Here is a 71,321-nt window from a genome sequence, read left to right on the forward strand (position 1 = left end):
CCCTCTGACAGAAATTTCACATTGTAATAGCGTATGTGAAATTAAAATTTAGGCAAACATATGAAGACCAACACAAAGAAATTAATTTGCTCTAAATATACCTTACAATGGCCAAGATGTCAGACTGAGCAGATGTAACAAATGTTGTATTTAACATGTACCATACTGATTTTATGTACAATAGTCAGATAGCATGGTCATGTCAATTATACAATGGAAGGTTCATGCAAACATTCATTCATTAGCCTAATTCACTCATTTGCTAAGCCCCTTATCCTAATTAGGGTCGCGGGGAGTGCTGGAGCCTATCCCAGCATTCACTGGGCAAAAGGCAGGGTAACACCATGGACAGGTCACCAGTGCATCACAGGGCAGACATACAAACAAACACATTCACACCCAGGGGCAATTCAGTATCCCCAATTTGCCTGACTTACATGTCCTTGGACTGTGGGAGGAAACCCACACACACACGGGAAGAACACGCACACACAGAAAGGACCCTGGCTGCCCGGGAAGCGAACCCAGGACCTTCTTGCTGTGTGAGGTGACAGCACTACCCACTGTGTCACTGTGCAGCCTCATGCACACATTTTAAAGATTAAATTCTGGATGTGTCGTTGTTGTTTTTCATGCAGTTTCCTCTGTTGTCCACAGGATGTCCCCGTTTGACAGACTGTTCCTCAACCTCAGATAGTTGGACCTTAATGCTGTTTACCCACATTTATTCATTTCATGACTTCTTAAGTCACAGGCAGCTTACTTTGAACACAGAACTACAGCACACACACACACACACACACACACACACTTTGCTTTGTTATAAGCATTCGTCACTGCATAAAATTTTAACATGCAGAAGTACTAAATGATAAAGTGATGGCTGGAGCTAAAAGCCAAGAGTCATAACTGCCCAGTGGGAAACGTGCCAGGGAGTATTCACACTGATTGGACGATTCTCGCTCGTATTTGCTTTATGGAATTGCTACTGGTAATGCTTTTGGTCGCTATTGTAATGTCTTCTATTTTAGACCTACATACGTAATAACTGTGGTGTTTGATAAAGTGCTGAGGTTGTGATTTTCCTTAATAGGCTAATTGTTGAATGAGAGTGAACAGGCAAGAACAAGCATTACAAAATGTGTCTTCAATACGAAATATCCTTCACCCAAATTCTAAAAATTCCGCATTTGGGCGTGGTACTGTATAACCATCAACTTTCAATTAAAACTAAATCCTCAAAGTTTTTACTTTCACTCTGCGTGACTTGTGGCAATTGACGTGGACACATCCAGAAACTCGTGAGATACTCAAATCAGCTCCGAGACAGTTGATAAAATTGAATTCCTAACGTTAAGGTATACTCTGTTTATGCCTTCTTACAGTAGCAGACCAAAAATACTCATTTCAGTTTCTGTTCTTGATATGGACCTGGTCGGACTGGTTTAGAAATCTACATCCTTTCGTTTCGTTTTGTTTAACTGGTGCGTAAGGAAACTTATCTGCTTTTTCTGGATGGCTTTCCAAAAAAACTCAAAAAACGACAGTAATAAGTCGGCAGACTCTTCAGATGAAAGCGACTCTGAGTGTGAATATGACTCCACCTGGGAGAATGAAGAAATTGATCGAACTAAGAGGGTAAGTTGGACACCAAGATTTAAACACTCGTCGGATGTTTTTATTCTACTTCACGCTGTAATTCATTAGGTAGAGCACCTATAATGTTATAGATAATAACCCAGTTGATTCTTTCGTCACTGTGTTCATACACTTAATCTAAGTTTGTATTGGAATGAATTCATTTTTCTTTTGCGAATGCTCTCAGGCCGTGAGTTTCTGGGTCTAAGACGTTGACTGGATTCACTCATCATGGTGGCATACACTGCATATAAACATTTAATTTTGCAGTCGAGGTGTTGAATAGGCTGAGTGGTCGGTGCTCGGCAGTCCACATTCTTCAGAAATTCACATGTACCAAGTTGCGCAGGGGCAAATTTGTGAATGCAGACTTTCAGTATTATAGCGAAAGCAACTTGATAAGCACCCTAATCATGTCATGGCGTTCATTAGAGAAAGATTTAACTTTCTGTTTTATACCCACCTCATCAGTCACGCAGGCGATGGAGTCGGAGGAACCTGCGTGCTGCAGAGGACATGTGGAATTACAGGCATAACTATCCTGTAAGTATGACTTCCGAAAGGAAATAGAAAATATTGTCAAATTTGTTGATGTGAGTCGGAGAGTCACGTGGTTAATTTCTCCTTTTTTGTACAAATGAAGCGTTTAATCTTGGTTCGGATTGTTCATTGAAATAGCCTAATGTTTCAAAGTTAAATGACTTTTTTCTTTGAGGGGATGTGACAAACATTATCTAATCAGTCTCATAACGTATATATTTGGTCTGCACTAGGATGTAAAATACACTGAAAGTCGCAAACAAATTCTAAAAGAAACTTGATGAATAACGCACTGAAAAAGATTGTCTATTTGTTAGGCATGTTTCGTCTTAATATACTGCGGCATTCCGCACTATCATTTAAATATGCAGCACTTCTAATCCAATGCTGTTTAAGTCTCTTGCTTTCCATTGTTTTGGTTTTTTCTCAGGGCAGGAAAATGGATAATGATCTTCAAGTAAGTACTTTTTGTTTGTTTGTTTTACTTTTCACCATATTTTATGACAGTGGTTTGTCATTCTTATTTTGCTAAACAAATGTCTTAAGAAATGTTAATGGTCCACCATCTTTCAGAACACGGATCAGCCTAACCTGCAGTTTTATCGAAACAAGAGACCATCTTCGCCAGATGGTATGGTGATCTAGGCATGTTCTGTCACTTACCAAATCAACGGACAAACAAAATACATATCTGATCATGTTCTCTGTTTTTAGGTGTTTACATTGATGGTTTTCACAACCAGTGGTGGGGTGATTATGACAAACTGGAGTGGGTTCATTCATACATTCAATGGTGAGAACTATATTATATACTTTAAAATGAGCAGTAATAGAGCTGACACTGTTGTCTTACCTCTGTTGTCTACCTCTCACCTCTGACATGTCTTATCTCTTACCTCTCCAAATTAAAAAAAAATGAAACCCTTAATCATTCCAGGCTGTTTCCTATCGAAGAAGATGGGATGAACTATAGTGCCTTTAAACTGACTAAAGCTGAAATCAAGGTTAGTTGGAGTAGAAATAAGAGAAAAAAAACACATCAGCTACAACTCATGTAAGAAATCTTGTATTCCCTCTTTTAAACTATTCAGTCAATAAAACACATTTTATGACACCTCATATATCTGATTATTATTCTTAAGTGCTGTTTTTGTTACTTTTATCTGTAGTTAAACATCTCTGATATATCTATGGAAGTTTAACTGTTTAAATTCAAGTTAAAGGTGAAGTTTAACTGTGTTTAACTGAGTTCTAGAATAATCATTAAAATTCAAAATGACACCATGAATTTTCAATCAAAAAATTTTGGTTCCTTTTACAGAGCTTCCAAAAAGATGAGGACGCAAAGGAAAGGCTTCTGAAATCCTATCAGATGATGCTGGACTTTTATGGCATAAAGCTGGTTGATGAGGAAACTGGGAAGGTGGAACGTGCAGACAACTGGGAGGACCGATTCGATAACCTTAACAGGTTTACATATCTCCATTTAGTTTTCACTCATTTACTGACAAAACCTTTTTAAATGCACTTGTTTAAAATTACAGAAGCCAGTTTGTGCCATTTCCCTGACTTTGGGCTTTTTCATTTGATTTGGTAGAAACACTAACAACAATCTTCGTATTACACACATCCTGAAGTGCCTGGGCACCCTGGGGTTTCAGCACTACCAGGCCCCACTGGTACGCTTCTTTCTAACGGAGACTCTTGTTAAGAAGACGCTTCCCAGAGTGAAGAGCAGTGTTCTAGACTACTTTATGTTTGCTGTCCTTGACAAAGATGAGCGCAGGGAACTCGTTAAATACGCATTCAAGAACTTTGAGCCTAAGGGAGACTTTGTGTGGTGTCCCAAGTGGATCCAGAAAAGGTTTCTGGAGGAATGTAATGAACATTCAGATGCAGCCAATGACAGCAGACATGACCACAGCTTGAATGAACATGTGACATTTACAAACGTTGGGTGTGCCATGGATTTCTCTGGAGGTAATACATTCAGTGGATCTCAACATACACCAATGGGAACTGATGAAACTTCTCCCCAAGGAGTTGGTATTAGCCAGTTTGGAGAAGAAACATCCAGTGAACATAATTCTCCATTAAATTAAGTTGTTGGTACGAGCCAAACAACTGAAGGAGATAGTGATAGTTCCCCAGTTCAAAATCAGGAATTAAAGAGTCTAGAGCCAGAGTGTGGAGATTCTAATATGACACACACAGCCAGTGGAAATTCAGAAAAGCAGCCAGTAACAGCTGCTCATGAAGACCCAAGTAGTAATGGTCAAAATAGATTTCATGTAAACGTCGAAAACAATACAGTGGCAAGCGGGGTAAAAGCTGAAAGTCAGACAACAATCAATGATAACGGAGGGAGCTTGGAGTCCCTGGAAGCCAACAAAAACGCTTTAGCCACTTATACACCAAGCAGTGTAGCCACTACTGAAAATTTAGAACGCACAACAGTTAGAAATGTTCAGTCTGACATGGATGGCACAGGAAGTAATACAACTGGTGAACCTCATGATCCATCCATACAAACTAATGACAATTCTCCCCAAGCACCTGGTACTAGTCGGTCTGAAGGGCAAACATCCAGTGAACACAATTCTCTATTAGGAGAAGTCGGGATAGATCAAAGCAAAACACCTGTAGAAACTAAGGGCCAGGGAGATGACAAAGGTAGAGATGATTCCCCAGTTAAAAATCAGGATTCAAAGAGTCAAGAGCCGGAATGCAGAGATTCCAACATGACACACAAAGCCAGTGAAAATTCAGGAAATCAACCGGTAACGGCTGCTCATGAAGCCACCCATAACTGTAGTGGACCTCAACCATGAAAACTGACAGAGTCTCTCCCCAAACAACTGAAGATACCCAAAAAGAGACACGAGCCAAAGACAGTGATGAAGCCATAGACATGGAGTCAAATTCAAACAAAGACACCCCTGGGAACACAGAAGTCAAACAGATGAATGTCCAAGAGGATAACCAAGAAGAGCCTGTCCAGGGCGTTTCCACACCTTTCGCCCAATGAACGCTGGGATAGGCTCCAGCATCCCCCACGACCCTAACTAGGGTAAGCAGCTTAGAAAACAAATGAATGAATCATAATTGTAACTTTTAGAGGGAACCTGAGCCTTATGACTTCTTGTCATGATGAAATATTAATATTGTTGAGACCTGTGCTTGCTAAATTGTTATATGCTATGAAACATATCTGTGTGTTAGAACAATGAGCATTTATTATGTGGAAGACAAGACCTCTGAGTGAACTTTGTGTCCGGACCACCTGGGGAGCAAATATCAAGTATCCTGTGCTCCATGAGGAAAGTTATCCTGTAAACCCCCACACATGTCATTGGACTTGTTTGACACACTGTATGAAAAAACTCTACACTCCCTTACCTCAGTGAGAACTGCGCTTCATCTCTGAGGTGTGCTTCTCCCATGCACATGTAATAAATACTGATTCATAATATCTCTATTGGTTGATTTTTCGGAGCTTAGCGACTCTCTTCCAGATAGAAGAATTTCACTCACAAAGAGACCACCAAAGATTTGAACGCTCCAGGCAAAATTCATCAGGGTGTAGAGGAAATATCCAGTAAGCATAATTGTCCACTGGAAAATGCCAGAAATCCAAGCCAAACAGTTGAAGGAACTAAGACCCAGGAGGCTAACAGCAAGACTGAGACCCAGGAAGCTAATAAAAAAACCCATAGTCAGTCACACACACACACCACACAACAATGTCAACTCTGAGTCACTGTAATCACAGTTATAATTGCTACTAATGAAATTGCTAGAAGTCTTAAACAGCATTTCCTCAAATTGTGATGCTGTTTCCACTTTCTGGGTAGCGTAAATATTTTAAAGGGGGGGGGGGGTCATTTATGAGAGACTAGATGAAATTGTAGACACTGCCACACAGATTAAATATAATATCAAAAATAACTTATAACCTTCAAATATATGAATCTACTGTACATGTAAAAATGATCACATTAAATAAAAACAAATTATTTGTGCATCATTATTAAATGTATTAATGTGAATGACTTAATCAATATTTTAATACATTTACCAAAACATCCATGCTGCTATTTCAGTGCAACGGACAGAACAGGACACAGAGGATTATATGCAGAGGTCATTTTGGAGCAAACAGCAGTCTCCTCTACCTTCTCTGAAACTTTATGGTGAAGATGTGTGAGGGGTAATGAAAGAGCCTCAAACCAAATGAACAAAGTTACACTGACAAATTAAAGTTGCTGATATGAGCAGTTCAGCACATGTTCAGTCAAAGCAAGTAGAGCAGAATCAAGCACAAACCTCTGAAACCACAACGGTAAAGAAATATAAGCAATATCTTAAAGGAGAGGAAATAACATAGTCTTTAACACTATATAGTTATGATAATAGGATGAGGAGCTCAGACACCCGGGAGGAGCTCGGAGTAGAGCTGCTGCTCCTCCGCATTGAAAGGAGTCATTTGAGGTGGTTCGGGCACCTAGTCAGGATGCCTCCTGGGCGCCTCCCTGTGGAGGTGTTCTGAGCACAACCAACTGAGAGGAGACCCCGGGGCAGACCCAGGACACGTTGGGAGAATTATATACCCCGGCTGGCCTGGGAATGCCTTGGGATCCCCCAGGAGGAGCAGGTGGATGTAGCCGGGGAAAAGGATGTCTGGGCTACCCTCCTTACCCTGCTGCCACCGCGACCCGTGCCAGATAAGCGGCAGAAAATGGATGGATGGAGTTATAAGATTAATGAAATTTATATAATCCTTAAAACAAGCGCATTTTCCTAAATCATGGTAGTGCTTCCTCTTTCAGTGCTTGACGAATATTTTAAGGGAAAAAATGAATGAAATATCGACAATGATATCTTGAAATATACCTATTTCCAATGGGAAAAGGGCCAGTCTGCAAATTTTCCTTCAAATAAAGACAGAAAAACCCAACGTGAATCAAAATTAACATGTATTTATACTAAAGTCATACAAAAGTGACCACAACAGATTTAGGAGTAGTTTTTTCTAGATTTACAATAATACTGTAAATCATGAATCGGCCCATAAATACAGTCTCCTGTGGCTTAATGCTTAGAGAAGCAGGCTTGCCGGGGTTCAATCCCCAGTTCCAGCAGGAACGATGAGGGGGAGTGGTTGAACTTAACCCCATCTAAATCTTGAAAAACTACTCACTTCTAAATGCTTTGGGGTCACTTTTGTATGGCTTGGCCCTTTTCCCATTGGAAATAGGTATATTTCAAGATATCATTGTGAAGGTCACGAAAGCAAAGTCTCAACGGAATAATAGCCATATTCTATACTTTTTAGGCATAAGCAAACGTGTTGTCGCTGGTTTTCGTGCAGTTTCTTCTGTTGTCCACAGGATGTCCCCATTTCACAGACGTTCCCTCTGCATCAGACAGTTGTACCTTATTGCTGTCTACCTACATTCATTCATCTCATGAATTCTAAGTTACAGGTAATTTACTCACAAACACAGTACTACAGCACACACAAAATTTGCTTTGCTTATAAGCACTCATTACAGCATAAACTCCTGTTTTTACATGTAGAATAATTAAAATATAAAGTGATAGGTGGGGCCAAACTCCGGCCAAGAGTCATAACTGTCCAGTGGAAGATGTGTTAGCGAGTATTTGTACTGATTGGACAATGTTCGTTTGCACTTGCTCTATGAAAATAGCCTTTTGGTTGGTTTCTTTTGGTTGGTTTGTTTTGGTTGTTACTAAGTTCTGCATTTTATATCTGTAATCATTGTCGTGTTTGACAAAGCGCTTTGGATGTCTACGTGTGACTGTCTTTAATAGACTAATTGTTAAATGCAAAAACGAGCATTATAAAATGTGACTTCAATACGAAATATCCTTGACCAGAATAAAAAAAAAAAATCGCATTTGGGCGTGGTCTAACCATCAACTTTCAATTTAACGTAAATCCTCAAAGTTTTTACTTTCACTCTGAGTGAATTGTGGCATCGAGATACTCGAATCAGCTTCGAGACATTTGACTGAATTGAATTACTAACCTTAAGGTCCACTGTGTTAATTGATTGTTACAGTAGCTGACCAAAAATACTGATTTAAGTTTCTGTTCCGGGGAAAGACATGGACCTGGTCCGACTAGTCTCGAAACCTATACGTTTTCCTTTCGTTTTGTTTAGCTGGTGCGTAAGGAAACTGATCTGCTTTTTCTGGATGGCTTTCCAAAAAAACTCAAAAAACGACAGTAATAAGTCGGCAGACTCTTCAGATGAAAGCGATTCTGAGTGTGAATATGACTCCACCTGGGAGAATGAAGAAATTGATCGAACTAAGAGGGTAAGTTGGACACCAAGATTTAAACACTCGTCGGATGTTTTTATTCTACTTCATGCTGTAATTCGTAAGGCAGAGCACCTATAATGTTGTAAATAACCCAGTTGATTCTTTCGTCACTGTGTTCATACACTGAATCTAAGTTTGTACTGGAATGAATTCATTTTTCTTTTGCGAATGCTCTCAGGCCTTGAGTTTCTGTGTCTAAGACGTTGACTGGATTCATTGATAATGGTGGCATACATTGCATGTAATCATTTAATTTTGCAGTCGAGGTGTGGAATAGGCTATGAGTGGTCGGTGCTTGGCAGTCCACATTCTTTAGAAATTCACATGTGCCGAGTTGCGCAGGGGCAAAGTTGTGAATTCAGGCATTCAAAATTATGGCGAAAGCAACTTCTCAAGCACACTAATCATGTCATTGCGTTCATTAGAGAGAGATTTAACTTTCTGTTTTATACCCACCTCATCAGTCACGCAGGCGATGGAGTCGGAGGAACCTTCGCGCTGCAGAGGACATGTGGAATTACAGGCATAACTATCCTGTAAGTATGACTTCCGAAAGGAAATAGAAAATATTGTCAAATTTGTTGATGTGAGTCGGAGAGTCATGTGGTTAATTTCTCCCTTTTTTGTACAAATGAAGCGTTTAATCTTGGTTCGGATTGTTCATTGAAATAGCCTAATGTTTCAAAGTTAGATGACTTTTTTCTTTGAGGGGATGTGACAAACATTATCTAATCAGTCTCAAAACGTATATCTTTGTTCTGCGCTGGGATGTAAAATACACTGAAAGTCACGAACAAATTCTAAAAGAAACTTGACGAATAACGCACTGAAAAAGATTGGGTATTTGTTAGGCATGTTTCTTCTTAATATACTGCGGCATTCCGCACTATCAATTAAATATGCAACACTTTTAAGCCAATGCTGTATAAGTCTCTTGCTTTCCATTGTTTTTGGTTTTTCTCAGGGCAGGAAAATGGATAATGATCTTCAAGTAAGTACTTTTTGTTTGTTTGTTTTACTTTTCACCATATTTTATGACAGTAGTTTGTCATTCTTATTTTGCTAAACAAATGTCTTAAGAAATGTTAATGGTCCACCATCTTTCAGAACACAGATCAGCCTAACCTGCAGTTTTATCGCAACAAGAGACCATCTTCGCCTGATGGTATGGTGATCTAGGCATGTTCTGTCACTTACAAAATTAACAGACAAACAAAATACATATCTGATCCTGTTCTCTGTTTCCAGGTGTTTACATTGATGATTTTCACAACCAGTGGTCGGGTGATTATGACAAACTGGAGTGGGTTCACTCATACATTCAATGGTGAGAACTATATTATATATTTTAAAATGAGCAGTAATAGAGCTGACACTGTTGTCTTACCTCTGTAGTCTACCTCTCTCCTCTGACATGTCTTATCTCTTACCTCTCCAAATTAAAAAAAATGAAACCCTTAATCATTCCAGGCTGTTTCCTATCGAAGAAGATGGGATGAACTATAGCGCCTTTAAACTGACTAAAGCTGAAATCAAGGTTAGTTGGAGTAGAAATAAGAGAAAAAAAACACATCAGCTACAACTCATGTAAGAAATCTTGTATTCCCTCTTTTAAACTATTCAGTCAATAAAACACATTTTATGACATCTCATATATCTGATTATTATTTTTAAGCGCTGTTTTTGTTACTTTTATTTGTAGTTAAACAGCTCTGATATATCTATGGAAGTTTAACTGTTTAAATTCAAGTTAAAGGTGAAGTTTAACTGTGTTTAACTGAGTTCTGGAATAATCATTAAAATTCAAAATGACACCATGAATTTTCAATCAAAAAATTTTGGTTCCTTTTACAGAGCTTCCAAAAAGATGAGGACGCAAAGAGAAGGCTTCTGAAATCCTATCAGATGATGCTGGACTTTTATGGCATAAAGCTGGTTGATGGGAAAACTGGGAAGGTGAAACGTGCAGACAACTGGGAGGACCGATTCGATAACCTTAACAGGTTTACATATCTCCATTTAGTTTTCACTCATTCACTGACAAAACCTTTTTAAATGCACTTGTTCAAAATTACAGAAGCCTGTTTGTGCCATTTCCCTGACTTTGGGCTTTTTCATTTGATTTGGTAGAAACACTCACAACAACCTTCGTATTACACGCATCCTGAAGTGCCTGGGCACCCTGGGGTTTCAGCACTACCAGGCCCCACTGGTACGCTTCTTTCTAACGGAGACTCTTGTTAAGAAGACGCTTCCCAGAGTGAAGAGCAGTGTTCTAGACTACTTTATGTTTGCTGTCCTTGACAAAGATGAGCGCAGGGAACTCGTTAAATACGCATTCATGAACTTTGAGCCTAAGGAAGACTTTGTGTGGTGTCCCAAGTGGATCCAGAAAAGGTTTCTGGAGGAATGTAATGAACATTCAGATGCAGCCAAAGACAGCAGACATGACCACAGCTTGAATGAACATGTGACATTTACAAACGTTGGGTGTGCCATGGATTTCTCTGGAGGTAATACATTCAGTGGATCTCAACATACACCAATGGGAACTGATAAAGCTCCTCCCCAAGGAGTCAGTATTAGCCAGTTTGGAGAAGAAACATCCAATGAACATAATTCTCCATTAAATGAAGTTGTTGGTACAAGCCAAACAACTGAAGGAGATAGTGATAGTTCCCCAGTTCAAAATCAGGAATTAAAGAGTCTAGAGCCAGAGTGTGGAGATTCTAATATGACACACACAGCCAGTGGAAATTCAGAAAAGCAGCCAGTAACAGCTGCTCGTGAAGACCCAAGTAGTAATGGTCAAAATGGATTTCATGTAAATGTCGGAAACAATACAGTGGCAAGCGGGGTAAAGGCTGAAAATCAGACAACAATCAATGATAACGGAGGGAGCTCGGAGACCCTGGAAGCCAACAAAAACGCTTTAGTCACTTATACACCAAGCAGTGTAGCCACTACTGAAAATTTAGAACGCACAACAGTTAGAAATGTTCAGTCTGACATGGATGGCACAGGAAGTAATACAACTGGTGAACCTCATGATCCATCCATACAAACTAATGACAGTTCTCCCCAAGCACCTGGTACTAGTCAGTCTGAAGGGCAAACATCCAGTGAACACAATTCTCTATTAGGAGAAGTCAGGAAAGATCAAAGCAAAATACCTGCAGAAACTAAGGGCCAGGGAGATGACAAAGGTAGTGATGATTCCCCAGTTAAAAATCAGGATTCAAAGAGTCAAGAGCCAGAATGCAGAGATTCCAACATGACACACGAAGCCAGTGAAAATTCAGGAAATCAACCGGTAACAGCTGCTCATGAAGCCACCCATAACTGTAGTGGACCTCAAGATACAACCATGAAAACTGACAGAGAGTCTCCCCAAACAACTGAAGATACCCAAAAAGAGACACGAGCCAAAGACAGTGATGAAGCCATGGACATAGAGTCCAATTCAAACAAAGACACCCCTGGGAACACAGAAGTCAACCAGATGAATGTCCAAGAGGATATCCAAGAGGAGTCTGTCCAATCAAATAAGGCCACGTCAGAAGCAGAAGGTGCCACTGAGGAGGACAACGCTGGGTCAGACACATGCAATCAAAACACCAAGCCACCTTGTCATGATAATAGTGCAGAAAAAAATGAAACTGGTGTGAGCAGCGCATCAAATGCTCCACAAGAGTTAATCCAACTGAATCAAGGCCAGACATTTACAACCACAGCAAATGAGGTGTGTGAAGAAACAACGCAATTTTAAAGCAGTATACAGTCATAGTCACTACTAATGAAATTTCCTTGAGTCTTGAACCTCATAGAAACTTCACAGAAGTATTTTCTCAATTCATGGTGCTGTTCCCCCTTTTTTGTGGGCTAGATATTTTGGAGGAGAAAAAAACCCCCAAAACAAATAGACATCAGTGTGGAGTCAGTCAAATGTATGATTCCATGGCATATGGAAGAAATCATTGCATAACTAAGGATCCCAAATTTGCTTATATATTGATAGATCAATAAATGTAAATTTTCCAGAAGTGATACAGTGAAGAGTCTGTAAATTGCTGTAAGTCATGATACCGTTTGTTTTTGTGTGTGTTTGGGATAAATATTTGTATAAATATTTATATTACAAAATGAAACAGAACTTACGACATTACTGTTCACATTACCTCAGAAAATATCAGCTAGATATATAATTCTGTGATTCTGTGAGTATGGGAAACACAATAAATTTAATATTTCCTGAAAATATTACTGTTATACTGTGTTTCTATAGTACAAAAAAAAACAACAGCCAGATTATATTATGCTGACCGCATACTGGAGTATCCAGTGGTTCTTAAAAGTTCTGTGAATGGGGTTACATAAACTTCAACAAATGTCTCATGTCACTTTATAAGAAGTGTTATATTTTCTTTGTGGAACTTGTGTAGGCTCTGCTCTGAATAATAACAATGCACCAGCATGGACCAACATGTTAAATAACAAAACTGGACCTGGAACACCTGCTTAAAGGTTCTTTTTTTTTTTTTTTTTTGGCCATGGCTCAAGCGTCGCATCAGCTGCTTCAAACTTGTTAGTTGTCTAAGCAAAAAAACACACAAGTAAGGTGTATGAAGTTATAGAGATGGGTTTATATTTGAAAATGAGGTTTGACCAAGAAATTAAAAAAAAAAAAAATTGGAAAGGTTCAGAGGACAACAGCCAATAAGCGACAATATACTACTGATACAACTGTTGAAATAACAAGCATATATCACACAATGACCTCATTCATGTTTCTTATCTCACATGTATCTATTAAAGCTATATGGCTTCTGATTTCCCTACTTAGAAAATGTAGTTAAAAACAAACCTGTATATACACAAAATACGTACATATTTACATGACTTCTTTGTTCTAATATGTGAAAGTATTTCATGTCATTTAAAAGGTATTGCAAAAGGAGTGGGTACAGTATTGTGGTATGACAAAATCACCTCTCAAACAAACTGAAATTATATAAAGACCTGTTACTTTCAATATAATAAAAGCATAAACTATGGAGCAAGAGGAAGGGGAGCTACAAAAATTAGACCATCAGTTTACATGACTTGGGTACTTTCAAATTCAAGCGATTCATAGAAATAACCATTGAGAATCATACATTATAATTTTTCAGTCAGACATGAAGTCAGTTAGCCATGAGTAAATTTGCTCATAAATGTGAAGGAAATGTGAGGAAAAAAACATTAGGACGTGTTCTTCTCAGTGGCAGTCTCTGTTTCGGAGGACTTCTCATTGTCCTTTTGATTCTCGGTCTTACTGTCTTTTTTGTCTTCTCTCCTGTCTTTGCTCCTGCTCCTTTCTCGTCTGTCTCTATCCCTGTCTCGGTCTCTACCTCTGTCTCGATCTTTACCGCGCTCTCGATCACGGCTCCGTGACCGATCTCGCCTCCTGTCCCTGCTGTCGCGGTCTCTGTCACGTTCTCGATCGCGGTCCCGATCTCTATCCCTGTTCTTTCCCCTGTCTCGATCATGGTCTTTCCTGTCCGAGTCCCGCTCTCTTCCTCTTTCTCTGTCTCGTTCTCTGTCTCTCTCCCTGTCCCTGTCTCTGTCTCTCCTCTTTTCTCCATCTCCATGTCTGTCTACCTCTCGGCCCCGGCTGCGATCCCTCTCTCGGTCTCTCTCTCTGCTGCGATCCCAATCACGCTCCCTGCTCCAGCGCTTTCCTTGACCTCTGTCCCATGGTCTGCCTCCATGAGGCCCATCTCGGTCTCTCTCCCTCCTCCTGTCTTCAGACAAATCCCGCTGTCTCTCCTCGGACAGTCTTGAGGTGCCCTGAAGACCATCTCGGTCACGTGGGCCACTGTCAAATCTGCTCGACCTATCTCCGCTGTTCCGTGGCTCAGAGTCATCCCTTGTGGAACTGCTCCTCCTTCTCATTTCCGGAGAATGCCTTCGCCAGTGGTCATCCCGATGGGAATCTGGGCTGTGCCCCCCCATGCGACCTCCTATTGGGATGGGACCCTCCGGAGGAGTTGGGAGAAGAGGTCCAGTATGTCGCACCGGTCTTATATCAGCTGAATGGTCATCATAGTGATACCGTGAAGACTGCCCACCTGAGCTGCTATCAGAGAAATGTCCTGGTGGTGGCCCTCTTGGTCCACCAAACTGCTGTGGTGGTGGCCCCCTGTGGGCTTGAGGCCCCCTTGAGTCTTCATAAGACCCTCTATGTTGGGGTGAACCATGGAACTGGTTAGGAGGTGGAAACCTCTGTCCTGACATTTCTCCAGGACCAGGTGGACCTCTTCGCCCATCGTAGTGATTCGGTGGAGGTCCCCTAAAGGCAGCACCTTGAGTTGACCCCTGGTTGTCTCTGTACATATGTGGGGCATTTTGTCCTTGGTGTTGTTCCATCCCCTGCTGATAGGGCCTTCCACCATCAGTGTCATACTGATCACCTGGCCCTCTTTCTGACAATGGATTTGGAGGTCCATGATCTCCGATAAGATGAGGAGGAGGTGGGCCTCTTGGTCCAGTAAAGTGGGATGGTGGCAGCACCCTGTTATCAAAATGGCCTGGGGGAGGCCCTGGAAATGGTGGAGGTGGCCCTCTGGATCCAAAGATGAATGGAGGTGGTGGTCCATTAAACCTTGGCCCATCAAAGGTAGGAGGTGGAGGACCAGGAGGTGGAGGACCAGGAGGAGGGCCTCTCTGTCCAATGTGCTGGGGAGGTGTTGACCCCATAGAACCATCAAATATTTGAGGTGGAGGGCCTCTCTGGCTCATAGGTGGGAAGGGAGGGGGACCTCTTGGTCCAACCATTGGTGGAGGCGGAGGGCCTCTTGGACCATCAAACTGTTGATTGTTTCCCCACTGATTCTGGTAGGGTTGATATGGCCCTGGGGCCCCATACTGGGACGGATCTGTTTCGGCAATAGGTGGAGGACCTTGCATTGGAGGGGGAATCTGTATTGGGGGTGGACCCTGCATTGGAGGAGGCCCTTGTATAGGTGGAGGAACATGAATGGGTGGTGGTGGGCCCTGCATGGATGGTGGTCCCTGCATAGGGGGTGGACCATGCATAGGTGGTGGTCCTATTGGAGGAGGGAAATTCATTGGTGGTGGAATTTCCTGTGGGTTCCTGTAATCTGTCTCAGAGTTTCCCACTCCAGTGTGAGGCATGTGTGAGGTCTGAGAGTCCAAATAGGAGGAGGTGACCTGTGTGACATCTTGAGACATGCCAGAAGGCCCAGAGGACACTGGTGGGGTGCTGACTGAGGGAATGCTGTAGTATGGGGTTTCAGATGAAGCTGAATCCTTAGATTGCACAACTATTGGAATTTCCTCTGCTTTTAAAATGCTTGCAGAATTAGGCCAAACGTCGTAACTTTTACTTTCAGATTCAATGATGGGATTATCAGTCTCTTTAGACTTCACCTTTGAACCTGCATCCATGTAACTGTCCTCCAGTTCAGGATCTATCTTCTCTCCCAGTAACGGAATAGCAACCTCCGTTGTGTCTGAGTCCAAGAAAGGCGGGAGATCAGTCTTTGCTTCTTCTTCTGTCTGTTTAATTTCTGGCTGTAAGATGGCGGGTTCAGATGGTTTGGAATCTACAGCAACAGTGGGTTGTGACTGTTGAGAGTCTACAGTTGCTGCTGGCTGAGGTGGTGGTGTGTCTGTGCTCGCAGCATTTTGCAATGGTGACATTTCGACAGTAGCAGTAGGCACTTCTTCTTTCTCTACAGAATCGGTTGTTTGTCTGCGACCCGCTGCTGCTTGTCTAGGGTCTCTGCTCTGCCTTGGATCTCTTCTCTGATTGATAACTGGGGCCGCATTACTTTTTGCCACAAGCTCTTCCACCTTTTTACCAAGCTGCAGCAACTGGCTATTTGCAAGAAGCGATTTGGCGGGTTGCGAAATAAAAGTTTCAGGGACAGAGAGTGGCATGGATAATGTTCCAGTAGGCAGTTGACGCATGGATTCCTCCTGTTCCTCTAGCTGACGCTTCTGTTCCTCTATTTGTTTATTGAGGTCCTCCAGCATTTTTTGTTGCTCAGTTAGAGATGAACCTCCAGCAGTGCTTTTAGACTGACCTGACGCATCAACCCTCACCTCGTCAAAAATGGAGTCATCTTCAGGATCATAGGCCACATCATCCAACCCTTTAGCTGTGACTTCTGTTTGCTTGCTAGCCACAGCTTCTTTTGCAGTATCGAAGCGCTTCTCCGTTCCAAAGCCCACAGTTGGATCATATTCCTCCTCAGGGTCATAAGGTCTGTCATCTTCTGCCTCTTCAACTTGCTTGCCCTTAGAAATCTGCCCAAACTGCTGGACTATCGGGTCCAGCATGGGGACAGAAGGCATTGAGACATCACTTGCACCAGGCTCTGAGGGAGAGAGTGAGGCCTCAGAGTCCTGTTTCTTCTTACCAAACAGGGTTTTTAGAATGGTCTGAAGTGGAGAAGCGACTGCAGGTGCTGCTGCAGCAGCTGAGGAAGACGGAGAATCTTTGCCTGTACTTGTGGTGGTGGTGGGCGCCTTGACAGAGGACAGGAGAGATAACACTGATGATGCAGAAAACGAACTTGAGGTCTCTGAGGAGCTAAGGGGAGGTGGAGATCCTGGAGGTGTAGTGCTCATCATTGTCTCCAGGCTAGAACGAATCGCTTTTTCCTGTTTCACTTCAGCTTTGACAGGGTTTGGTTTAGGAAGGCCCGTATCATCTGGATCCCTGGCCTGAATTTTGGAACGTTTCTCTTCACCCTCTAGAGGAGCTCCTGACCGCTTCTTGTCTTTCTGACATATTACTAGCCCAAGAAGGAGGTTAGGACGAGCTGGTTCAAGACCTGTGATTAAAAAATAAATAAGGCCTGTGTCAAAATACAAATAAATAATCCATCATATAAAATATAAGTTCATGTGCAATGGATCTCAGACATGGACCTGAGACATGCTTCTCTTGACAAAGGATGAAATGAGAGCTTGACCAAAACAATGCCTATATGTGAAACATTATGAATTCTGTTCAGCACATTTTCTCATGTTATTTGTGTCGCATTCTTGATCAATTAAAAAACAAATCCTTCAAATACACAGTAACAGTAAGGTCAAGTCTATCCTCAGATTTGTGCCCTACACCAACACATACTCCTTTATTTAATCTATATAGAGGAACAGCAGGTAAATATGTAATGCACTGAACAAAAAAAACATCAAGTCTACATGCTGAATTTTGTTACAGGCTAACAATCACTTGACAACAAATGGTATTCTGCTGGGTGAACAATGGTTGAGATATGCTATGCTATGACAGTTGAAGTTAATCTCCTCTTGTGAGTCTTCAACATGAACTCTCACAACTTCTGATCAAGAACTGTCAACAAGACTCCATATTACATTAATGACATCACACTCTTGGTCCCTCTTTTATGCACACTACATGAGTTGTCTCCATTGAAATGTGACAGAGGGTTTAAAAATGATTCCATCAAATCTATTTCCGAACTATAATCAGGTCTCGTTTGCAGTACAGCAGGTCAACATGCAAACAGTCTGCTAGCAGAGGTTTGTGGTGACTCTAGTCACAGGTTCCTTCTCAGCAGCAGCATGTTCAGATTCATCTCCTCTTTCTCTTGAAGACGGCGTCCTACAAGTAACTTACCATCACTTATCCCTCAGGTTAGGGCAAGACTTAGTGATGCTGGATAGCAGGGGTCAGCAATGCAGACTGTGTTCACTTTCCGTCCACTCTCAACACGTCCAGGTCACCAACACAAGTGCAACCTCTGACAACTGAGTCTTTTCCCATATTCTTAATTTAAATATATCTTTTATTCTGTTTACTTTTATTTATTTTTTTAACTATTCTTGTGGCAGAGTGCGAACTTCATGTATATGCATTATTGTGAATTGGTCGTTTTCATATAGAAAACTGTCGAACGGTTCTCACAGAGAGGGTATGTCCTTCAAACAGAAGGTTGAGACCAAGATATCTAAGACTACACCATCTTTAGAAGCAAAATAAGTTTTATTAAACAGACTTACGATACATTGTTTAAAAATACAGACAGGATGAAAATATCCCATGAGGGGAATGCACACGTTGACAATGATGTTTTCTGATGAAAGGCAAATGGTTTAAGCAACAGTTCAACAGACCACACACTACTTTGTTTGAACAAGCTCTCATTTCATACAATGGAAACACATCAAGAAAAACAAGGTATTATTACAGATATTCAATACTTACCTTGTGTTTCCTCAAGAGACACTGAGTTACACAATTTTCATATAAAATTGTCTTTGACGTGTGAATGCCTTAAGTGTTAGTTTAGCATAACTGCATGTCATACATGAAACTCTGACCTGACAATGCGGTATCTCCTGGCACATGCTTACCTGGCCCATCAAAGGGTAAGAGTTTGGAGGGTAGCGGATCCTTGGAGCTCAGTGGGATAAGGTATAGATCTTTGATGCGGCGGTTGTTGTTGGCCACTACACCAAAGCGTTTGCGGCTGCTGAAATAAGAAAAGAGAGAGACATATGCCACCTCCTCTTCTTCTGTCGCAGGATGGAAACGGATGAGGCAGAGCTCCTGGAGGAGGCAAAGAGGGCACACAGAGACCGGATGAGTTCTGTATAGCACTATCATATTGTGTTTCAGTCAGGGTTTAATAGTCATTCTATTCTTGCATACTTTTGAAAGCGACGTCTTCAGTTTGCCAACATAGTCCCACACCGTGTTTGGAGATATTCTGCCCCCAATATGGATGGTGTCAGGCAAATCCTGAGAAATCAGAGGGTATTTCATTTTTTCAACAACTTACGATTAAAATATCTAAAATTCATAATAGACAGGTTTAGTTGTTAAAACAAAACATTCTTGCAAATGCATCTGAGACAAAACCAACCTCTTTCAGATGCTCAAAAGACCCAGAAACCAAGTAGGCTTTTGTCACAAATTTGGCAACAGTATGCATGTTAATGAATCCTTTCCACATCATCTCTTGTCCGGATAGGAACAAGGCGGTCTCACCCTCTGGTTGAGATGGAGTTTCTGCCACACTGTAATGACATAAAATGTATAAAATCACACCTGTGCCGCCAGTTTACGGTGACCGAAGACTTTCCAAAATATCTCAGAGCAGTTTGATCATCCTGGATGTCCACAGACAAACCTAACCAAAAAACTGACACAAATACTCTACTCTAGAGATAACCGTAGAGGCCTTGCTAACCCAGAACTTTTAGATTATGACTGCAACAAAACTGTCTGGATGGTAGATATTCAGGAGAAGCCACTACTGAGGAATGCTCAGAGTGTTAATATAAGCCTTTTATCAGGAGCAGAGTCAGGAGTACTAATAACAGGCTTGAATCAGGAGCGGAATCAGGATCGCTCATAAAAGGCTTAAATCAGGAGCGGCGAAAGGCCTGACAAAAGCAGCTTGGCTGAGAGTCCTTACCAATTTGTAGGATGATTCTGACTAAAACTACGTAATACAATATAGGAACATTTTCTGGCACAGCTAAACACTGAAGAGTGAAGAGTCAGCACCTGACTGTGTTGGCGCTGTACTGTCGCACATCTGGAGAGGGAGTCGGTTTCTGCAAGACAGACCTGGGGGCAGATGTGGGAGCCGGAGGTGGCATGGGCATGGATCCCTTCACGCCCACCACTGGAGGTTCCATATATACAGGGGCACTGACCTCAGGACCAACTTGAGAAACAGCGACAGCAGAGCGGTGCCCAGCAGTGCGCGGGTCTCTACGTGTGATAGTAACGGATGAAACCGCTGGCGCTACAGCAGGAGCTGGAGTTTGCTGCGCCGGTAATACATTGCTGGTATCTTCCACGGCAGCCACTGGTGCAGGCCCAGCCATCTCAGGGGCAGAGTGAGAGACTGGGGGCCATTCATTTGTGGGAGGCTTTGAAGGCTGTGGCTCAGGCTTGGGTTTTACAGGCTCTGTTTTTTTAGGGATAGTGTACTTGGGTTTTTTTGGCGCCGGCTCATCTTCAGCAGACTTCTGACCTGGAAACGAGCAGCAAAAGACAAGCAGTCAAACTAACGGAGTCTCCTACTGACTTTCAGGATGTGATCGTGTCATAGAAACCAACCGTATTCAAACACGCTAGAGTTCTATGCGCCAATCTTGATTTGATTTCCTGCCCTGAAGATGGTGGTGCTTGATATCAAAATGGTTACAGATAAACCAACTACCATAGATTAGATTTCTTACTTGACATAAAACCAGTTGCCCTCTGTGTTATACAATGCATCAACAAGGAAATTTACTTGCTGTTCAAAACGTTACAGATAATGGCTTACCATAACTTTTTCTGCTTGATACAGAAATTGTTGTCTTTTGTATTTTTCACAGGGCATTCTGATTTAAACTAGTTGCATCTGGTGCAGATCGAGCAGTTTCGTTTTAAATTTCTGCTTTATTTTGTGTTTTTTTGTTTGTTTTTTTTTACCTGTACAGATCTTGCAGTTCAGATCAAAGAGATGTGCCCTGTGCTGTGCAGTGGTATCCTTCAGCATGTTGCTTAAGATGTCTGGCATTGCACTAGTCTTTGCAGCAGTGTTGGATGCAGGAGCAGAGGTGGAGACCTGGGTGGAGGAAGAGGAACGAGACTCCTCCTGGTCCTAAAATGAGACAGGGATACACAGCAACCCCCTTCCATAAGTCACAACACACACCACACCATTTCAAGTAACTTACGTTGCACGTGAAATTTCCACACCTAATACACAGATTCTGTGTTCTCCCACTTTTAGCTAATTACTGCACTTTCAGAATGCTATCAATGGGTTCAGAATGTATTTAGGTAAGTTTGCCTTGTTTTTCACGACAACATTTGGCAGGCCATCACAGGCATTGATTTGGAAATGACAGTAAGTGGCAGATCAGCAGAGAAAGCGCAATAAGTAGTTTTAAATTCTAAGCAGCGTAAAGCAAGTAACATCACGCAGAATATAAGGAGAAATACAAGAGAGCTTAGGCAAAGTGAAAGAGACAAAGGTTGATAAACATAGGACCAGCTGTGAATTACAAAAGAGTGCTTTAGGGGGGGAAAAAGTGAGAAAGAGAAAGAGCCATGCCACCACTTACTGCTGAAGAAACTATGCCAGGAGAATGGGAGGTGGCAGGAATACATACATCTCCATCAGACATAGGAGGAGCCTCCTCCATGTCCATGTCAGTGGCCGCAACCTCCTGTTTGGTGCCTGATTTGGTCTGACCAGCCTGGGCTCTACCACTGGGTTCGTGGACCTTGTGTGTGCGTGTGTGAGATACAGCAAGCAAGACAGATTAGTCATTACATTCATCAGAAACTCAGATGTTTTAATTCGGTGGTGGACAGACTTCCTGAAGCTCAAAAACCCTATGTGATTTTTTTTTTTTCCCGGCTGAAATATAGCAAGTCTGATTAACCTTACAGTGGCTTTCATAAGCACTTGAATATTTGACAAAGTGTGTTAAGTCATCCAGGAGGGTAAATGCCCAGAACAGAAGCCATTCTTGTTTCACCATTTCTAAAATCAATTACACTCACTATTAAAATTTTTCTTAAAAAGCCTGTAAAGTGACACCTTTGAAAGACTTTTTACACCAACATTTGCTACAAGTATAGCACTGATATTTTCACTGTCATAATGGACATGGCACTGACATTTCAACTCTCACTACCTTCACAATACAGGTCCTTACATAGTTTCCAGTTTGAGAGTTATTACCTCAGTGTTCTCAGTCTTCCTCCATTCAGAGATTTCTTTAGAGAGCAATTCCTCTGGACTGAGTCTCACCAGCCTGAACGGGCTGACCTCACCACCAATTACACGATAGAACAAGCCCTGAAAGATACAAAAAACATAGAGTGTCACAGTATATATAATATACAATACACACATACCATGGGAATATATGCTAACCCTGTGGCACAAAAAGGAAACTTTAAAATGATACGCTTTCATAGAACAACAGCATAAAAAAAAGCCTGTTAAATGATACAATATAAAGAAACAAGAAAAAGAGGACTTACTTTATTTTTAGGATCTTTCAAGTTAAACATGAGGGTCCTGTACTTGTTTTTGTATTTGCTGTCTGTGTTGAGACACAAGTTGAACATCTCCTTCTCAATGCTGACAGCGAGTTTCCCCACTTCACTCTCTGACATCGAGAGGTCATCACTGTCACTCACCCTAGGATATAAATTTTGACAATTTCCAGTGAAAAAACGTTGAATGCATGAAACCTGATCTTTGACCGCTGATACTCTGCCATTCCATATTCATATAAACCATATTCTCGTATTTTCAAAATGTCTTTAAATGTCTGTCAACCAACTAAAACTTGAAAGCAACAGTCGGTAGATTAGAAAAATCAACAATGTGCTAAAAGAGCAGAGGGAACATTCCGCCGGAAGCTCTCACCTTTTGTAAAGGATGTCGGTGAGGGAGCGACGGATGTTCTGTCTCATCTGGTTGTTGGGCGGAGGCTGAGAAGGTGCGGCAGACGCAGCGGGCTGAGCCGGTTTAGCGACGGGCGTCTGGCTGGATGGTGCCGAAGACGCCTGGGATGGAAGTGTTTTGGAAGTAGGAGAAGGGCTTGGACCTGAGGCATCTTTCTGCCCAGTCTGGGGCTGCTTCTTGGGAATGGTGAATGTGCTCTTGGCCACGCGTAAGGCTCCGGTAACGTGGTGTCGCGAGCCAGGAGGGCCAGTCACAGACACCGCAGGGGCTGAGGAAGGACTGGGTCCTGTCTTCTTGGACTTGAGGGTTTTGCTCTGGGACAGAATTTGTTTCTTGTAATCTTTGGCACTGCTCGCAGGATTAGCACTTGTTTTGCCCTTGATGGTGGCTTTTGCTCCCTTTGACCCGGGGGACTTCTTCCCTCCCTTGGGGGACGCAGCACTGGCGGATGGCTTTTTCTCTACAGGTGTTGCCTCTTTCTCAGACTGCAGTTCGTCAGTTTCTTTCTCCTCCTTCTGGGTGGCTGTTCAAAGACACACACACAAAAAAACCCACACAATTAGGGAGGAAAAAAAAAAAGGTACACACTACATGTGAACTTAGTGAAGAGAAAAGGCATTGGGTAATTATCAACACCACAATTGTTAGGGTCAATTGAACACAGTACTGTGCATCACCTAACGGCAAACAATTGGAGAACAATTCAAGCTGGCTACAATTCAATGATACAGCAAAATGAACTGAAACGTGTTTTGGAGCCATTCAGTAAGAGAACAAATCTTTTTCTCTTATGTATCCTTTACCCTAAAAGTGCATAGAAACTAAAATGCAAGACGATGTCAGAGGAGATGCATATAATCTTATTTTTAATCATCAACACTTTCATGCCTTGCCTTGATATAAACATACCAATGTAAAACTAAACCAACTCATCCATACAAATCTATCAGACATTGGAAAAAAAAAAAAGAGACAGACACCTTCAGGTACAACAAAGTGGGGGGAAAAAAACAGAGCACAAAATTAATTCAAATAATCTTTATTTTTCAAGATCATTTGATTTGAAATACGGCAAATGAATTAGTCATGATGTCAGAATAGTGCCAATTCTCAACTTCTAAAAAACTGTACCCATTTGTAATAAAATGTCTGCAATCCATACACATCCTAGTGACTCTCGGTTTTGCCTCATTCATTGTGCACAACCAGCAAAACTCAAACCACTTCTCTGTAAAAACTAGAACATCAAGTTTCAAACTAGTCCTCACATTACAAATTTATATATATATGCAGTGTGTATACATATGTGTGTGCATGTATATATTTGTGTGTATACACATTTCTAACATGTATTTAAATTACATGATACCACACTGAACGCATTATGACACTGCATGAGAAAACAGTGTAAGTAATGGTTATGAAATCAACAAATTACTTATTTAAATACTGCATCAGGTGAGCCACCTTTTTTAAATTAAATGGCAAAAAATACAGGGCTCCTGGATACTGCTTTAACAACACCTCTGAAAGATCTTACCTGCTATCATCAAGGTATGAACCCTAAAAAGTATTAAAATTGTAGGAAATTATATTGTTCCAGAACTGCAGCCAAATCACTTAAAGACCCAATTCAGTAATGCTGCTCTGAGAGTGAAGGAGATCATCCACCATTTCAATGACTGAAAACCAGGTACAGGTGAGAAGTTTGCTAAACACAAGAATGGTCATGGACTTCTACAAATGCCATTACGTTCCTCTGCATATGTGCGTAATAGTGTAGTTTCATAAACACTAATACAAATATATTTTAAAATGCATGCAAAGTCTTACATTGCCAGAGGGCAGAAGCAACACATTTTTACATGCTATGTGATATGAAGCATAGTCTGACTTGATGTGAACTTAAAACTTGATTTCATTGGGAAAATATTCCCTACTCAGACATGTACTTGAAGAATTAGATCAACTGAAGAATTTAAAAAACACAGAATCTTTCTAGTCATCATGAAAATATTTCCACAAGGACCAAACACACATTCTGCCAGTAAGTCATGTGTACTGTGTTAACTGACCTAAACCACATTCAGCAGAGCCACTTATCGCCATCTCACCTGCTGCTTACTCAACTGACATTCCTGTCCCCTTAAAAATGGCTATCCACTGCTTTAAAAGGTTAAATGTCATTTAACATGGTGCTGCCAAAAAAACCTCTGTCCTTCACTTCAGTAAACATACACGGTCAAATGCAGACCTGCTGAATTAGAATGCCTTTTTAAACTTAACCGTGGTCAAAAAAAAAACCTCTCCCTACTCATCCAGGTTCATTGTCTCATGATTTAATTACAGACATGTCAGTACTTAAGACAGAACATCATACTGTGTATATGTTTCCCTGTCATGATAAAAGATGGCTTCCCTGACTGCTTTAGTATTAAACCCTCCAATCATTTTTAATGAGTCAACTCATTTCATACTTTCAATGCAGTCTAAATTAAGAACCATGAGAGGTTCCTCATGAGGAAAGGTATATAGATATTTGCACCTGTCTACAAAACACGTATAAAATTGCTATCTCTGTGTGCTGAAGGTTTTGAGGAAGGTGTGTAATTCTTCTGGAGCTGATCTGGACGCATGGTTTCCAAGGCCTTCAGATCTTTGCTTTTGGTCTTCCGTATGTCTTCTCACCCTGGTTAGCTGCTTTTGGACGTTCACTGCATTTGATTTCTTTTCTCAGCTGGTCCGGGTATCGTAAAGCTTCACATTTGATGTCCTCTCCCCTCCCCCCCCCCCTCCCCCAATAAGTGTTGATCTACGTCAATCGACTGATGACTGGAAGGGCTAAAGCCCCATGCAGGTCACAACATCCAAAAGTGATCCACAACAGACTTCTCTCAAATTGAAGGACAGGGCATCAGTGTATGATCTACAGTTTCACTTTATTTTATAGAAAGTTTTCTCCAAAAAGGGTTTTTATAAAAAAAAAAGATGGCATGCTGTAAACTGAATCAAATTCTGTAATATCATGGGTCAGTTAGTTGTGATGTTAATTAGTTTTTATGTTCCACCGCCTAAAGCGCTGTGTGATCAGAAATGCTGCCCTAGTCTTTGTGAGAAGGTGGACAGGATTAAAAAGTCATTCAGACCTACCTGTTTATGTGACACTGGGGAAGAACATCTTCAAAAGAACAGCAGTATAGAAAACAGCAGGATATAGAAGTATGCAGACAGTAGAGTCCACACATTCAAAAAGCACACACACACGTGCATCCGCGCGTGCGCGCGCACACACACACACACGCACACACACTCCTTCACAAGAACACATAACGACCCACACATTCAGTTTATGGACCCTCTGACAGTCAGAAACTTCGACATGTACAGATCATGGCAAGGCACTTGAGTTAATTAGTCTACAATCCTCAATATCTTTGCATAACTATGTGCTATTTTATAGCACTGTGTAATTTTATAGCCTCGACTGCTAACTGTATACTTACCTTTATGTTAATATGTTTATATACTTACCTGTTCAGGGCATCTGAATGCCCTAAGCCACTGAGATATTGTGCCGAGTGTTTTACCAGAGCAATAAAAAAAAAACCCCATCAAAAACAGCAGCAGCAGAGGGTCATTAGTCTAGACTTGTAACTTTCTGCCATAACCACTATTTTGCCTCACTTAAGTATAGCTGTGAGGAGCTTCAGACCAATTTACAGGTGAATAGACAGTAAAAGGCTTCTCGGGACCCTTAACGGACTTACGATCACGTAGGCAGAACAAAATTCATGTCGCTCATTAGTGAAGATCTACACCTCTGATACAAAACGTTAAATTATTAAGTGTGGAAGACCTTCAAAGAGATACATACACGATTTGTTTAACACAGATGGTGCAATGGGTGTAGTCTTTTCTGGCGTTACTGCATTGTAATTATGGTCGCTGGACCAGGACGACATGGCTGGAGGTGGAGGGTGTTCCTCGGCATGCTTGTCTTCATCATCATCGCCTTCGTCGGCAGCGGCATCCTTGTTGTTGTCTTCTTCGTCACTCTCTGACTCTTCCTCCTCTTCAGCTTTGTTGGACGACCCCGACGACCTGCTCGTCCTCTTCTCCGGACCGGAACTCTTCTAAAGAAGCGGGATGAACATGGATTACAGTCCAGTCAAATTTATCTATGCTTTGTGCAAAAATGTGTCTTGCTCTAGCGCTTGGTGTGGTGTGAACTACTTTTTATTTGGGTAAAGTTATTTTACTACATAGGACAGACATTTATCTTTAGGTAGAATATACGTTCAGCAAAGAAAAAAAAAAAATCTTTACATCTTTACAGCTACTCTGGCCATCGTCTCCGGTCATAAAGGGAATATTTGCTGACAATCCAAGCAAATGTGTGTTATTCACATAGAGCAACATTACTTTTTAGTGGATGTTCATTCAGTTAGTCAGTTTTATGTCAAGTTCAAAGACACCTGCCACCTCAGCTACAGTTTACTTGAAGACTAGGGATAAGGCATTAAAGTTAATGCTAGTTATAGCATTAAAGTTAATACTAGTGCTTTCTTCCACTTCAAAGGGTTTTGTCATATACTGAGCACCTTCCCAAGTTAAAAAAAAAGAACTTCTCTTTAATTTACTTATTCAATTTGTTCAAGTTCATTTTCTCTCTGCACACCAATTGGTGACGAAGCAAAAAACCTAAACGGTATGTTAATACCTTGGGGTTTGACTTGACGACTTTTTTCTGAGCTTTGCTCTTCTCCTTTGGCTTGGGCTCCTTCACGTCCGTGATGGACTTCATGGCCGCCGCCGCGTGCCTGAGGATGCAGTCGTTACCGCAGTAGACCGAGTCCGGCAGGGCTTCTCTCTCGCAGCCTGGGCCGATGCATTTGGGCAGAGCTGACGCTGCCGTCGCCGCTGCCTGCTGAAACTCACGAATGTCAGACCTCTGTTTTCCATGGAACACCCCCCCGCCCACCCCCCACACACATTTCACACACTAAAATAAATCTTGACACTAGCCGCGTAACCAAGTGTGACCAGCGTCACACTGCTTCTCATAATTACAGGTTTTGTTCATCTGTAAAAGGGCAAAACTGCAGGGACACTAAACACCAAGGACTCGGTGATTTTCAGATCATTTCAATGGTTTCTTTTGGTTTATGGCTTCAACAGTCTGGTCCTTAACAGGATCTCGGCTATGCTCCGAGGCATTTTTGAACATCATTTAAACACAAAAATACACACAACTGCTGAGATTAAAATCATTTTTGTTAACTGTTGCTGTTCTACGACAAAAACTAAGCTGATGACGAATGTAAATGTCTAGGATAAACATGAAAAACAATTTAGGATTATATTGACTGATGCACAGCAAACAGAAACCTAAAAATCTTCCATTTGAACCATTTAAGAGTCTTTTTTTCCTTTTCCAGGTTTGAGCAGTAACTGAGAAAAGTGTTGATACTCTACCTGTTTGTACTACAGTTCATAAAATACGACCAATAGTAAAATGCCAATCCGTAAAGAAGGAACTGGCTATGTTATACACAAGCATTAACTTTACAGAGGTTCATCAATTTTTTAAGAGTTGAATGTCAGTCGGTTTCATGTTCAAAATATAATTCCTCTGAAATATAATTCCTGAAGTGTAACAGCATAAAGCATTTTTTGGCTACTGTCAGGCTACGAGTATGATCATTGTCATGTTTAATTCAAACATCATACAAGTGTTTTTATGCAAACCCGATATTGCAAAACACACAGAAAAAAATATCACTTTTCACAGCCCTTAAAATGTTCTTATTTATACAAGCACTTCCCTGTAACATTATTTATCATCTAATTATTGAAAAACAGTGAACCTTCCAATACACACGGAAACCACTTGTTCACAAAGTCAAACACAATTATTATGACTTGCAAGTACTGCTGCAGCGCTATACGCATATAATCACTCAGTTCAAACAAACACCTTTACACGTTGCTTAAGTTTCTATCTACCGATGAAGCTGCCCTAGACCTCATGTGAGCGTGCCATTACCTACACGTGAAAACAGCAGTATAACAATAATATTTAATACTTAAACTTATGCGGGACAACCAGTGACATACCGGCTGAAATATCTTTATTTTCTTTTTCCCGCTGGGATTGGTAGCTTTCTCTATTCTTCCTTTGATCCCCAGGTCGTCGCTGGTTTTCTCCTCGGCGGCGGCGGAAGGACTGGTTTGACCGCCCGCCGCGGCGGCGCTCGTCTCCACTTTGCGGCTGACCAGAGAGGGCCGTTTACCGTTCTCCGAGGCCGGCGTGGAGGCGCCGGGTCGAGCCGCTTGGCCCTTCTGGGCAGTACAGTTTGGACAAACGTAGTCCTCCCCGTTCCTCTCCATCAGCCGGCCCCGTGCTTCGGTGATGCCCACGCAGTCCCCGTGAAACCACTCTTCACAGCGGTCGCAGCAGATCATGAACCTACACACACGGCATGCTCAGCACAGATAACACACACCAGACATGCAGACAGCAGAAGGCTCCGAGAAGTTCACACAGGCCCGGAACTGTCTACACTGACTCTACAAGGACCAGGGCGGCAGTTTCTAGAAGCCCTTGATTATCAAGCAGCAAAGACATTCTCTAAAGCAAGATATTGTCTCTCTAATAGATAAATATATCTCTAATAGATAATATTGAGCTATCATTACTACTACTTTTATGGCTAGCAGTTTGATCACATTTTCTTTCAATGACAGTAACTGATTAAAAAACCAAGGGTTTACAGTTTTTGTTTGTTTGTTTTACTGCCATACCATTGTAAGAAACTTTAAAAGAACCCTACTGAAGTGATTTCACATAAGTAACAACTCGAGTCCCCAGCTAGAAAACACTCAAATGTTGGCATTGTTCACACCATGGTACATATTATACAGAACCTAAAATTAGCGTGATCAAACTGAGCTAATGAAGCTGGGGGAACACCTAAAAACCATTTAAATGTTGTATTATGGGAGGAGTCACTTTTTTGTAATTAGAAAACCCATCCTTTATCCAGAAAGCTTGCCAAGCGATTCCTCACATTGATCTGCACAGTTTCCTCATTGCATTTATATATCAAAATGCTATGCACATAGAGAAGGTTCTTCCATGCATAAAATCACAGAAAAAAGAAAAGAGATTTTTTTTTTTCATTTAGAAATTAGAACAATTATTACAGTTTTGTTTTTCTCCTGCTCTAAAAAATACTTGTTCGTGTTAGACATTCCATGGAATTCGCCGAGATGACATTCATCTTAAAGTTGACACGGGTTATTAATCTTGAGGAGTGTCTCACTGCTTACACTTAAAAGATATATAGGCCTACAAGAACTCAAGCAAATATGACAACACTGAATGAAAGCATTCATGCCTGTAATTCTTAGCGGCATCTAACTTCTCAGTATCTATTCTTTAGGTGAAGACACGTACCTTTTGTTGTGTTTCTGTCTGCAGATACAGTAGAGTGCATTAGGATCATATTCGTCATCAGACTCGCTGGACGATTCATCATCATCATCATCATCATCGTCGTCGTCGTCCTCGTCCTCTTCGTCTTCCTCCTCTTTACGCGACTTCGCCCCCGCTTTGGGTTTGGAATCTCGTTTGCCGACAGATTTGGCAGGGCTCCTGCCGGCGCGTCTCCCGCCGGACTCCGCCGACGGCTTTTCCTTGCTCTCGTTTTCCTCTTTCTCTTGTTCCTCTTTCTTTTCAGGGTCCTCCTCTTCCTTTGGCTCAGTCGATTCTTCATCCTTAGCCTCTTCTGCGCTGCATTTCATCTCTAGCTGGTCCTCTGACTCCTTTTTGGTCTCTCCACCACCTTCCGTCTCGTTATCAGAGCTGCCCTCGTCGCTGACCGAACCCGCGGGAGCGCCCTTGGGCTTGGCTACTCCCCTCTTTCTGTTCCGGCCTCTCCTCTTCCTCTCTGGAGAGGTTATTTTGTTCTCTGCTGCCTTGGCCTCGGCGTTGCCATCAAAGCTGGCTTCCGACGCCGTCTCCGCGTCCGTGGGCGTCTGAGAAGGCGGGTCGCCTCCTTCCAGCTGGGCGGGAGCGCTTCTTCTCCCAGACCCTCGTCCGCGTTTGGCGGTGAGGAGAAACTCTTCCAGTTTGTCCGTGCGCTTGGCCTGCCTGCCGCTGCGGCGGACAGGCGCCCCCCTGCCCTCCGGGCTCTCGACAGAAGCTTCCCCCGGCATCTCCCTCTTGGCAATGGTGGTTCTGCGGAAACCCCAAGTCTTCTTAAATTCGCCAGAGGCCTTTGACGTTTTCTCAGACTCCTCTAGCTTTTCCTTGGACACCTCATCGCTCTGTTCCTTGTTGTTTTTTTCTTCCTCTGTTTCAGCTGTTGGTTGTATTACACACATTAAAAAAAAAAAAAAAAAAGAAAGTTCCAAGGCTACAGGAATGATAAAATTGCAAAGCTGAATCATATGACTTACACTTCCACAGCCTAGCAGAAGTATGATTTAACACCAATAGCCTGATATGTCAAAAAGTTGACACATGCATTGCATTGGAACAATAGCTGATGTAAAACTTGTTGGGTAAAGTCATGCACAGGTTTCTAACTGGGCCTTACCGCTGAAGCCAAATGGTAAATGTTGACACCAGTAGCTTAAGCGATTTAAAACGAGCCATTCAATTTACTCCTCCCCCCCCCCCCCCCCCTCCCCCCCTCCCCCCCCCAAAAAAACCAAACAAATAAACAAAAAAAGCATCAATCATTTGCTGCTTCCACCAAGAGCCAATCCAGATTTCAGTACCCAATATAAGGATGGAACCAGCCAAGGCTCAGTTAATCACATAGCCCTCTCATGGATAAATGAGAAAAGCTGACCCAAGGTACCTTTCAAGCTGTTATCCATAGGATCCTGGCTCAACTCAGGCCCTGGAGCTTGAGCGAGCTCAGGGCTCTTATTCTCCTCCATAGATGATGGAGTCACTCACTACTTTCAAACAGAATATCTATAATTAAGAGAGAAGCACATCATCAACGGCGACTGTTTTTTTTTCTTTCCCCCTCGCGCGTCTGTCTCGTCCCTAGTTTGAACTTTCGGCGTCGAGATTGCTCATTGCAGTCAAGATGCTGTGACTAACTTGGAGAAGAATTTTTTTTCTCTCTAGTACTAAACGTTGGATAAAATGATTTCAGTTTTCAAGCAAGTCGATGCACAACATGTTTACCAGATAAATTTCTAGTAGTGTTATGAGTCTGGCAAAAAAAAAAAAACTAAATAAAATAATTGGCTATTTCACTGTACTGGAATTATATGTTCATGCTTAAAGAATGACCAGCAAGTACATGAAAATGCTGATTTAATTGGTTAAAATCTCTGTTTTAGAACTGAATGTTTTCATCTGTTTTTTGACACGTTACAAGTTGTTGAAAGTGACATGTGACAACTGGATATAAAATGTAGAACCATTCTTTTCCGCTGGCAATATCTGTCACATGCTGTCACTTTGCATTTAGCGTGGTTTTCCTACAACTGCACAGAAATATTCTTAATGACACGTAGATATGAGCGCTGTTGGCTCTGCCATATCAATATGTGACCAGAGATTGCCTCTGAAGTCACTTGTTCCCCGTTAACGACAAATTCTTTTCTATCAGGTTCTCTTATGAGAATGTTCAGGGCTTTTTTTATTTTCTTTTTTTTTACACCTCTGACACAGTCACTTCAGTGTCACCTATGGAGGAAGGGGCTACATGAATGCCCCCCGTGCCACCGTTCTCCAGAGATATTTACCATTTTGAGGACTTTTGTGTGTTTGTATTCTGTTTCACTGAGTTATTTTTAACATGGAAGTGACGTTATTCAAACAGCGAACAGGTTGTGCATCTCCGGAGGCATTACTTCTGGGGAAAATAAAGGCACAGTGGGACACGCTGACAAGCAGACGCATGTAGGAATAACTGAAATCACTCTGCCTAATCATAACCAATGCTTGAACTAGACTCTACATTTAAGAGAGAGAATAATAGGTCTTTTGGGTGTACAGAACCAAAGGCAAAACTAAGGCAGAGTAGAGACTGGTTTAGAGCTGTATAAATCACGGGTAGTTTAAGTGGAGAATTCCACCTTTTTTTTGCTTTCCTTTTTTTTTTGAAAGAACCAATAAAAACAATCATATTTTGCAATAAGGTGAGCGAGACAATAAAATATTCTGTGTCATTTCAAACTATCTCATTGCCACTACCCAACGTTACTGCCATCTTTATGCTAATCAACATATCAACACTAATTTTGAAACTAACACATGTGAACACTGTCATTACTCTGGTAGAAGGTGACCTCACACTTTCTGTTACTTTGCAATATTATTTCCGAAGTAACTTTAATGCTGTGGTAACAGGCGCCACACAGGACTCGTAATAATAACATTTTAATTTTTTTTTTTTAAATAAACAGTCACCCCACACACTGTTTGATGGTCTGAAACAGCATCATACTTTAAGCTATTCATGCAGGATAAAATGAAGTACTCTACCTGTTTGTGCCGACCAGCTCTGCTCTTCTGTGAAAAGGGTTTGGTCCTCTTTTACAGCAAATGGCGGTCCATTAACATCACAAAGGGAGTCTGTCAAAGAGCAAAGGGCAAGGGCAGTTAGCCAAATTAACTCCAGTAACGGTTACAACAAACACCATGTTCATATTCAGATTCTCTCACACTTGTTCTGACACAATTATTTTCACACAATTACTGTTAAACTTGGGCCTGTTAATGAAGAGGACACAGATCAAACTAAAGCTGATAAGGCCAAAAATAAAATGGGGGAAAAACCAAAAAGCAAAACACAACACACTGCGTCATAATCGGATATTTGATATGTTAACTTCCACAAGGAGGCATCAGAAAGGAAGTTAGGGACTGCCCTTGGTTCATTAATGTTCACTACAGGGTCACCATTAAACAAGAACACACTGCCTTCATCCATTAGGGTGGCTTTCTCTCCCCCTCAACAATATTTCATAAATGTGGTAAATAATCTGTATGCTTGAAGAGGGTTTACGAAATAGGCATAAAGAAATTTCAACTTAAACCATTACATCATGGTGTCTGAAGAGCTGTGGTTATTCATTCTTTTAAACAGGCAATAAACAAACATGTAGCGAATCATCGACTTAAACAGACCTCTAGGATATTACAGCTGGTTAGGTCAAGCTGATTGAGGCAAGCCAAAAAAAAAAATCTGTTGTACCAAGAAAAAACAGGTGGCTTTCATTCCTCACTGAAGTGAAAAGGGAATTAAATCTATGAAGGAATCTCTGTAAATGCACCACCTTTAAATCTGGGGTATCTAGCATATCTATCACTGAAGCACAGCGAACGGGAGGAAATGAAATCCTTCTTTGATTTTTATCAAAACTTCGATGACCTACTCAGGCTACTCATAGAGGGTACGCTAAACACCAAAATGCTAAATCGACCCTTCACAGAAATTACGCTTGTAGATAGGTCACCAAAAACAACAGCATGATCAGTAAGGCCATTTTGCAGGCAGACTGTTGGGGTCTCGCTGATACAAATGCCCATATAATATGTACTAAAGACAAAACTACATATGTAGGTCGAGTTTCACAGGTTGGAAACAACTGAGTCTATAACGCTTCTTACAGAGCATGATACACGCATTTAATTACAGAATCCTTGGGAAAATATATCACCTATAAATCACCGAAAGGTCTGTTTTGTAAACCAAACTCACTGGACATTGTGTATTTTAAATCTGTAGCTTAGTTCCACCATTTACAATTTTAATTACTGATCCCACTCACTGCTAAACAGTGACAACAGCAAAGGAGCAGTACTGGGAGTCAAGGACGGATGCAAGTTTATATAAAATTGTTAAGAACCCTTCCATCTACAATGTAAAGCTACGTAACTTCAATCTGCTAAACAACACAGAAAAACCTCCTCTACTAGCTTGGTTGTCCGCATGTCCAAGATAAAAATGTACGTCCTAGCAAGTTCCATGCGCAAAAAAGTATTGTTTAAAAAGCGCGTAAAAAAGGGTTAAAAAAATAGGCAAAGTGAAACATTCCTAGGGAATCATATAAACTAAAACTTTGTACTGAATTCCATTCCGTCTGTGATAGGACAAATACGGTAAAACAATTTAAACAAAGCAATTCAAATGCCGGTGATGAATTTCGCAATATTTACGAATAGCTTTACAAATAAATAAATAAAATAATCAGATAACGAAGGCCCCGATAATCATTTTGCTCATTTCTCTGGCTCGCATGTCACCACATTTAGGTCTCTGAGATATACTACACTTACCAACGACAACAGTTCCGTAATTAGAGACGTTACGGACCTTCTCAAAATGCATCCCTTAATATTCCTACTGCATATTTAATAACTTCATATGCTCACTAACATATAAGAAAATAAATGCACGAATACATAATGAGCAGACAGCAAAACGATCGAACGAAAATAAGTGTGTACTGAATGTAATCTGAATGCACAAAACGGTCCCTGTCCACGACAATAAAGTGTTTGTTTTAGGGTAGCTTATATGTCAGTGTATTTGCATGGTCTACAATTCTACCGGCGAGCTGAAAGAAGGCCTAACATTAAGCAGGTTCATGTACCGAACATGAACAATTCATCAACGCTTCTACTCACAAATTCACCAAAAAAGGGGCTTGGGTAGGGCGTGTGAACGGTTATTCGTGGCATCAAATCATTACTTAGCCTTAGCTTCATAGTACCTATAAGCAAGCGCAGTGGCCATTTTGAACCATCATGATGTAAGAAGCGGCTCCACTGATCCAAGTATTCGATTTACACCTAGCTATGAATTAAAACTACAACCGTGCTATTCATTCAGCCAACTAAAAATAAAGTGACGCCAGATAAAGTGACTATGGGGGTTGCGAATTCCGATTAATAAGCAAGTAATAGTCATGCGCCAGACATAATCACACCGTCTCGTAGTCACGGATCAGAACACGTGAGAGAGAGGCTGGTTTGGCCTCGGATGAGCTACTGATCGCAGCACATGCACAAATTCAAAATAAAACAAGATATATAAAACTAATCCGGCGAGCTATGGATGTTTAGTTATGGTATCCGTCGAAGCTAACTTTTTCAAGTAACACTACATACATCACTAATACCTACAAACATTGTGGTCACTTAATACCCGAGTTGCTAACGTCAAGTGAGCCAAATTAGCTATTCAACGGCTACATGGCATTCATGATAAGAGTGAACAGAGAAGCGTTGTCAACCTGAAACACCGTGGATAAATACCATTGTCAAGCCTGTATATACAGACGTATGTGAAAATTTGATGACATTACATAGAGTTGTTACGATACAATATTCGTTGTCCGAACGGTTTTATGTCATGCTCAACACACGCGTTCAACAAATACAGTGACGTACAGTAACGTTATGTACAACTACCTCTTCCTTACAAACATGTGCGTATACACATAAACAAAGCACGCTATCAATAATGTTGAGTCAGTAAGCAAATACATTTGACACGGCAGTATGGCTTCGTTTAGTGTATCGCTCAAAATAAAGACTACACGGTTTCTTTGCCAATGTGAAGTGTTATGCTAGCCGTGGCAGCCATTAATCACCATAGAGACACAGTTTAATTACTATACGTTGTCGCTGTCACATGCTTGCTTGAGAGATAAGTCTTAATTCGACATGAATCTTTAGCTCTGGTGACTAATGTATGACTCGTTTGTGCGCTGCGGCTAAATTTGGTGTACTGCGTGTATATTTCATATTCCGTGGCGCCATTAACGCAGACTGGCTAGCCCAGCTAACGTTATCTTATGCAGCTTGTTCAATAAGGTAAGACAGAGCATGGAGATCGCTTTCTATTTGTTTATTTTCCAGACACATCAAAAGAGATGATGAAGCACTTCAAAAAATTCCTCCAGTCCATGCATATCTCCTAATAACTGGCGGTCACGAACGTACTCACTTGTTTTCCTCGTCTCTTGACAATCACTCTGTCCTCGAATTTAAGTTCTATCCTCCATTTTCTCTGTTCTGTGATGGCGAACTAAGATTGACTGCTGTTGAATGGATAATCTATGGTCTTGTGGGTACGGTTCAGATTCGCAATAGCGCCACTACAGGATGGGGGAGACATCGAATTTGATATAGAAGAATTTGTGATTTACTGGACACACTGTGAATAAATTAAGTTTATGTGCTCTTAGAAATCTTGTCTACCAATCTTGCGTAGAGCTGAATTTTTCTTGAAGAATCCTATTTTAAATGCACCAAACCTTCCAGACATTTGCATTTTTCGCTTGGAATGGTATTCGACAGAGTAATGTAAAGGCAGACAACTTTCTGACAATGTGACAACGTACGAAAGGTAAAGCATGTAATATCTATTTTCTATCTTTTATCTCTAACAGTGGAACTAAAAACGTTGAGTAGGTTTATAAACCGTTTAAATATTTCATAAAACTTCCAAAGTGTGTCTCTTCGACGGTCAACATTCATTAAAATAGTTTCTCAATGCACAAAACAGAACATTATTTAACCATTCGGCAGCTAAGATATAGAAAAAAAATGAGCAGATGAAGAATGAAAACATTTATGTAGCTTTTCCTCCCAGAACATAATTGCGTCCTGTTAAATAATTATCTATAAAATCTGATTGTAGCATACCATTTGACTACGTGCGAGTTTCTCATTTCTTTTCATAGTCTGCGATACAATTACCACGTCCGTATTCATTCAAAGTAAATGTAATGGATTTAATCATTATATTTATCGTAAAAGTATAATGAAAGTCAAGCGTTAGCAAACCATGTCTGTTGAATATGCTGTTTCAAGTGATGCGAGTGATGTCCAGTTTTTTTTATAATAACGCCCTTCCTTTTGGCGTCCTCTTGTAACAGGGCACAACTGAGGAGCGCATGCACTTTGGCCAGAGAAGCCCATCGCTGATGAATTTAAATGACTTTTTTCCCCTTAAGAAAAGACCTTTTTGTTTTTATTTATATATAACCAAACCTACTTTCAAACACAAAAAATCGAGCAAAGTGTAATTATTTCGTCTTGCCCTAGTCTAAAAATAGAAGTAGCTAGCCAACTTCATTCACACAATCCGTATAGTTGTTATGAAAGCAAACCCTGGTATCACGTACAGCGGTATCGCATTTGTACATGTAAATAGTCCATAAAATCTAACTGCATGCGTTTTCACGATATGCTTGCACTTTGTGTCTTGTGTCTGTACCACGGTTAAAAACCTATAGCCGACTTCATCTCTCCTAGAGGCAAATGAACAATCTTCTCAAAGACCATTCCATTTGGAGCACCAAGTACATGGACAGAACAGTTACATTCTTACACCACCATCAGCTCACAAGGATGAGACACCTGCAGTGAATATTGTACAGCTCAGGAAAGAATTCACCTCTATAAACACACGCGACTCAACTGATCAGCATGCTGGTGAGCTTCCCAGTTGGTTACACTAGGACTAGAGCAAAATCCTAATGAAATACTTCATGGCAGGGCCTGGGTTGCTTAATCCCGAAAAAAAAACTGAGAGTAACACTGAAGTAAGACCACCATTTTTTTATTTACAATATGTAAACATTTGTCTTTCTCCTTGAAATATACAGTCACCTCTCTTGGGATTTTTATACACAGTACGGAGTAATACAAGCTAAAGTATATAATTTTAACAGTCACTTCTTTGTAGAGCGTCAGCCTGTTTTTATGGGTAATAGTGTATGAAAAGTATCATACATGTTGATCACTCACACCTTGCTCAAGTTAAATAATCATAAATTGGGTAAATGGACCAGAATTCTACTATTATCTGTGCAACAGTTAACATTTTTTTTATTATTATTATTATTTTTTTTTTAGAAATGCTAAATCATGAGCAGGTCTGTATCAGTCAACATCTATAGAGAGAGTGGCTAAATGAACAGTCCACCAAAACTAAAAGAAGGTTTCAGTGACAGACCAGTGTGCTTGAACAATCAAATAAGATTAACACCATGCACCAAACAGGTCAACATTGTGGAGCCACAGTCTGAATGGTCTGATAAAAAAAAGAAATATATATATATATCTGCAGAAAACATCCATATCAAGGAAACACTGGTTCCTCCAGACCACAAATATGGAGCTGAAATATGGGGACAAACAGGAACAAGAAAGCAAAATAAGTATGTTGAATAATATTTTACTAATAAAGATTACATTTATTTTTAATCCACCGCTGTACTATATATAACCATTGATTTAGTCTGACTTAAATTTTTAAGTCAGAATACCACACGCACACGACTGGATTTGTTGTTGTACTGAACACTGTGAAAAACAGAAAAAGCAAAGATTTGCACAATTGTTGGGAATTCTGAAACCAAGTGCCCTCATATATAAATATATATATGTGTGTGTGTGTGTATTTTAATCTGACCAATCATGTTTCAAACAGGAAAGATACTTAAACCAACCAAAATGTAGACAATATTCAAATTGTATCATTCATCACATTGATCTTGTCAGGGTTAGGACCACTGTCATCCGTCAAATGTAATGATATTTCACTTGCAGTAGATATCATTACAGTTGACATGGTAATCACAAAATGCTATGTGTATGACAAACCGAAAACAAACAAACAAAACAAAAAACATCTGAACACATTCTTGATACAAAACTCTTTCTTGTACGGTTACATTTCCCACTTCTTTAATTTACCAAACATTTCTTTATAGTGCATAAATAAACATAAATAAATGGCATCAGATGCTCAGAGAAAAACACAACAATACCAACACCATCACAATGTAAAAAAATTAAAAAAAAATTGCATACTCACTTTTTTTTATTTTCATTCAGTTCCACTCACCCTCTCATGAAAAACTCACATATAAAGAAAGAACAGAGACTGCAAACAGCAGTAATTATTTTTAAGACTAGAACAAAATACCACCCAGTAGTAGTTTTAATGCAAGGCCTCAATGCTAAACATGTGCTGAGCGACACATTAAAAGAAATGGTAAGATGGCCACAGGGCAAAACATAAGTTTTTGACACAAAAATAAAAAATCGAATTGTGCCAAAACCACAACTTGGCAAGACCAATGCTAATTCAATTTAAAAACAAAAAACAAAACAAAAGGTCATTGTAGTGAACAATTTGAACATGGTTATATACATAATCGATACAGGTGTAAGTGCTGTCACATATGGGGAAGGGTGTCTGCACTATGACAGACTGACAGTTACACTGTCCTTGTTTTTGTCCACGTCACAGTCCTTGTCTGTGGGTGCGGCTGTGACGGCATCTCTGGGTGAATCTTGGCCTGTGTTGGGCTGCCCTGTCGCTTTGTTTGACACCTCTGTGCTCGACTCTGTCTCGGGCTCTTGCTGTGAGGACGTTGCTGAAATGTAAAAAAAATTATTTAAGTTAAAAACTACAATTCATTGTGAGCTACTTTCCCGTGCTTTTAAACTGCTTAAAGCTGTGTGGCCGACAGACAAGCTGTGTCTTACCTGACTGCGTGCAGGACTTCATGTGTTCGGGCCAGTGTGCCTGCTGACAGGGGTAGTCACAGTAACTCGTGTTCCAGCAGCAATAGAAAATGGCCTCCTTCTTACAGTTGGCACACCACTGCTTCTTTTTGGTCTCGTCTACTGCCTGCTGTTTCTCAACTTCCATTTGCTTCTTCACCTCGGCCACTAACCGCTCCCTCTCTTGTTCTAGACTCTGTCTCATCTCTGCCATGGTCAGCTCTGTTCAGACGACACATACAACTTTCTCAATTGCTCATCCATGAGTTTAGTTCACTGTTATAAAATCAGAAAATCTCACTCCTGAATAATCTTTGCATTGATTTTTTTATGACTTGTGATTGAATCATAAGTGCCATAATGTAATGATATGATAGGGATAATAACATGCCACACCTAAATTGTGCTTCATCTCTGATAACTCTTGTTGATGCAGCCACTGAAGTTTTTCGATTTCGATTCGCAGCCGTCTGATCTACAAGACACGGAGAAAACACTTTTCTTTCATCTGCGTGCAGTAATTAAGTCCTGTGGAGATATTTTGAGCGAACACCAACCTCTGCTATTGTGTTTCCTGAAGTGCTTTTCGAAAGGTCATTGTACAGTTCGGTCACTGTTCCTTTGATTGTATCCATTATCTGTTGACATAAAGAATACTGAAGATGAAATAAGGTTTTACTTTTATACACTGACATGAAAGAGATCATTGAAAAAACTGTCATTTAATATACTTTCAATTTATCACTGTTAATCAAATCCTGTCTGTTTTCACTCATTTTAACTCTAAAAATGACACCGGCAGAGGCGTCAGATGGCTCACTTTGTTAGTGTACTTGGCAATATCTGCTGCTACATCTGCAGAGGTTGTTGGGATCTGGAAGTCTCCCGTCACGGATGAAGAGGAGCAAGAGCCGCTAACTGTGCTTCCAGGAGCCGCCATCACGGCAGCAGACACGGGCGTGGTGGTCACCAGGGTAACAGCTGATGTGGATGTACTGTGTGGAGTGTCTTTCTGCTGGACGGCTGTGAAGCGCAAAACTTAGACTTAAAAACGAGAGACTACCGTCAACAGACAAGGACTATTAAATGTTGTTTTTTTCACAAAAAGATTACCTGACTCCTTTTTACGCTATGCACCCCACTCACCCAGTGCATTGTCAAACATTGGTAATAACCGTTAAGGACAGTTGGATACAGATATCAAACAGGATGGATTTCTCATAGTCATAAACTAGAGAGAAAACTTTGTACAGTACGACGGGGTGTATACTGGGCACAGCAAAAAGGAAAAAGCTGTAATGGAGGTCTCCACTCCATCATGTTCACTGTTTACGCTAAGCCCCAGTCAAAGGCAGGAAGCTCAGTTTATCCTGTTTTAGTTCTTATTATCATGTTTCTAAGTATACAGTTTCCTGTAGGAGAACCACTTGAAGCCATTATTGCATCTGTTGCTTCTACCTTTGACAGCCTGTCGCGTTTGGTAGCGCGTGCTGGAGGAAGGCTGCTGAGCTGAGGAAGAGGAGGAGACCTGAGCCTGCTGGTTCTGACTGCGCTGGGGAGGTGACATTATCTGTGCCTGCGCGGACGGCTGCTGGTTCTGCTGCTGTCTCTGCACCTTCTGCATGTGCCACTTCTGAGAGGACGTCTGGAACTTCGTCCCGGGGTTCCAGACCATAGCGCGTTGCACCACAGGCACCGTCTCCCTGGGGAGCAGGGGCCGCTGTTTCTTCACGGTGTTGGTCGGGGTGGAGCTGGGGGTGGCAGAGGGTGTAGAGGTAGGGAAGGTGGAGGAAGGGAAGGTTGTGGTAGGAGCAGCGGTGAAGGAGACCATGTTCACAGGGATAGTCATAGGGGACTGAGATGAGTCTTTGCTGCTAGGGGCGGATGATAGGGCTGCTGTGCTCTGAGGTTGGGTTAGGCCACTTACAGTTGTAGGGGCTTTACCTGCAAGACAAAAAGAACTGTTAGCCTCTTAACAAACAGAAACAAGGTCCACCGATGTCAGGCTGCTCATATGCATGATACACCATATTTCTCATAGTTTGATCACATTGTGCAATGTATGGTTCGCATTGGCTATGGAGAGTCTAATCTCAATAGATGCACACTTTAACGGTCAATTTAAATTTATTTATTCATGAACCGAACTAGGAATGTGGGTGTAACTAACAGCTGAGTGGAAAATAACTGACATTGAAATAAGTAAAAGTCTAAGGTGACAAATGTGAAAATTGTTCTAGGGAGTGAACGTTTTGTATAGATGCTGTATAATAAAACCAGAAATGAAGCTGTATTTATTTCGTATAAATGCAGCTATTCATTTCAAAGCATGATATCACAGGCTTACCATCGGTCTTTGAAGCTGCGGACTCTTTGAGGGCGGCAGCCGTAGCCAGGTCTTTTCTGCTCCTCTTCCTGTCTCTGGCCCCTTGGTCCTCGCCCAGATCGATGACAAGCTCTCTCTCTGAGTCTGAGTCCACATCCGCCCCTGGCGGGGAGGGCTTCCTGCCGTCTTCTGGCGTTTTGGGCTTCTCTCTGGTCGCCGCTGGCGGAGAGGAACCTTTGGGCCTCTCGGTGGGCTCTTTGTCGGGGTCGACGCTTTGCGTCTCCTTAGCCGGGGAGTCAGCCGTGCTTGGCTTCTGAGCTGTCTCCCCTTTGACCGTTCCACCCGCTGTATCGGCCTCCGCGTTCCCGTCCTTGTCCTCGTCAGGAGACGGAGACCCTTTGGGTTTCTTCTTGGCGGGGTCCTTGTCTGCTTTCTCGTCAGCGTTGCTGTCCTGGCCGGCCTTTGGTTTCTGCTCCTCGTCGCTGGCATACTCACTGTCGCTGGAGTCAGACTTATCTGAGTCCTCAGAGTCACTGTGCTCCACACCTTTATAAACGTCCTCACTTATCTCATCTATACCTGCACAGGAGGACGTACAATACGGAACGTGTACTGTATTAGGGATGAAGACACAACCAGGACAGGTTTTAAGCACCTCAAATGCTTAATTACCGTTTGACCCAACAAATACACAATCACAGGTCATAAGAATAAATATGGACATTGAATGAACTACGTTCCCCAAAAAAAAAAGTTCAGAATTTGTGATTGTTGAAGAATGTTTCTTTGAATGCTTTTGGACTTACCCAGCTGGGCTTTGCAGCTCTCTATGGTTTTATCCAGGTTGAGCTGGAACCTGCTGCGGATCTGTCTTTTGGGGGAGGTGAGGACAGGCTGAGCGCCTTGCTGCTGCTGCTGGACAGTCTCGCTCAGTTCCTTCAGATCCATCTCTGCTTTACTACGATCTGTCACACATTCAAAATCACACAGCGTAAAACAACAGCGCCTCGCTGCTTTATTGACTCCTACGACAGAACGTTCATTTCCGAAAATCTGAGACGTGCTTGATCTCATTTGTCTCAAGAACAAAGGCAAATGGATATTATTGATCAAACTAAACAGATGTTTTACTTTTGTAAGATTAATGAGAGATAATTCAGCATATTAACACTGGTAAATTGCCTGGGCAGTCCTTAAACCTTCTCCCCTTTATTGTTTGTTTTAAAGCTTGGGTTTTCTTCTCCCCATTCACGCACCCACTCACATTTAAATAATGAAATAGCGGCTGAAGCTGACCTAAGTTTAGATTAAGGATGCTCCCGGTGCCGGAGGTTTTCTCCTGTTTGGGAACAACAGTACTGGGAGCAGGAGAGTGGAATGGCTTGGGGCTGTCCATGGCACTACTTGTCAGGCCTGGTCTTGGAGGAGCAGGTGATGCTGTGAGATAAAGATGATTATCAGGATGATTTAAACGGACACATTTTGTGTTCTTGCATTTGTGTGACTGCTAATATTTAAAACAACGGTGTAGAACCCACTGCGAACTATAGGGTAGACTTTGTGACTAAATAATGTTTGGTTGTCTCTTGGTCTCGTTCATTTAAAAAATTTCCACAACAACTTGCTTTATAAATGGTATTGTGAATATATGAAGTCATAAGAAGTTGAAAACTATTTAAAAAAAAAAAGTTGAGGTTCCAGGAATAATCTAATGTGTAACACGTAGGGGAGTCAAACTGCCATCCTAAACGGTTCGTACACTCCGTCTGGCGTCAGTATGATAAAGTTAGAGGCGATGGTTGTCTTTGGTACCTGTGCAGTCTAAAGACTCCTCCCCGGTGCTGTAGTGAGAGAGTGGAACCCTGGCCTGGCTTTTCTCTGCTGTTTCCTGCTCTCCATCTGAGCCGGTGTGGGCAGATGAGTTAGTGCTCATTGGAGAGCGAGGCATTTCCGTCAAAGAGATCCTCCGCCCCGTGCTTCCGCCTCCGCTTCCACTGGAGAGCATGCTCTTACCCACAAGCATCTTTGGAGATGCAGTCATATCGAAGCTAAACTTGATCTTTTCCTGTTTTTCGGGTTTGACTGACCCAGCACCGGGGTTAGATGGATCCAGAAGCATCTGGAACTGATTGTCGGGAGTGTAGGGTGTACGAAAAGGGGCGTAGTTAAAGACACCGAACTTTTTGCGGATATTCTCTACATAGACTTCCATCTCCTGCATAGCGCTATTGAAGATGCTCTTGGTCTTTTTCACCGAAAACGGAATCTCTTTAGACATGAGGTAGCAGTTATTGATTGGGACCCACGCTCTGAAAAACGAAAAGCCCAATGACTTTAGGGCAAGAGGATGCATTTTGATGAAGGTCATATGACAGATCAACTGATGAACGTCAAAGGTCAAGACAGTGTTAACGAATTTTTGGAACTAAACATCCAGTTAATCTGATAATACCGTAACCTGAATGAATACTGTGTATAAGAGATCGTGTGGGAGACGTTACAAACACATACTAACATGCATTGTGTTTTGACCAGTTTTTGGATGGTCTCAGGGCGGTCTCTCACCTGTCATGCTGACCAAAGAATCGTGCATCCACCTGTCCATCTTTGTCTCTTAACGCTTTGGCAGGCCAGAATGGAAACCCCTTCAGTTTTGCCCACACCAAGGGATGGGGGTTGCTCTAATTAAGCCAAAAAGGTTTAAAATATATCATTTTTATATACTATGTATATTACATATACAGGTTTTGCTCTCACATATCCTGAAACTGAACTGCATTAACTGCATTGAATTAATAAGAAAAACATTTTACAATGGGATGTGTCCTTATTAAAATGAGGATCAGTCTGACTGTGAAAACTTAAAGGGGGTGTGGCCTCTAAGCATTGTATGTGACGATATACAATTGAAGTCTGTTTATAAGCCTTAGTTTGAAGATAAAAATAAGACGAAGTTCAAGGCCCCGCTTACACATGGTTCACAGAACCAGTTATCCCTCTTTTGGCAAGCTGAGAGGTAACACTCTGGACAGACTTCAATCTCATTCATCTGTTAAAAAAACAAAAAACAGAAAAAAAACATGGACTATATGGCTTCAGTCACATAGCACTTTCCTAAAAAAATGAAACATTCAAAGCTAGGTTATAGATGCTCTTTAATCAAAAGTAATATTTTACAGCTATTATGTGGAATCTTGTACTTTGATCATAGTATCTTTAGGTTGTGCTCTATTAGGAAGCCCTAATGAAGAACAGCTTTCTAATGCTTCTATAAATTGTTGATTAGCCGTTTGAACCAACTGCAATAATCTCTGTCCAGTACAGAGTAAACGGCCTAATGTTTAATGAACTGATCTGGTTTAGTCTGGAGTTCATGTATCACTGGTGAATCTATTGTGTATGTGTGCCCATCATTAGGAACGTCTTAAAATCTGCGACTGAAGTAAAGGATCTTCATGGAGAGGATGTAAAAGATTTACTCACTTCGTGTTCACAGATTTTTACGATCACTTTTGCTGTCGCAGTAAGTTTATGATTGCCTGGAAAAAAAAAAGAGCATCAGTTTCAGCGTGTGTGAAACATACAGCTTTGTAAACAAAAACCCCCCCCACAAAAAACAAAAACCTATTGGTCAGCTACCAACCTCCATTATAGATAATGCAATTATGTAAAATCCACTTTACATCAGCCAAAAAAGCCTCTGTTGAGCCGTAAACTTTCTTCTTGATATTCTGAGGAGTGAAGGGTGAGGAGTAGAGGGATTACGCAATGCTTTAACAATATCGGCAGTGAACAAACACATACGCACGCAAGGATAAACTTTCAATTTTAGGGTCAGGTGCATTCGTAGTCAGTGTTACCTTCTCTAATGTACAGAGGTCCATAGGATGAAATATATACTCTGCATAATCGGGATGTTGCTCTAGAGACACCGGCTTCTGGAAGGGTTCCGTCTGGAAAAGAGAGACAGAGCGAGAGAGAGACAGAGAGAGAGAGAGAGAGAGAGAGAGAAAAACCAGAGGATCAACTGACACGCTTTGATAAATGTACCCTCACTCATTCTTTGCACCATCCCTCACTAATACAACACACAAACCACAGGCCGGAGACAAACAACAGAAAAACTATGACTCAACACGACAAACCTCACACCACACGTTCCAAAGAAGAGGGGAGGTAAAGAAAAGAAGGGTTTGGTGGGAATTAAAAAAAAAAAAAAAAGAAAAAAAAGAGAGAGAGTCTTTTCTGAGGTTATGTGTGCGTTTACCCAATTAAAAGTCTTTCTCTGCGCAGCGGCGGCATGGGGAGTGTGTGATGATGAACGAGCTTGGTCCTGTAAGAGAGCAGATGGGGAGCTGTTTCCTCACCAATAACTGCCCCCTGCCTCCTCCTCCTCCTCCCCCCGCCCCCCGCCCCCGCCGCCCCTCCACCCACCTCCCCAAACTGAGTCAACGCCAGTGTGACCCGTCCAGCTACGGCTCTTAGGACGCTGGACAGCTCAAAGTCTTTTATTTCTCTTTTTTCTTTCTTTTTTTTTAAAGGAAGGATTCTGAAGGTCAGGGAAGTAGAGGTCATTTTTTTTTAGGGAGGGCTACGCTCTATAGCACGCTAGGATAAGGCCATAGACTAGTGATGAGTAAGACAGCTCCGGAGACTCACAGATCTCATCAGATTCTGAGCTGTAATTGCTGCCAGTTCCTAAACTTTCGTTTCACTTTGTGAAAAATGAAGGGTTTTGTTCTCTTTACAGTAAAAAGCTGAGCTGTTCAAAGCTTATTGTACGTATATTTAAATATGAAGACAAACCCCACCGAAATGCACTGAAGACTGAGTCAAAAAATGTCTGGAAAACGCGCATGGAAATTGACTTTCTCCAGAAATGTCAGAGTGTTAAATTATGACTGAAATGCATCCAAACCAAACCAAAAAAAACAACATACAAACAAAAAAAAACAAAAACGTGACCATTATTGCTGTGAGATGAAAAGTAGCAAAGTGTGGCAGAGAGTTTTCTATCGCACATCATCTGTTAGCGATACGCCCCGAGTATGATCCAATTCCTCTGGGTAAATGCCACAGCACATAAGACAAGCCCAGATGTTCAAGCGGATTGATCAGTTAAGATTGAGGAGGTCTGTCGGAGCACTTACACATGGTTGTTTCATCTTCTGGAGTGCAAACTTAAGCAGGTAAGAGAGCTGGTCTAGTGTTAGCATCGTCATTGCTTTACTCTGAGTCTCTATACACTCTGCAACTGTTATTTTCTGAAAAGAAAAGGCAACAGGGGAACAACGTAAGCTACATACTCCATTACATTATAACAGACAACCGGTTCAATTCACACACGCCTCTCTGTCCAATTTTACTGGAATACTGCACTAACACACGCGCGCTAAAATTTACAAAGTAACTACCTAGACCTCGCCTGGCTGAATTTGCCGCATTACAGGACTCTACCTAGGGTGGATCACGCAAAGTAGGATTTCTCAGTTTGCCAGATAACTCGTCTCCAAATTTGTGTCCAATTAGAGTGTTCCTCAGCTATTTTTCATTTTGGCAACAGTTATAAAGCTAACTGCGAAATCCTTTATCAAAGTTCAAAAGTTGAATATTTTAATATGTACCACTCAATGTATATGTGCAAATATTGTAAGTATGCGTACAAATCTATGTGCTATATACACTACGACATAATACTAGTTAACATTTTTACATTAAAAAAACAAACAAACTTGATATCCACTTAAAAAAAATTGTATCCACTTACAGTTTTTGGAGCAATAATTCAGCTCCATTCCAACCTCTCAACAAACATTTGTTTTTTGGGGTTTTTTTCTTGTTTTTTTTTTTACAAAAGTAAATCTCCTAAAAGGAGCATCAGAAAAGACACCCAGAGTGCGTGAGGGTGAGCGTGTACCTCACACTCGGGGCAGAACCAGTCACCCTCCGGTTCTGCGGCCAGTTTCAGGCACTTGGCGTGGTACACGCGTGGGCAGAGCTCACAGCAGAGCACCTGGCCCTCCCGGTGACACACCCAGCAGTAGAAGTCATTCCTCCCGTCCTGCGGTACAACATCAACAGGGTCTGTGGTGAGTGCTGGCTGCTTCACATAGTAAAAGGGACCATGTCTTAGTTCAGACTGAAATGCAGGCAAGAGAAACAGAGGGTTGGGGGTTTCAAAACACAGGCATTAGAGATACGGCACATAGCATAGACGCACAAGGGGGGTGCACAAATGAACGACAGGTCTGTGCAACGTCAAATGCAGACTGTGACTAGGTTTCAGTTTCGGGTACCTAACAATTAAACATTCACGTGAATGATGTTTTCTAAAGCTTTCTATATGATGGATAGTAAAAAAAAAAAAAAAAAAATTCAAATGACACTGGATATCAATTACACAGTCTGTGTTTGTGTTCACATACTTGTAACTCGCAAGGTTGCAGCCTATTTAATTTCCCATAACAATCTGAGTAATTATAGAAAATCATTCTCAGTAATATAGACTACAGCCAGAAGAGAGCACATGCTTCACCTTTGTTGACTTATCATCGTATGAGTAACGAAATATTGATAAACAAAGTCAAATAGCTCACGAGAGGCACAAATGCCTTAGCCATTTAAGTCAATGATAATATTATCACTTTATCTCCACGTGTGTGTATGTGTGTGTGTGTGAGCACGTTTCACACAGGGCTAAGGAGACTTTCGCATCCATAGATAAGAATGAGAGATTACTCAATCATTTTACGAGGATTCAAAACAAGGTAGCCTGGGAAGCCTAACCTTTCCAAAGGCTATAGATTCTCTACAGGAATACAGGCTCATGAGCTGAGGTGAAAACTGGTTCCTGTATTTGATTAATGCCTGCTAAAGCATGCAGCCCAAGGCCTGTGATTAATGATGGAGGCCAGTGGGGCAGCAATGCTACCGGAAATGAGCTAATAAACGAATGGCACTAACAGTGCGTGTGCAATAGATATTGGTAATATCAACCGTATTTTTCCAGGGGTTTTTTTTTGGACCTTTTTTTGTTTGTTCCAGAACGGTATGAAGGAACCCGATTACTCGCCCACTTAAAATGTGAAGCGTGCACAGTGGTTCAGCCACGCAAGACGAAGGCCACATTCAGCAGGCTAGTTAGCGCAAAACTTAACTACAGTGCGTGGCATCCGTTTTTTTTTGCGTTTGCATGTCTAAATGCCGAACCGAATGTCTTAAACACTGACACTTAAAATATATGTATTAAATGAAAACTGCAACATGATGGATCATAAACCAGTGGGTTTTTTTTTTTTTTTTTTCTAGAGCCAGACTGTTGATCTATTTCGAAGAAAAAAATAACTACACAGACTGGAGAGTGACGTTTAGTGAAATCTGAGGAGCTGTGTCAGGGGATGCTGCACCTGGTCTTTGCTGCTGTTGACTGCACCTGGTTTCCTCTTCTTTTTCACCGGGCTGGGGGATGACTCTGAGGGAGAGTGTCCGTTGGAGGAGTGAGGGGGGCTGGGCACCTTGCGTTTCGGGGCAGTCCTCTCTACCGTCCCCACGTCTGCAACTGCAAAGGCCAAAAGCCCAAAGTCAACACGCTAAAAGGGCCTTGGAAGTCTTTTCCGTGGCTAGGCTGGCCGCAACAGCACATGCAACAGGCCAAAAATACGCTATATAAAAACTGTTTCACTGTACAAGAACTGTTATCTCTAGAGTTTCTTTGACTTTTAAAACAAATAGGCCATATGTGCTTTGGTTTTAGTGACTGGTTTGAAGCATGTCTACGGTTCACGTATCCACAAGGCAGAACCTACATATAACCATTGAGCTGCATTATAAAATGGTGTTGTGAAATGGACCAATGAGAGGACCAGATGGATATGCTACAAAGCATGATTTCTCAGTTTGCTGAATAACCATGAGATCTCTGAGACATAATGCGTTATAATATATGTTACTCTGGTTGCATTGCGGATCTTGAGCCAAGTATGTTTTCAAACAGCAAAAGGGGATTACTCATCCAGTTACTTCAGAGATACTCAAAGATATTTTTACAGGTGGGTGAACCTATTTCCTCAGCATTCAAAAACATTCAGTCACCTCTGGATCGTGTTGAGATCTCCATCCCCTCAACCACATCCGATTCCACCTTCACCTCCTCTTCAGCCAAACTGCCACACAGAGCAGAGCATATCAATGAAATTCAAATTTTAATGCAAACAATTCTTATAAAGTGTCAGAAGAGGATTCTGTTGTCTATGTCACACTGTGCCAACACTGTCCTGTAAGGGAAATTTGGAGTCCCCTGTAATGAGAGTTGCTAATTCTCAGAGACAACAAACTTCATATGCGATGAATCGTTTCCCTTTATTACATGCACAAGGGAGAAGTACACCTCAGAGATGAAGTGCAGTTCTCACTGAGGTTAAGGAGTACAGAGCTTTTCTGTGAGGCAAACTTCCAAGGACATGTGTGGGGGTATACAAGATACTTTTTCTCATGGAGCACAGGATAACTTGGTGTTCGCTCCCAGGCGGTGCAGACACACAGAGGACTTGTCTTCTACGTAGTCAGTGCTCATTGCTCTAACACACAGATACAATTTGCAGCATATAGTAATCAAGCAAGCACAGGTTGATTGATGCACAATGTTAATACTTCATCATGACAATAGTCATGAAGCACATTTTCCTTCTAAAAGTTACAATCATAATGCAAAGCGCTATTTTTCCCACAATCCTCAGGTAAAAACGCATGTCCAAAAGAAGCTTTGCTGAACTGTAGTGCCACAGTAGCAGGTACAACAACGGTTGGGTTAGTCTGCCATACAAAGAGAAACGGTGCCTTAAACTGAAAGTATTTCTGTTATGAAACTTCAGTTACCAAATGTCCATTGACTATTGGCAGACAGAAAGGAGAGAGAGAAAAAAAATGCAAATTCTTCGATTCAGTCCAGAGGTCTCGGATCTCAGGATCTCGTTCAGAATAAATATTTTCAGTGCTGTGAATATAACAGACAGGGGATGCTTAGCAGTGAAAGAATGTCTTGTACATTAGCTTCACAACCGCGCGTCTCACAGTGGGCTTGCTCTTAATAAAGCTTGTCTGTTCGGCCTCGAATCCTAATTGGACACAAAGACCTGCTGCCTGCCTCGGCTGTAATCATAAATCAGCGTTGGTTAACTGCCACAGAGAACCGAGCGCTTCTATTGCGGGAATGAAATCTTCATAGCGTTTGATCTTTAGGAGAGGAAGCATGCAAAGTAGATTAGGGCCTGGTGACTGGATATGGAAAATGAGGGATCTGAAATCAAAAAGCGGTGGAGTTCATTTTGTTACCTATGTTATTTTGAGCGCATGCTAAAAAATAAGTTGCATAATTGCCCATAATTACTTAACCAAAAATAATATTACACAGTCGCAAGACACCATGTAATTCATTTTAGTAATTTTGTGTAAGCTTTACAGTTTGTATGTACGTTGCCGTGGGGTGGGGGATTTAATGAATTTCACTATGCAAAAGATGAAATGCTCTTTAAAATTGATCTCAACAAATACCTATGTGGTACCTAAGAGGGCAAAACTAGAACATTTTGTTCCAACTGGTTGTTGTCTATGACTCCAAAAAAAAAAAAATTCATCAAATCCTACAAGAAGAAGATGAAGGTGTGGTGTATAATTACAGAACCAATGCATAGCACCAACATTAGACATGTTGTATCTATGAAAAAAAAAAACAACAATCCTGAGTGTGACTTTGAAGCAGAGACATTTTCTGATGAAGGCATCTTTAAGACAACCACTGGTACTCGTTACCCAAACACGCAGAACGTCATGGTCGGCAAACGGGATCGACTCCTATTAACGCTAGCTATGAGCGGGAAGGGTGTTTTTCACGGATGTAAGAACGTAGGACCTACGCAACACGTCATTAGATAAAGTAAAGCCTCTAAACCAATGGTCTATGGAGGGCAGCTCCATCCTGGTGCTTTACTAGTGCTACGACTTGAGGATTCAGCAGAGGGCACGGGCAGGGGCTTAAAACCGATCCAATTTCAATTTCAGAACCGGCACAAGAGCTTGTTACCTATCCACAAAATGAGATTCTGCTCCAACACACGCTGTGATCCACAAAGTCAGCCATTCGGCAGTCTGCCTGAGGAGAGAGAGCCAGCCCTACTGCTGCTCCATCTCCATCTCATCCACAAGCCCTGGTTACCATCATGTGCATCCACCTTGTCAAACAGCTCTCAAGACACAAAGATATTTCCAGTAACCAAAGCATTATTTTTCTGTCAAGCAGAGTCAATGTACAATCTGCTTCAGATACTAAACGTGGTGCCAATAGCAAAATGACGCTCTCCTTGTATTATTCAGCCACGCAAATGCTCTAGCTGCAGAATCAGAGATGAGCCGATTCTGTTTCATAGGGTTTTTTTTTTTAAATTTATGATGCGTTAATACAGACAGCCCTGAAACCTCAGATAAGATCCAGGCTGAGGTTGAGCGCAACCTCTCCTTCTCAAAGCATGTCTCTTGCTCTCTCTCTCTTGCTTTCTCCCTCCCTCTCTGCATCTCTGGGGGAGAAAATGACAGCACACACAAACACACACACACACATATACACAGACACACAGCAAAAACATCTGCAGAGACTGTACAGTTGTTTGCCATCTTGGCCTGCTCTTCTATCCCACCCTGCATGCATTGTCCAGCTCAGCAAAAAAATCCATTTCCCCTGTTATTCAATCAATATTTCGCTGTATCTCTTCCAAACCTTCATGATATCAAACCAACAAACAGTATATTACACAAATCACCCTTGTTCCATCTACACAATCTCTACCATTATATCCATAATTCAGTAGAAAATAATTCACACAGAGTAGCATACCTTTCTTTTCTTTACGAGCAAAATACACAGATTCTTCAGCCTGGATCTCTGTATTTTTTTTTTTTTTTCAATTATAAGGCCTTTTAGGGATGAGACAAAAGGTGCAGAAATTTCCAGAAGGGCCTTGCTCTCCCTGCTGCTCTCACTGCGATTGTCAATCTTTAACCTCAGCTGTGAGCTACGGATTGGTTTGAGAGCCACACGGAGGCGCCTGATTGGGCGCCAGACGTTGTGTGCCACACAGGCTCCCTTCTCCCCTCTCTCTGCTCAGATCCACTGCTGCAATGCAGGGAGGGCTTTTCTATCCACTATCAAAATCCTCAAAAAACACATTCACTTTCTCCCTCTCTCTTTCTCTCGATACCAACACACACGGCTCCTGTGTGTGTGTGTGTGTTTTTTGATGAACACAGGGTGTGTGGTTCTGCCCCAGGATAATACAAATTAGATAGCTTCTCTGTCTTCTCCACAGCTTTCAGCAGTTTTTAGGCGTCCATTTTGAGAACATTCCTTGCTTGCTGTGTCAACTGCTGGAGAATTGCTAGAGACCAAAAGCTGCTTCCCAGTAGACTGGCACACAGGAATGCAAAGAGACAGAGAGAGAAAGACAGAGAGAGAGAGAGAGAGAGAGAGAGAGAGAGAGAAACAAAAGCCTGGAAATGTCTCAAGCTTCATAAACAGATTCGATTCGGAGTATCTCCAGATCTCTCACCTTCAACTGATTACGTTATGTCTTAGCATTTGGCAGATGCCCACAAATCGAACCCTAAACACAGAAAATAATTCCAAGCACAGAATGTCTGAAAATACCATGACAGAAATACAACAAAAACAATTAATACAACCTCAGTTACTACTTATGTATGTTATCACAGCAATATAGAAACTAATAAGACCATTAACCACACATATGTGTATTGGCTTTGTCATTGTGGCCATTTTTTTATTATTGCTGTCATTATTAACATGATTTTTTTTTTCTTTTTTGGTCAGCCCAGACAATGAGGTTATATAAACCAAAAATCAGGTCAGAAATAGCTTTCGACTATTCTCCTCACAGTGCATTAAAAAAAAAAAAAGGCAAGACAGTGCCCATTTATAACCGTTAATAACAGGTTACACAGGCACGGGAAAACCACAAATTTAACAGACGTGTTAAGACTAAAGCGAGTAACAAACACTCTGTACAAAAGCAAACCGTCTATAAAAGACGAGATCAAAGGGCCTATTCTCTAATCGCTTCAGATAAGTCAGCCTCTCTCTCAAACGGATTGCAGACCATAACACAGTCCATTTAGGACACTGATATCCCGTAGCATTCCAGACAAACAAGCAGAGCCACAACGTTTTGGCTCGTGAAAGTCTGCAACCGAGGTAACTTTACACTCCCCGTGCCCTTGCGGACGGTTTTTTTGGCCCTCTGTCTCTGAAGGCAGGCAAAACACGAGCTGCTTCTTTTTTCTTCACTTGTCCTAAACTAATCCTCCTGGAAGACAGAGCCTGAACTCCAAAACGAAACAGATCAGTCAAAAAAGAAAGAGATCACCTATGTGTGTGTGTGTGTGTGTGTGTGTCAGAAAATATTAGCCTAAATCTGCTTAAGTCTGAGATGGTACTTATTAGCAGTTTTCATTTGAAAAGCTCTAGCTTCCTGTCCTCGTAGTTCACATACACATGCAAAAAAAACGCTGGGGCCTGGGTGTAAAAAAAGGGAAGCTCTATGTAATGGCTTCCAGCTCATACCAAACTAATCCCTGCAATTTGACAGATCTATAAGGCCTGCTGTGCCCCCCCCCCCCCCCCCAATAATCCACACGGACACAACTGGTCAAATCTGAGACTAAACTAGTTATTCCTGCAAACAGAAATGGACAGAATCATAAATGTACAGAGGTAAAGTCTCTGTAATAATGGGTTACCTTCTTGTCATGCTACTTTCTTTGATAAACAAAAAAAGAGGGGGAAAATAAATAAAACACGCCTTCCAAAATGACTAATCAAGACAACACAACAGAGTCCCAAACGTTTCAGTCCTAGCACAGCGTCAACCAGAACCCTGAATCACACTTCTGATTACAACGTTATCTGTGGTACAGTTTAGTCTTACGCCCTCTGCTATCCACTGGCCTTCCATTTTGAAATGCCTGGCCTATGACAGAGGAAGCCCTGAGACCTCACTCACTCCCTAGTCTCTCAGCCTCTCAGCCTTGCTCACCATTTCATTAAGAGCAGAAAATGCAGGGTGAAAGTATTTGCTTCTGACATGGTCGCCTCAGCACTAACTCTTTTTAAGCCATGTGATCCTAAGGGTTCCCACAGACAGCAAAGAAGAGAGAGAGAGAGAGAGAGAGAGAGAGAGAGAGAGAGAGATTGCTGTGCTGTGGACTTGCCAGGCTCCAGTTCCCTGGTGTGGGGATAGGCATTTTTCCCTCCTCCAGAACAAGAGCTGTATTTTTTTTTACGTTACAGATATTTAACATTAGCAGGTAGGTTAAAGAGGAAGTGAAACAATAAAAATTCAGGCTTACCTCTGTGGATGCATGGCTAAAAAACACAGTGTGTTATGTCAATGCTTATTAAAACATGGAGGACAGCCCTCAGCCCTCACTGTGAACAGAGCAAAGCCTCGACACTTCAGGCTAGCCGATTCAGCGGCCTGATAAAAGCTCTGCTGTGATTGGCCTCTTTTCATTGACAGGATGTAAGACTGCAGCTGAGTGGCTGAAACGTTTCCTGAGTGCATATCTATTGTTCAACACAGACAAGCACTGGCAATGTTAAGGACATGAGAAGAAGAGCTAGGCCTGAACCACAACATGAACATTTAAAAACTGAGTCTAGGCCACAAAAATATCTTCAACAAGCACTTGTTGTGTCGATTAATTCCCGCACTGAATCCAAACAAATATTTTAGAGAGGTGAGCAACAGTTTAACGACCAAGGCCCAAGGCCGTCCAAATAAAAAAAAAAAAGAAGAGGCCATTGTTTTCACAGTCCCTCCCTTAAGTTAAACGATACGCAAGAAGAGAAAAAACAGTCAGATAAAAAGGAAGAGAGTAAACAAGACAGAGAAACCCTTCAGCCATTTACTCAGCAAACACCTTTGCATTCCACAAAGACTGGAATGGAGTCACAAAGAAGAAATGATGACGGAAGAAGGTTCATGAACCACATTTACCTTCAGATAATGTCAATAAAATAGTTAACTGAAAACTAAGACTGCACCATGAAAAGCTCAAAGGCTTAGGCCTATTAAAATTTGAAGGCATGCTATGAGAAGAGCAAGAAAACCAGAATCATCACGATGAGTTTTTCTGTGTAATGTGTCGTCTTACTCCCTCATTTCTTCTCAGGCTGACGTCATTGATACCCAGTACAAATTGTAACATCATGGTAATTACGCTAAGTGCAAATAGTAATATTATAATACCAGTCTATTTACACTCATAGGAGGCCATATCACAACATTTGTACTAAGTAGAAATATTAACAACAAGCTATTAAGACCAACATCGTTGATGGAAATTTACTGAGCGTTTCAAAATAGTTTGTTGCCTCAGATGGTTGGCACTGTGATAGTGTGTTAAGTAAATAACTGTATCACCACTCCTTTAACCTTACATGATAACAAATAAATGAACCATTTCATTAAGAGCAGTGTAAGTGCAGTACTCGAAATACTTACAGGGCTAGTAGTTTAAAGTTATCACGATTAGCCACCTAGAGCTAATTTTATCAATGAGCTTAAAAACAGGTGTCCGTATTAGCCTAATTATAAAGGTTTTCCTGTTTTTAACCTATCAAGTTAAAATTTCCCATTAAGTTTAGAAGAGACTAAGAGTAGAACGCATTACCATATTTCCATGACCACCTGACCTTTGAGGACACCTGATGACTTACAACAAAGTATATGGCCAACAAATACAACCAAATCTCTTCAACGGACAACATCTAGGCTATACGGCATGTTTTGCTAAATTAAAAGTCATATTAACGACTCGGCCTAGTTTAGTAAGTAGCTACCTAGCTACCTTCAGCAAGATCACTCAGTCAATAACTCCAACAGTTTAAATCTGTGATTCTCAAAGTGTCGTTCCTCTTGACCGGGTGAGATCCTTCTTACACATATCCGATAAATTTTATACATTTGCTGGCCAAGAAAACTTGACGCAATCCTCTGTGGGAGCGAGACACAGAAATTCAGTGAAATCTCCACGGTAACGGTTCGGTGACACCAGGCGAAATTAGAGGTTGTACAATTCGCAAATACAGGCTGCTACTGTTAGCGAGACACACACACTCTCTCTTACATAGTTGCTAGTGCTGCAAATATGAGTCGTCATAGGTTACTGCTATTTATGAGACTTCGTGTCAGAGTATAAACTCTTTACCCATTAGCAGCCACAATGGTGAAGTTGTGGTTACATGTCTGTGTGGCGCCAAATGTCTTCACTCAGTAATTTCCTGGCTGCTGTCACAGTTAAGTGCATATCAGTGCGTTCATGGATTTAATGTTAATGTTACGTTTTCCAAAGGCATGTCTTCTTGGTTTAAAATACAAAAAGTGTCGACTGTAGGCCTATGCCCAGAGAAGGACAGATAAACCACACGCCCCTTTGTACTCCTTACTCGCTACTTAAACCAGAAGTTCTTAGGTGTCTGATTTAGTCACCTGTTAGGCAGTGCAGTACAAGTGTCTGATATGTCTGTTTCTCGTGATTACCAGCATGAGGTCAATTATCAAATTTGAGGGATGGCAAAATCTTTGCTCACTGTCTTATGAAGCTTTTGGTGAGCATGCTTAGCTCCAATGAAGACACTGTTAATACAACAGCTCTATCTATCTATCTATCTATCTATCTATCTACATCTATCTGTCTGTCTATCTATCTATCTATCTATCTATCTATCTATCTAATGAAAACACCTGCTCTCCATGCTATAGAGTTGTGTAAAGATGGGGTAGTATTTTTTTTCCTTTGCTAAAGGTGGCCTCTTGAGTCTGCCTCTGGAAATGCACCTGATGTTGGAAAATTTTGGTGTGGGCATTTTTGCAGGCATGTTCCTACATGAGGAGGAGGGAGACAGAAGAAGAATGACTTTTTTGGGTTGTGTGATCTGAGGAGTGTGAAATTAAATATTTGTCAGCACATGGCAACGCAACTGTGTTGCTGAATCATAGTCTCTGGCCCACAAGGTATGTTTATGTTTACTGTGCAGTCACTGTGAATATCACAGATCCATTTCTTCCACCTATTCAGTAACATTTAGGAACCCACACTGATCTATATTTACCTAGACAACATCCTACACTCAACACCCCTTTTAAAATATTTAAATGCAGAGTTCTATCATTTATAATGAGATTTCTCATGCCCAGTTTTTACATATTTGGTTTTGTCTTTGTGTCACACCTGTTTCTCTCAGGTTTGAATTATACAAACATTTTCTTTATTGTCGTGCTTTCTGGTTAAGACTAAATGTCCCAACTTTGTGTTCTATCATGTAAAACAAACTGAAACGAAGCCTGTAAGACTTGAATAACTGGAAAGTTATGTGTTAGAAGTTTGAGGACAGCTTTATTGATTTTATTACCCAATGCAAAGTACAAATGATGTCAGACTATCATCACTTGTCTGAGTTGATCAGGTTGAGCAGATGTGCAGATTTCTGATGTAGCTGTACGAGGCCGTCAAAGCAGCTAAACAACGCCATTAAAAATTCCTCTCCGCTGAAATAGTGCGACTGAAAGCGCTCGTGAGATGAAGTCGGCCTCTAGAGGGAGCCACTCAGCTTCGTTTGCTTGCGGTGACGTTGACAGCTTTGCTGAGGACAGCTGTCTGAGACTCCCTGCTGCATTAATAAATCACAGCACACAGAGACTGCCTGGAAGAGCTCTGCTGTGAAAAGAAAATGCCCACCAAAGAGAAAAACAGAGGCTGGGTAATGATGAATTTGCTCTTCTCTGTGACATATGCAGTTTTCTTCATTCAAAGAGCCTCATGAAATTATCCAGAAATAGCTTGTCATGCACCATGCCCTTGAAATAGCTAATTCAAGCCACATTATTTACTGTTCTTGATGACTTTCCTTTTTTTGCCTCTTCAAAAGGCGATAAATATTTGGAAATTAAGCTAAGGAAAACTGATATTGAAACTTTTTTCTTCTACTTTTTTACTTTAGGATCTGAGGAAAAATATCGAATAAATTGCAAAATCGAAAATCCATGCTCTGTATCTACTTCCCTCCCAGTACACTGAATGAAAAAAAAAAACTGTACCTGTCATTTTACACTCAGGACAAAAGGTAGAATAATGTTTCTTGGAAAAGTTTATAGTAACAAAAAAGACAGCTATACGTATCTGTATTTACTTGATTTAAAGTATATGCTTCTTTTGTTTAGGAACACGGTTTATACATGCATTTACATTTATGTGTGTAGGTATTATAATGTCTTGAGTCTTCCAGGCACTGAAAGGATAGTTTGGGGGATGGGCAAGTGGAATGGAGGCACATGGTTGGTTGGGTGCAGGTAGAGAATCTATAGATACATATGATTAGGGGGCTATCTCCTGTCCTTTCAAACCGTTATCTCCTGCCTTTTCAAAGTGGATAGGCTGAGTGGGGAAAGGAGGGGGTGGGGTTGGGATAAAGCATCTCACACTCACTGGAGGGGGGAGGTCAATATGTGCTGCGCAAAGGGGGAGGGGCCACAAACAGGTCTGTGGGCCCCTGAGGTTTCTGTGGAATGTAATTGAGGCTCTCTCATTCTCACACAGACATATACATCCCCTTGTTAACACTGATAAAGTTGTACTGAGCAGACAACTTCTGCAACTGTTGCCAGTGTGCCCAGAGAGCCTGGTAATTATTTGGGTACAAACACAGTTATACAAAGTGTTGCTGTGTTTAAAAGTGTTTTCATGTATTACTGAGTTGTTTAAATCCTCAAAGTGCTTTTCAAAGTTGAAGAGTTCTTGTATAGAGTGTGTCACCCAGTTATAGTTTATTCAGTTCGTTACCTTGGTGTCCACATTCTTTTTCAGAACAGATTACAGGGTGCTTGTGATGAAATGTCCTGACAGGAAACAGCAAGCAATGAGCTAATTACTATAGCCTCGCTCCCTCCCTCACACACACACACTCACTCTCTCTCAGCCTTTTTTCCCCCTCCCCCTCTCCCCACCTCCCTCTGTTCTCTTGCTCTTTCTCTCCCTCCCTCTTTAGCACTGTCTCCTCCAACAGTTGAAATTCTACACTGGTATGCCTGAGAAATCACCATGGCGACAGGTTCAGCACTATCTTCCATGGTTGGTCTTCAATGGGCAGGACACCCTTCAGTCTCTGTGTGGTACCCACAGACAACAGTGAATTTTTCTACTTTATTATAGATTACGTCTATTCTTATACAACCTTGTGTACCTAATAGATGGAAATCTCCCCTTTTAAAATTTGTATGCACTTTTAATCCTTATTTTCTCCTGAGGACAACCATTAAATTTAATATATGCCTCAGTGTGCATTTGTGCAGTTTTTCTTCTCAGACTTGCTGGAGAGTTGATTTTTCCTGAATAATTCAATGTGGATATCTGTGCGAATTTTGCAACATACGCTTATCAAATATCCAGCCACATAAAAACAAAGCCACCAAAATTCAAAGACAAATCGTAAAAATCCCATTGTACATTTTTTCACTCAACTTGTTAAAACGTGTCTATACATTACATGTTCTCACAAACTATCATAACGAAAGATCATTCGACTTTGGCATTGGTAGATGTAACATTCGTAGATGGATATTCAACAGCTATGCAAATTTAGTCGTCTTTTCTACTTATTAGGGGGGAGTTGACGGTTATCTGTCCACATAGCTTCGCAGGTAAGCTAAAAATAAATGCACTATGATACCGCTACCACTGTGATCTCTTACTGGTTCTGTTTTTCATAGGGGGTGGGGGTCGTGTAGTTGTAGTTTCTTTCTCAGTATAGTCACACAAACTGAAAAAGGGGAGGAGGTTACAAGAACTACAGTACCCATGATCCCGTGGAAATACGGTTCAAGCTGGCTTCTTTGCGCTTTGGGAGTGTTTCCCATTTAAACAAACATAGAGCTGAAGATGGCGGAGGCTTAGAAGTGGCTAAAAGAAACTGGTGTGCTATAGTGGCTACATGTAAATTGGTGAGTAACTGTGGTTCGCTGCATTAACCACTGGATATTAAATACTTGCATACAATAATTGAGTGTATTGTGCGGTATTTTTGAAACAGGATTTCTAAACCATTCTAGATCTTGTACTTAGACTGCCTGTGAGACAACAATCGTAGTAACAATGTTGCAATAGGCTGGAGTCTTGCGCACGTTTGTTTGTTTTGACGTTTGTATTCTATCACTTATGTTACAGTTTGCTTTGATACGTGACGTAGACGTTTTTCAGTTTTATTACTAATTGACTGACTGACTCTAAACGTTTTTGCAAAGACGTAACGGTGGTGGAAAGACCACTTGCCTACAAAGTTCATTAACAATTTGAGAGTACCATTGCTACCATTGTCGCGCATGGGCTATTGCTTAAAGGAGAGTGATTTTTTCCTTAGCAGTACATCTGTGTGATTACTTTTTTTCTTAACCGAGCTACTCATATAAAACGTAACCTGATTTACTGACTGATCATCGAATACCATTGGTACTTCGTTACTTCAGCTATTGTATCCCTAACCCGAGCCCACAAAGCAGTTGTTGGCACGCATAAAAGAAGTTTGCAGGTGAAAATATTTTAGATAGTAACATCCCATTTACTGATGAGCCTCAGTTTGACTGAAGTAACATTGAGTTTCTATAGGGAGCAGCGCTTGTCCCGCGTATCAGCGTTTGTCCCGTAAGCAAGGGTGAGCATGAAGTGAAAATACTTCAGTACGATAGTACGATATTTGTTTTAAAAAGTACTGAGATACTTTTTTATGGTATATGTCATTTGCTTAAGCACAGCATTTTCTTGAGTTCTTAACTTTTACTCAAGTTTCATTTTGAAAATATTGTAAGCCATTTTTCACTCCGTAACACCTTGCGTCACGTTGAGGAAGTAACGACACCTTTTTCCGAGCCTGGAAAGTATTACAGCGTCTGTGGTACAATATTTTTGATGAAGTTTAACTCGACTAAATGTACACCAGATCAAACTTCTCTATTTGTTTGTAAAACAAATACTGCACAGTGTACTGACGCTGACGGGTCCCGTTTGAGCGCTGTAGTGTATTTAAGAGTTACTGCGTCGTGTATTCACCCCTGTGTGTGTGTGAGTGGCGTACAGCTTCATGAACTCCAGTTTACAGTCATGTGAAGTCCAAATTTGAGTAACTACAGAGTTCATGGACTTTTCCCATCATTTCAGGGTCAAGTTTGGGAGGTTTACTTTAAAGAAGTTCCTGTAAAGGCCTTGAAATATTTTTTCGTGCTGAAGAAAAGTAAAAAAAAAAAAAAAAAGCCATCAAACTTTTGTCTATGTAGTTCTGACTATAATGTAATCGTATCAAACAAAAATCGCCATGCTTAGCTGTTTTACACACTTTTCTGTGCGTATGGACTGGCCTGTTGAAATCTTTCTCTGAAATACTGATCTCTGTAATGGAAATACTCTTACTGGTACAAATGTGTCAGATGTGTGTATAAGCAGGCTACTACTTCCTACTGAAACAAACACAGAGGGTGGATATTGACTTCTAGCCACAACCCTGTCAGCCCACTCTTTCCAATTAATACAATTCCGTTTCCAGTGGAGCCATATCACATAGCTTCACAGCATATAATTGGTGCAAGATATTTATATAATATGCCACTGTACATGTTATGTATGTGATTTACTAGGATCGTTTTTTTTTTTTTTCCTAACTTATTATCGTGTGTGCATGACCAAGAGAGAACCCGGTACCTCTTAAAAAAAAAACAGATTGCATTATTTGGTCTCAGAGCATTTGTACAAATGTGTCGGTGAGAATTAAGAACATGGTATTATGTTTTTCCTTTGACTGGAGCATGAGGTTCTCTGATTGGTTGAGGAAAAGTTTTAAAGAGTCACATTTTCCCCTGCACTGTAAATAGTTGCTTTGGACTTTGATACCACCAGGAAGGCCAGCAAAAATTGATCAAAAGTACATAGGTCAACACAGAGGTGTGCTTACTAATACTGGGTGAAAACTGCATGTAATCACAATCTATAGTCGCCTAACTCAAATATTTAGAAATATTTTTTTCTGTCAGATATAGGTCACCTTGAGACATAAGTGAAACTTGCAATCATTAATGTCATGTCTGTCGTTACATGTAGATTACAGACTGCAGTGTATATGAGAGTTTTCATTGGACCTGGTGGTAGGTATTTCCCCAAGTTCATGGTTGTGTTCCAAATTCGACTAAGGGGATATGAGTAACCATAATTTTATGAATCCTCTCTAGTATTATAGCTGACTACAAATGGTGTTTTGAGTTTCTGTAGGTCTTTGTATTCTTCAGGTCTCTTCTCTACGTCTGAGTGGTGAGTTTGTGTGAACATGCACAGGAGGACACTGTTGGTTCTTTCTGTGGGAAAGAGCGCTCTGAAAAGTTGTTCAAAGTGGTGGAGAGCAGAGCACCCCCACCCCTCTCCCTCTCTCCCTCTCTCTCTCTCTCTCCCTCCCTCCCTCTCTCTCTCTCCCTCCCTCCCTCTCTCTCTCCCTCCCTCCCTCTCTCTCTCTCTCTCTTTCTCTCTCTCTCTCTCTCTCTCTCTCTCTCTCCTTCTCTCACACACAGGGTGTCAAGCTGCATTAACAATGAATCAATCTTGTGTTAGATCTTTTGACTGCAAAACGGGTTCAGAAGTGACTTGGCTGCACGGCTGTCTGTCTTCATCCATTTGTTGCTGTGTTCCATAACTCATTAATTTACCCCAACTCCCAGGGGAATGAAGACTGCCTTTTGTTGTTTTGGGAGTTGGTTTCAGAGCTTAGTAAAATTAGCTTTGGAAACTGCAGAGTTGGAGCGAAAAAAAAATACAGTTTATAAATCTGAACATCAGTACCATTATCAGTACCGCCATTGGAAAAACTCTTTTCTCTGGACTCTCTCCTCCTTTGGTGGTACAGTGTTTAGGTGTTTGGCATTGGTTGAATGTGTTGTGAGCAGTAATAAGTTAAGGGAGGAGGGGTGTGGATGCCTCATCACCTTTCTGTGACCTAGTGCCACTTTTTGATGACTGTCTCCACTCTGTCTTTGTCATTGCATTTTTCCCTCAGTGGTGTTTTGAGTGTTTGAATGGATGGCATTCTTTTAGTGTGGCGTCAGGGGTAGCTCTGTTTTTGTGTGTGTGTGTGTGTGTGTGAGAGAGAGAGAGAGAGACACATAGAGAGAGACACAGAGAGAGAGAGAGACACAGAGAGAGAGAGAGACACAGAGAGAGAGAGAGACACAGAGAGAGAGAGACACAGAGAGAGAGAGACACAGAGAGAGAGAGACACAGAGAGAGAGAGACACAGAGAGAGAGAGAGAGAGAGAGCATGAGCTTGGTTCATGAGAAAGTAGTCACTTTTAGAAAAGAGAGAAAGTATTTCTGTGTATCAGGTGAGAGTGTGAGTGTGTGTGTGTGTGTTTAATGTAAGATTAATAGCTGGGGTGAGCAGCAGTGGCTAAGGGAGAGCTCTTGATGACAGTGGGTTGAAACAAAAGCTTGATTGTTTCCCTAATTGAAATTTGATACCTTGCTCTTGATGGTAGCTTCCTCCCCCCCCCCTAAGGGTTTGTTAAGGTGTTGGCAGAGAACTGGCTTAATTTCTAGGGCTGAGTAAAAGTGCTATTGCTTAACAATGTTTTGTTGACCTAAAACATGGAATGACTTACAGATGACATTTCTGTGAGAGTTTTGAAAGAAGATCCGTAAACGTAGCAGGCGTATTGTGTTGTACAACTAGCTTTATTTCAGATAAACACTCTCAGCAGATCCAGCAAGGCGGAAACCCTCACCAGAGGCTCCACCTTAGATTCCAGTGAAATTTTTCTAATTGTTTGGTGTGTTCAGGAACATGACCGTGTCTCAGTTAACCCTGTGAATGTGTCTCCATTGTACTAAAACGCTTTAGAGTAGGGACAGCAAAACTAAAGTGAACAGATTTCAGTGAAGTTCACGGAAGCTGATAAGCTGACCTCCCTGTTCATTGATTCATTGGTTTGTTCCTATATACCTGCAGGCTATACCAGAAATTAGTTCCAGATGATCTTTATTTTCAGATTACAGTTTCAGGTCTCAGCAAATGTATTTTCTATCTCGCTTTTGAAAAAATTAGTGCAGAAACGTTTTAATTTTGTTGTCCCCCATTTATAAGCATGTTTACCAAGCTTCAGGCAACACCATACGATAGTTTCGTTTCTCTAGTTATTTATGTGTTTTGTCAAACATTAGAAAGTTTCTAAGACTTGTTATGGCTTTATTAAGGTTTTGAGTGCTGTCTGTGTCCTGGATGAAATTTTACAACTGCCTTTTCCACTAACCCCCCCCCGCTCAAATTTGAATGGAATGTGTAAGTTGCATCCAGCTGTGCCTAGTTGTGTAAAGCAGAGTTGCCATGACGACACTCCTGCACGCCTGGCTCAAGGTCGTTCACGCGATGACGACGAATTGCGTCTGCCTGATGCTGTGCACATGACATACACAGACAGAGGGCTGGTGGAAAAAAAAAGTGCAACAGTGTTGTGGGTGTTGAAAGTGAAACCTGGCACCTTATACACAGAAACGTGTAAAAACATGTTGAAATGTTCTCGAAGCCTAAAGAACTAACTGGATGGAGAAAAGTACATGACGGAAAGATCATGCAAAATGCCTTTAGAAGCCTAGGAAGCTTTTGGACAAGTCAAATTTAGATGTCCTTGTTTGAATCAGATTAACTCTTGTAATTCTCTCCTCCTTCATAAGGCTTTTGGGCAGTGCTCAGTGCAGCTGAAACTGTATTTTCCCCCAGCAAGGGTGCAAAAACTTTAGGAGTTTGGAAGCCTGTTTTGATCATTCACAATGCAAGCGAATCTGGAGTTAGTTAAGAAAAAAAGATGGTAAAATGACTTGTCACTGCTGAGGGAGGAAAGAAAAAAAAGCCAATAAGGAAGAGAAGTGCACAGTCCTGTTTTTTTTTTTTCTTTCTTTCTTTCTTTCTCTCTCTCTCTTTCACTCTGTCTCTCTCTCCCTCTGCTAAAGAATGCTTGTAAAACGGGTTCACCCCGAATACGCCAACAGGAGGGTAGGACTCTGGTGTGGTCTTGTTACAATTGTAAAAAGTTAGCAAGGGCTCTATGTGTTTGTGTTTTGTTTAGGGGCCCCCTTGTATAAAAGGGGAGAAGAAGTTTTTTAGTCTGAGATAAACGTTACCAGATGCTTTCTCCGTCAATCAGGCCACAAGTGCCGAGCAAGTCAACTCTGCATGAACTTCTCAACTGCTTAGTGACCACCTTGTTTTCACTCTGCCAATCTCCCCACCCCCTTCCTGCCTCTGCTCTGCCCCCGCCCACTCCGGCTTTCTTCGATTGTGAAGTCGTGAGTAAAAGACTCCAGTCACCAAACCAGAGTAGAAGTTACTCTAAATGTTTTATACAGTAGCATCAAAACCACAGAGCAATAAGTTACAAGTCTTCAAGCCAAAACGTGTCTGCAATATGGGCATTGCAGGTATAACACAGATGAAATCCGGCCAAAGACGGAAAATCCTTCCCTCATCCTTTCTTCACTGTAATATTTAATCTTTCTGGTCCTGCTATTCTGGAAAACCTCTTTCTCTTTTGCCCTTGGAGAAACTCTTCACAATTATTTTCATAGCCTACATCCTGAGTCCTCTCAGAGGAGTAAGTAGCATGACTAAGACAGCACATGGTGCTGTTTTACGTTTAAGATATGAATCCCAGGCTGCTTCCCTTCAGAACTGGAATACAGACTGATCAGTCGGACCAGTTGTACACAACCATGTTTACCATTACGAGGATATGGTGGAAGTCCTGGACAAAGCTGATACTGGGCTCTGACTGGGCTGTTTAATCAAGAAATACACTTACCTTTCCGTGTGAGAAAAACACAATAATGTCCATTGGTACATGGTTGTTTTTATACTTTAATACTTTTTTTTTTTTTATAGGCTTTTTTTTTTTTAATTTTTGACGTGTGTGTCACTGGCACATTTAGGCTATGGCTGTGCTTAGGCCTGTATTTCAGTTTCACTTTAATGTCGTCCAGCATATTTACAAAATCAAATCATGGAACGCCATGCTTTTTCTGTGCCTTTGAACTTGGAGTGCATACAGAAGTGATTGTTTCTGTCGCATTCAGCCTGTGTCCGCTTTGATTTGGTGGAGCCAACAAACGAATGGACCTAAATTCAGACGGTCAATGTGGTTCACAACAACTTAGCACTTGTATGTCTGCACCTCCAGTTCTCATTGTTCTCATTCATTGTAAACCCCAAGAGATGTCTTTTTCTGAAGCGGTCTGATATAGCTTTTATTCTGCTGTTCTCTCGCTCCTTCTGCTCGGTCAACCTCTTAAGTCCAAACTCATTGCTTGCGCTTTAGAGGTTGACAGAGTCAAGAAGGAGAGATTAGCTGTCCTGGAAGCTCCATCAATAATTCAATGAGAACTCAGGGTACTGTTTGACCGTTCTGACTGTACTCATTTTCTGCATGCAACCAGAAGTTGTGAACCAATCTTCAGACAGCTTCCGAGAGCTCATCTCGAACCCTGATTGGGCTTTGTTCTTGACGTAGTCTTGTTTCAACCTCCGAAACGCTCTCTGGAGAAAACACCTTTCAGGGACATGAAAACTTCATTTTGTAATAATGTTGTAAATATTGAACAAAAAAGATTGTTATCACCTTTTAACATCTGCATTGACAGAGGTATCAGAGTGGCATGTCTTGACTGGCGCTGAACATTTTACGGGTTGGTTTTAATCTCCAATGACTTTTGAGCAAAAAGAAACTCGACTCATTGAAGCGGAGATGAATTCGTAAAACGTTTCACGTTATCTTGGGTTTCACGTTATCATACAGTATCCTTGTCTTGTGATTCCCTCTCACATCTACCTGCCTGTCACCTTAGCATTTCTCTTGTTTATAGTCCGTTGTCAAGGGGACCAGGCAGGCTGTGGGCAGACTGTCTGTTACGCAAAAAGAAAGATGTTATGGTGGCTCCTCTATTTTTGGGTAAAAAAAAAAAAACCCTGAAGCTCAGTTGCAAATTAAATATGCAGACTAGCTGGTACAGTCTTTAAGATTCATGCCTGGAAAGTCTCTGCTCTGACCCGGAACCGAGAGAGTCTTGAAGAAAGTGAGACTCGATCTCACCCAAATGCTTAATCATATCAGAAATATGTCTTACATGCACTGCTTTTGCTCACTGGAGACTTGTTTAACCAGTTAAACTCATTTATTCTTTTAGCCCCCCCCTACACACACCCACACCCACACACACCCACACACACATACACTCATGCACTGTTCAGCAACCACACCCATTAAACATATGATGCAAAAAGCAAATGGTAAGAGGTTTCAGTCCAAATGTTTTTCTCTTGTCCTTTCAAATCATAATGAATGTTTGTTATTTTTTCTTAAACCAGTATCAGCAGAAATGACACTGGGAGATGCTGATTCATGACCGAACGCATCATTATCAGTCAAAACTCACTGGCAGGCAGTTCTCACTTTCCACTTGGCCTGTTTACTCTGCCATAAGACGCAAGTTTTAATTCTGAGCAGCAAGCTCTGTATTGTACCTGATATCTCACATTTGCCAGGGTGCCAGTGGACAGTTGTCTCTGTGTCGCCAAAGTGGAGATACTGCATTGAACATAAATACAGACTTGTACTGGATTCAGTTTTCCATCCAACTTAGCCAAAAACTGACACCCACGAGATGGTTTCTGCCCTTCTCACTCAACACCCAATCGGACCACATCGGCATCGTGCAGGGTCAGGGCGCTGACCTCAACCTAGGTCAAGGGTTATCTTAAAGAGAAAAGAAAAGCCAACAAAAGCAAATGGCCTCTAACCTTTCTCATTCTCTGGAGAGTGCTGAAAGCTAGATGCCACTTTGCTGATGTTTTAGAACATTCACTTGATGATGGTTTGAGGTGAGCTCCAGGTAAAGCAGATAATGATGTGCGTAAAGCCAGCTCTGCTTTTAGAATAACTTTGGTCATTCATAGAGAAGCACGCTCTTGAGATACAAATGGTTCTGCTCATTAAGAGGCCACATTGGTTCGGGAAGATTCTTGTTCCCGCGGATTGCCGCACAGATACGATAGCGTCCTCATCGTGTGCTTTTTGCGGTAAGCACCACATAATGAATGTGTAGGACATGTTGACCTTCACATGACCTTACATTACTCAGCCGTCTTAAGATCGTCCAACCTGAGCTGGGCAGTCCACTTTGTACTGAGATGCTTTCTCTCTTGAGCACTTTTATCTCACTGCACTTTGTGATTGTAACTTATTTTCAAAGGGAAGAGAAATGTCAAATAGGCTATGCGATGTTAGGAAACAACGGGGGGGGGGGGGGGGGGTTCTATAAAAGCTCAGCACAGCTAAACGTATGAGCTGACTCAACCCAATTAGTCGATCCACCCCCCAATCCCCCACCCCTCCTTCCTTTTTAGCTGCAAGTTTTTCTTCCTTTTAGCAGCATTTTCAGATATTGCAGGGCTGTAATTCCCTCCTCCTCTGTGGGGTGCTTGGCCTGTGTGACCCATGTGTCCAGTGTGTCCTCATAAGTCATTTAAACATGCTTTTAATAGTGTTAGCCTGCGTTTAAGCAGCATGTGGAGTAGCAGAAGGAGAGAGAGAGATTCTGAATCACTGGGGGTCATACGCTCAGGTCATATTTGGTGAGGGGGTGGTGGTGGTGGTGGTGATGGTGGTTTGGGGGGGGGGGGGTAAATGTGAATCAGTGAAGGGCACTTAACCCACTTTGCTACGACAACTAATTTTGTCTGTGAATGACGTTGACAAAAGTTCAAAGCTTTGTATTTATTCTAGTCATCAGAGCATCTGGCATATTAGCGAGGCAGAAGCGTATGAAAACTGCGTCTGAATGCAATTTGGCTTTCAGCAGTTTGTGTGCGACTGGCCCACAGTTTTTGGACCCTCAGCATTTGGTTTTGTGAAAATGTGAATCGACCGAACCGTTTTCCTTTTCAAGATAAACAACACCAGTGTATTATTTTTGTTTCTTAGTAGGCAGTTGCCTCAATCTGTTCTTTAGCGGTCACCCATGTTTTTTCATATATATATGTATATATATCTATATATATAAGGATAATCATGTATTTTCTTAAACCTGTGCCCATGAAAATTGCATATGGGTGACGTGTTAATCCTTAAACTGCATTGTTCCCAGCGATTTTACCTCCGTCTCAGCGAGTGTGCTCTTATTTCTGGAACACAAAGAAAGTCTTTTTTTTAAAACCTAAGCTGAAGACGTCTTTGCCAACTTTTATGTGACAACCCCTGTCTTCTATGAATTTACAAACAAATGAAACTGTTTT

The 71,321-nt window shown here is 41.4% G+C and overlaps 4 protein-coding genes across 9 annotated transcripts; 2 read left to right on the forward strand and 2 right to left on the reverse strand.

The window, feature by feature from the left end:
- Positions 1–1,515: 1,515 nt before the first annotated feature.
- On the forward strand, positions 1,516–5,206 carry LOC115815432 (opioid growth factor receptor-like protein 1). The gene is made up of 9 exons (XM_030778387.1): positions 1,516–1,638; positions 2,110–2,181; positions 2,609–2,635; positions 2,752–2,809; positions 2,893–2,971; positions 3,116–3,182; positions 3,500–3,648; positions 3,776–4,056; positions 5,043–5,206. Exons 1-9 carry the CDS (start codon positions 1,516–1,518, stop codon positions 5,204–5,206), a joined length of 1,020 nt encoding a protein of 339 aa, XP_030634247.1.
- Positions 5,207–8,400: 3,194 nt separating this feature from the next.
- On the forward strand, positions 8,401–12,452 carry LOC115815433 (opioid growth factor receptor-like protein 1). The gene is made up of 9 exons (XM_030778388.1): positions 8,401–8,523; positions 9,494–9,520; positions 9,637–9,694; positions 9,778–9,856; positions 10,000–10,066; positions 10,384–10,532; positions 10,660–10,940; positions 11,934–12,123; positions 12,416–12,452. Exons 1-9 carry the CDS (start codon positions 8,401–8,403, stop codon positions 12,450–12,452), a joined length of 1,011 nt encoding a protein of 336 aa, XP_030634248.1.
- Positions 12,453–13,489: 1,037 nt separating this feature from the next.
- dido1 (death inducer-obliterator 1) lies at positions 13,490–31,987 on the reverse strand. Its single transcript, XM_030777355.1, has 16 exons — positions 31,874–31,987; positions 30,463–31,369; positions 29,121–29,472; positions 27,745–27,930; positions 26,878–27,115; positions 22,965–23,526; positions 22,574–22,733; positions 22,269–22,385; positions 21,643–21,804; positions 21,005–21,176; positions 20,084–20,558; positions 19,437–19,590; positions 19,223–19,312; positions 18,925–19,120; positions 14,688–17,372; positions 13,490–14,639 (listed from the first exon to the last, which is right to left on the reverse strand). The coding sequence occupies exons 1-16, from the start codon at positions 31,953–31,955 to the stop codon at positions 13,771–13,773; spliced, it is 7,407 nt and encodes a 2,468-aa protein (XP_030633215.1). The 5' UTR covers positions 31,956–31,987; the 3' UTR covers positions 13,490–13,770.
- Positions 31,988–39,913: 7,926 nt separating this feature from the next.
- zmynd8 (zinc finger, MYND-type containing 8) lies at positions 39,914–56,376 on the reverse strand. 6 transcript variants are annotated; one of them, XM_030777103.1, is made up of 21 exons: positions 56,306–56,376; positions 50,984–51,054; positions 50,299–50,444; positions 48,810–48,953; positions 48,043–48,156; positions 46,753–46,845; positions 46,536–46,623; positions 46,376–46,431; positions 45,864–45,941; positions 45,458–45,573; positions 44,705–45,201; positions 44,189–44,329; positions 43,699–43,857; positions 42,914–43,471; positions 42,153–42,462; positions 42,025–42,113; positions 41,387–41,589; positions 41,124–41,204; positions 40,963–41,041; positions 40,549–40,788; positions 39,914–40,436 (listed from the first exon to the last, which is right to left on the reverse strand). In XM_030777103.1, exons 1-21 carry the CDS (start codon positions 56,317–56,319, stop codon positions 40,261–40,263), a joined length of 3,453 nt encoding a protein of 1,150 aa, XP_030632963.1. In that variant the 5' UTR covers positions 56,320–56,376; the 3' UTR covers positions 39,914–40,260. The 6 variants fall into 6 exon arrangements, with proteins under 6 accessions (XP_030632963.1, XP_030632962.1, XP_030632964.1 ...); XM_030777102.1 differs by having other exon boundaries at positions 48,810–49,031; XM_030777104.1 differs by lacking the exon at positions 44,189–44,329.
- Positions 56,377–71,321: the final 14,945 nt, after the last annotated feature.

Source organism: Chanos chanos, chromosome 6, assembly GCF_902362185.1.
Source record: "Chanos chanos chromosome 6, fChaCha1.1, whole genome shotgun sequence".
NCBI classification, from domain to species: domain Eukaryota; kingdom Metazoa; phylum Chordata; class Actinopteri; order Gonorynchiformes; family Chanidae; genus Chanos; species Chanos chanos.

Bases quoted from the DNA above. Each gene is read 5' to 3' on its own strand.
- LOC115815432 (XM_030778387.1), top strand. From the start codon at position 1,516: ATGGCTTTCCAAAAAAACTCAAAAAACGACAGTAATAAGTCGGCAGAC. The intron at 2,636-2,751 runs GTAAGTACTTTT...ACCATCTTTCAG, and splicing joins AAATGGATAATGATCTTCAA to AACACGGATCAGCCTAACCT. The intron at 3,649-3,775 runs GTTTACATATCT...TTGATTTGGTAG, and splicing joins CGATTCGATAACCTTAACAG to AAACACTAACAACAATCTTC.
- LOC115815433 (XM_030778388.1), top strand. From the start codon at position 8,401: ATGGCTTTCCAAAAAAACTCAAAAAACGACAGTAATAAGTCGGCAGAC. The intron at 8,524-9,493 runs GTAAGTTGGACA...GGTTTTTCTCAG, and splicing joins AAATTGATCGAACTAAGAGG to GGCAGGAAAATGGATAATGA. The intron at 9,521-9,636 runs GTAAGTACTTTT...ACCATCTTTCAG, and splicing joins AAATGGATAATGATCTTCAA to AACACAGATCAGCCTAACCT.
- dido1 (XM_030777355.1), bottom strand. From the start codon at position 31,955: ATGGAGGAGAATAAGAGCCCTGAGCTCGCTCAAGCTCCAGGGCCTGAG. The intron at 19,313-19,436 runs GTTGGTTTTGTC...CTGATTTCTCAG, and splicing joins CTTTTGAGCATCTGAAAGAG to GATTTGCCTGACACCATCCA. The intron at 17,373-18,924 runs GTAAGCATGTGC...TTTTAATCACAG, and splicing joins CTTACCCTTTGATGGGCCAG to GTCTTGAACCAGCTCGTCCT.
- zmynd8 (XM_030777101.1), bottom strand. The intron at 45,202-45,457 runs GTGAGAGACCGC...TTCGTTTTTCAG, and splicing joins TTCTTTGGTCAGCATGACAG to AGCGTGGGTCCCAATCAATA. The intron at 41,590-42,024 runs GTAGAAGCAACA...TGCGCTTCACAG, and splicing joins AACGCGACAGGCTGTCAAAG to CCGTCCAGCAGAAAGACACT.